The sequence below is a fragment of the Ambystoma mexicanum genome, chromosome 10, assembly GCF_040938575.1.
Source record: "Ambystoma mexicanum isolate Mex_15411 chromosome 10, UKY_AmexF1_1, whole genome shotgun sequence".
Lineage (NCBI taxonomy): Eukaryota > Metazoa > Chordata > Amphibia > Caudata > Ambystomatidae > Ambystoma > Ambystoma mexicanum.
In genome coordinates this window covers 402,155,075-402,227,163 of record NC_090932.1, presented here as the reverse complement: position 1 = coordinate 402,227,163, position 72,089 = coordinate 402,155,075, and the positions used below count along the sequence as shown (strand labels likewise).

The 72,089-nt window shown below is 44.4% G+C and overlaps 1 long non-coding RNA gene across 1 annotated transcript; it reads left to right on the top strand.

The window, feature by feature from the left end:
* The first annotated feature begins 25,148 nt into the window (after positions 1-25,148).
* Positions 25,149-37,231, top strand: LOC138491454 (uncharacterized). The gene is made up of 2 exons (XR_011276008.1): positions 25,149-25,965; positions 35,575-37,231. It is a non-coding gene; the product is annotated as an uncharacterized lncRNA (long non-coding RNA).
* Positions 37,232-72,089: the final 34,858 nt, after the last annotated feature.

Here is a 72,089-nt window from a genome sequence, read left to right as displayed (position 1 = left end):
AAGTACACTGGCATGGAGTACGTGGAATGAAGTGGTTGGACTTGCTACCTCTCTGTGCTACTTTGGAGACAGAGCAACATCCAGACATAATTGTAATTCATTGTGGAGGGAACAGTTTAGGACATGTGACTGGATTTTTTTTGCAATTTGCTATGAAAGAAGGACTTAGGAAGGTTATGGACATGTTTCCTAATTCTCAAGTGATATTTTCACGGATTGCGCAGAGACAAATGTGGCTTCGTTCTTCTTCATTTGGTCCACAAATGGAAAAAGCAAGGCGCAATGTTAATAAGGCTGTTTGTGCCTTTCTAAGAGATTTTGGCATGTCTTCTTTTCACAATGAAAATATTATGTTTTGTAGTACATACATTTTTCGCAGAGATGGAGTCCATCTTACTTATGCTGGCAATCAGATTTTTCTGAGAAATGTACAAAATGCATTGCGACCTTTTTTGGAATTACAACAACGATTTTGAAGTAGATGTTAAGCATTTACAATTTTTGACTTACAAACACCACCCAAAGGCTCTTTTCAGAGCCACCACTTCTTTCCAGAGAAAATTACAATGTTTGTGATGGAGTAGCAACCCAATTTTTTTAATGTTCGCGAACTGTCCGCTGACTTCTAAAAAATACAAAGAGCCCTGCTTCATTTATTTTCACTTCTATTTTTTAACTGGGAAAGGCGGCTCTGAAAAGAGCCTTATTTTTTTTTTTGATTTTTGTAATTTTGTAATTTTTTTGGTTTTTCAGCCACGACACACTAGGAGAGGAGGGTAAAGGGGGGGACACCAACCACAGGGATAAGAAAGGGCGAGCTGAGAGAGGAAGATGTAGAGTGGGTTTTATTTGGGTAGTGAGCAGGTCTTCTCGTGCTCTGAGACGATAGTCTCAAAAGCACTCCGAAGTCGCTCCCCCCTGCAGAGTACTGTGTCACAGTACATACATACAACTGTGACCCTCGAAAGGTAAGGGTCATCAGCATTCTGTATGGCCTGTGAGGCAGCTTGAGGAAAACGCTGTCCCACAGAGGTGGTCCTTGTGGTGACAGGATCAGAAACAGAGGATGAAGTAGAGGAAATCAACCTGCTACGTTCTTCGCAAGGTACAACCCTGCGAATAGCCCCAGAGTGAAATGACCTCAGGTGTCGCTTCATAGTAGTGGTCCCAAAGCTGTACTTACCGTGCTTCCCGCGACTGAGTATCATTTTGCACTCATTGCAGGTAACACGGTTTGCACGAGCCTTAGGAACATTACCATGAATGGCAAATAACCGCCACACCCAAGACTCACACCCAGTGCGGGCAGTAGGGTTTTCCTCTACCTCATTCTCATCATCCTCTTCTTCCTCCTCCGCATCCTCACTCCTGTTCCCCTCTTCAGGCCCTTGGGGAGGTGGTGGTGGTGGAGGGGGTGGGGTGGTGCTGAAGCAGGTGCAGCACCAAGTGGCAGTTCAGTAGCCAAGGATGCCAACTCGATGATGGTGTAGTCTGCAGGTGGCAGCAAAAATCACTGTGTTCTGAAGAATAGCCAGAAACACAATGGGAATAAGCTCTTGGGCGTGGTCTTTTATAGGGATGCTTGTGTGCGGTTCGCGGACATGTGCACTGTCCGCGGACAAATCAAACACAAAAAAAGGATCGGAAAGTTTCAAAAGGTATATAGAAACTCAAGATTGCTATGTGGGACTTGTGCCATGGTGAGATTTTATTGAAAAATATTAGGGATTAACTGAAAATGTACTTTTAAATTGTTCGGGGACACGAACAGTGTCCGCATTTCAGGACACACGATGAGCGTGGGCGTGGTCATATGATCCGTTCATAAACTAGTCCGCGAAGGAAGCTCCTGTCCGCAGGACACTAAGTGCACGGAGATTGGTTAGCGCATGCGCATTGATGTCCTACGGACACTGTTCGGGATCTGAAGTAATTAAAAGTGCGTCACACGTGAAACAAACATTTCAGGACACCGCGTGTGTTCTTAGAACAGTTTAAACTTGGTAGCGAACAGTAAGGACAGATATAGTGTTCTTCAGGACATGTGTAATTTCGTTTATGTACGAACATTTCAGGACACCAATTGTGTTCTTAGAACAGTTTCAACTTGCTAGCGAACACTACGAACAGGTATAGTGTTCTTCAGGACACCTCCATTTTCGTTTACGTACGAACATTTCAGGACACCAATAGCGTTCTTAGAACAGTTTGAACTTGCTAGCAAACAGTACCGGACAGGTATAGTGTTCTTTAGGACACTTTAATTTTTGTTTGTTTACGAACAATTCAGGACACCGTGTGTGTTCTTAGTACAGTTTCATGTTGCTAGCGAACACTACGAACAGTTGTACTGTTGTTCAGGACACATCATTTTCGTTTATTTACGAACATTTCAGGACACCAATTGTGTTCTTAGGACAGTTTTAAGTTGATAGCGAACATTACGGACAGATATAGTGTTCTTTAGAACACTTTAATTTTTGTTTCTTTACGAACATTTCAGGACACCACGTGTGTTCTTAGAACAGTTTCAACTTGCTAGCGAACAGTACGAACAGGTGTGGTGTTCTTCAGGACACCTCCATTTTCGTTTATGTACGAACATTTCAGAACACTCGCACTGTCCGCGGACACTTTTATTGTTTTTTGAAAAAAAAAACGGAAACTATTCACAATTCAATATAAAAATTAAACGTTATTTAACATATATTAATAATTTATGACAGAGAAGGTGAGGCAGAAACAGAAACAAAAACAGGAGAATTTGGGGTTTCAACATGATTGGTATTAGGTGAAGAAGGGATGGAAGTCTCATCAAAACGTTTTGGATTATGGAGAGGGTTTGGGGATAATTGACTGGGATATGGTGAGGAGGGACAAGTACATGTGGGGCAATGGTACAAGGTTTTTGTTTTGAAATGATTTTCTACAAAAGTTTTTAAATTATTAAAATTAGCCAACAATACATCCATTTTTTCTTCTATATTGTGAAGACTGTTATCCATAACAGGGTTTTCTGAAGTTTTTTCTATTTTGGTATGCCCTGTACAAAAAAATAATATATATGTTAAATGTATATAAAAAAATATTAAATAAATGGTTTATATTATAAAGTGTTTACCATTAGTTTCACTATCTTGTGACATTTCTTCATGTGGGAAATTGTCCTCTAGCCATTCCAGAGTACTAGACATTTCTGTGAGAAAAAAAAAAAAGATAATATATTTTTTAATCTAATACAGAAAGTTTATAAATATATGAGTAAAATGAAGTACAATTACTATTTCTAGTAAGATAAGTCCTATGTATTCAGTGGGTCTGGTCTTGTTCTCAGTTCTGTTGTGTCTGTGAGGTAATTATGTTGGAAGCCAATTTATCTTCTTGTGGTATATTCCATTTCAGAACATATTGTATTTAAATGAATGGTTAGTGTGTTACATATATGGGTTACATTTCTTATGTATTACTATATATAATGTGTTTGTGTGCTGCTTTTTGAATGTGTTAAATGTTCCTATATTATGATATAACAATCAAACATACCCCCCCACCCCCCCCACAGTTTTTAGGTAGTGGTACTGTCCTCCGAACATGTCCGCGAACATTAAATAAGTTTGCGGACATCAAGTTCATAAGAAGAGATCTAGTCAGTTCCATATGACATGTATATAAAGTTAAAGTCATTATTGTTAAGTTGTGCTACTAAAAAACTATGAAATTCAGTGAAAAAACTTTGTTAAAGAGACGTTATGGTTAAGTTGCGCTACTAAAAACCTATGAAATTCAGTGAAAAAAATGTTTTGTTAAAGGGACGTTATGGTTAAGTTGCGCTACTAAAAACCTATGAAATTCAGTGAAAAAACTTTGTTAAAGGGACGTTATGGTTCCAAGTAAAACTGAAAAACCCTTGAAATTCGCCAGTTATGGTAAGCTAAGCAACCATAACTCGCGCCACCACCGTGCACTGCTAAGACTAACACCCAGGACATCAAAGATGACATCACAAATGTCATTGATGACATCACTGATGACATCACATGTCTGGCTCACTATTTTTTCTTTTGCTGACATATCTAGGCCACATGGTTTTCTTCAGTAACAGTCAGAAACTAAGAATTGTATTTTATTTGTAGACGTATCCTTCTAGTAGGTTCTTACAGTAATTTCCTTAGAGTACAGTCACATCATATGAAACATATACATATGGGAAAACACAAGCTTGAAAGACAGCAATCCTTTTTGTGCATAAAGATAATCACTAGACTTATGAGCACTTTCTGATAGTTCTGTTGTTTTTTTTTATGGCTGTACTTTCCCTGTATATGGTCATATTTGTATACATTGTGCTCACACTACTTTCCTTAGGGTCCAATCACATCAAGTGATACATATACATAGGATAAATAGCAGCTTTGAAACAGAGCAATCATTTATTTGCATGAAACTAATCAGTTAAGTTATGATTTTTTTCTGCTACTACTTGTGCTTTTTTGCTAACTTCACTTTCCCTGTATATTCCCATATTGGTATGTGTTCTTGTGTCTTTGTGTTTTGTCTATAGTAATGCAATTATGTAATACATGGGTTTTATTAGCTACTTATTACATATTTCACAGTACAAAAAAATCTGTTATGAAAAAAATTATCATTTCATTATTCAACATATTAACATTACGAATATCATACCTTCATCTTGTACGCTGCACACAATGTTATGTTTCCGTATGAGTAGCTTAGTATACTAGATAGAACCCCATAATAGGATGCTATTTATATCAATGCATCGTTCAATGCACTTATTAGGGTATATTTCTTGCAATGATTCTTGACACTTTTTTCGCAACATAATAAGAATCCCTTCTACACATGTGATGTCATCAGTGATGTAATCAATGACATTTGTGATGTCATCTTTGATGTCCTGGGTGTTAGTCTTAGCAGTGCACGGTGGTGGCGCGAGTTATGGTTGCTTAGCTTACCATAACTGGTGAATTTCAAGGGTTTTTCGGTTTTACTTGGAACCATAACGTCCCTTTAACAACGTTTTTTCACTGAATTTCATGGGTTTTTAGTAGCGCAACTTAACCATAACGTCCCTTTAACAAAGTTTTTTTCACTGAATTTCATAGGTTTTTAGTAGCGCAACTTAACCAGAACGTCCCTTTAACAAAGTTTTTTCACTGAATATATATATATATATATATATAGCATCTGGGGTTTGGCAGTAGGGCTAATAGCCCCGGCGGTCATACCACCAGGGTTACTGCCCAACTCGTGATGAGGCCCATAGTCCGACTTCATGGTATCCCGAGTACCATTATGTCAGATCGCGGATCTGAATTCACATCCAAATTCTGGACCACACTGTGTGATCAATTGGTTATTCAGAGAGCACTCTCGCCAGGTTTCCATCCTCAGAGCAATGGACAGACAGAACAATTGAATGCCAAATTAGAACAGTACCTAAGGTTCTTTTGTAATCAAGAGCAGGCCAATTGGTCTTCTTTACTCCCTGTAGCAGAGTTTTCTTACAACAACACGTACCGCAGCGCCTTATACATGAGTCCCTTCTATTGTACCTATGGTTATCATCCCTAGCATTTACCATGGATGAGCTGTTCTTCCACAAACTCTCCCACCGTGGACAGTCTCTTAATTTGCCCCAAAATACATTGGTCCTTATCCCATACTGAAAAAGATCAACTGGGTTGCCTATAGGTTACAATTGCCAAAGAGGCTACAGAGGGTACATCCGGTCTTTCATACTTCCCTTTTGAAGCAGTATGTGTCTGACCCTTTTTCAAGAAGGAGAAAGAACAAAAGGATCGCACCAGCCCCAGAACCAGAAGAATATGAGGTATCTTACATTGTGGATTCCAGATACAGAACGGGCACGTTACAATATATGTTTCATTGGAAAGGATATTCAGAAGCGGAACGCTCCTGGGAACCCAGAAGCCATTTGCATGCGCCCTTTCTTTTAAGACAGTTTCACAGAAGGTACACGAGCAAGCCGGGGGGAGTTCAGATGAAAGGAGGGCATACTGTCATGCGGCAGCCTTGAAGATTGTGGCAACAATGGAAAATGCATCGGAAACCCTGCTGGAAGTGATATGAGGCTTGCACAACAGTAAAAAGCTAACACGGTCTAGTCTCCTACAGTCATGGCAGTGGCCTCACACTGCGTTGCCATAACTACCAGCCGCGCGTCCTGTTCAGTGTATCATATCTCGTTTTACCTGGTACACCACTGCTGCACCCCTCGCGGTTTTGATCTACTTTTCAGCCTTCTGCAGTTACTTCAGTCCTCTTTCTTGCCCCCTCTTGGGCACCGTTAGATATTTAAGCGTACCCTGGTTCTGTTTCCTCTCTTTGGATTCGTCCAAGTTTTCGGCTCGGCTGGTACCTCCCCTTTACTGGTACTCCTTACCTGTACTTTCATCGGCTTTCCGCTGTTCTGTGTTCCACCTTTGTTTGCTTTTTCCTTACCTGACTGTTCTGCTCTACGGTTCTTTCCTTTCTTGGTCTGTTCTGTGCCTCTGCACCCGCTGTAGCCGCTCTGGCATTCTGATTTTCCTTTTATACCCGTACAGTGATTGGGCTTCCTCTCTTACTTTCTTTCGGATATTCTCCTCGTTCTATCTTCTGTATTGTCACTGCCGCACTGTGGGTGAACTACTGGAATACCGCCAGATTTCTATGGTTCAGAGACTTCCATCTTCCTTTGGAAAATCCTACTTTGGCCAACGCAAGCACTATCCTCAAGTTTCACCCGATATAAGAATACCACAGGTTTCTTTGGTGCCTTGAAGCTTTTTCCCTGCTCCTTGAAGCGGGCTCCCCGGGGTTCTCTTTGGTCAGGAGTTCATATCCTGTCAAGGTGGCCTCTGTTGGAGCTTGTCCTTACCGGCACAATAAGAAGAAGAAGTTCACAAAGGAAAGCTACCTCTGTTACATCTACCTATTGTATTCATACATACCCCCTGGGGCGTCCCTATTCCTCGCCTTCCAGGGCCTACTGTCCCTTGTCCTATAACGGCCACTCGGTATTGGGGCAACACTGGTATTTTACCTGATTGCACCTTTATCATGCAAAGACTAGCTAAGGACTTGTCTCTGTCCTTCAACAACAATCAGGGATAGTGCCAATAATTGTATTTTAGTTGATAGCACATTTCTTGTGCACAGTATTTGTAATTATTTTATTTGTAAAGCGCATCCATGCCCTGAGGCATCTGGGCACATAATTACAGGAAGGCGGTTACAGTCAGGCATAACGTGTTCCCCTCGAGGAGCAGTCTTACAGAGAAAAAAGCAATGTAACTTACAGTGATACAGGTAGTGACAAAGCAAAGCAATTTACACCAAGTTACTCCAGCGTATAGCGGATGCTAGAGGCTAAGTAAAGGCTGTAAAAAGAGAGTGAGAGGAAGAGGGGACATATAGGAGTTAGGTGCTTCGAGTGCTGCGGTGGCACCTATGATGAGGGTGTAGTTGGCTCATCAAGCTTGTGAAGCCAGCGTTTGGTGTTAGTTTTGAAGGAGTGGAACGTAGGTTCTGACCTGAGTATGGAGGGTGTGGTGTTCCATAGTTTGGCTGCGAGGAATGGGAAGCTAGATCCCCCCGCGGATTGTAGCTTAAATCTGGGAATAGAGAGTTTGTTGACATAGGCTGATCTCAGAGGTCTGTGCGCAACATGCTGTGAAAAACTGCTGGTCAGATAGGCTGGTGCCAGGTTATTTTGGGCCTTGTAGGTTAAGGCTAAGATTTTGAGCGCATTTCGCTGCATGACACGCCAGTGGGGGTTACGTCTGATGTCTGAAATGTGGGATCTTCTAGGGATGTTGAGGGCGGCCCTGATGGCATTGTTTTGTGTAACCTGTAACTTGTCAATGTTTTTGTTGGCTAGTCCCTAACTAGAGGGCGTTGCAATAGTCAATTTGTGCCATGATTAGTGTTCTGGCTAAAATGATGCAATTTTCAGTGTTCAGGAAGGGTCTGCAGGCAGTGATGCATTTACAAGTATAGGCTGAGGCAAATGCTACATTATTGGTTTGTCTGGTTAGTGATAGTGTGGCGTCAAGATAAATGCCTATAATTTTAGCTACATTCGACACTTTAATGACATTGCCGTCTATCGTTAATGATGTATATGCTGGGTCGAGTTTAGCTAGTTTGAAGTGCGAACCCAGGATGAGTAGCTCCGTTTTCTCATCGTTGAGGCAGAGCCCGTGATGAGCCATCCAAGCCTAGATGATAAGGTAGATATCATTAAGTGCCTTTGTATCCATAGCAAAGTCACCTGAGATAGGGATGAGTATCTGGGTGTCATCAGCATAGTTGGTGTATGAGACACCCAGATAGTCAAGTATGGCAAAGAGAGGCTTGGTAAACACATTGTATAATGTGGGAGAGATGCAGGATCCTTGGGGTACTCCATAAAGGATCAGTGCAGGTTCAGCTGAGGCTAGAGGGGAAAAACCCTCATGGTTCTGTTAGCTAAGAAGGAACTGATCCAGGACGATGCTGAGTCTGAAAAGTGGCCAGCAATTTTGAGATGGTGGCAGAGAATTTTATGATCAACTAAATCGAAAGCTGCTGACAGATCGAGCAAGAGGAGGAGTGTCAACTTGCCCTTGTCTTTTAGATCGTCAATTTAGGCATGGCCAATGAAATGGCTCTGGCCTGCATCGACTGTTAGGAATTATCCCAAACTCTTGGTTTTAGCTGACAGCACTTTTCTCGTGCACAGCATGGCCAAGGTCATGGCCGTAGGAATTGTTCCATCCAAACGCTAGCGAACTACAGAATGCTGCTTAAAACTACAGAATAAAACTACAGAAGGCCTGCCTTTGTAGTTTGCAGTGGTTGCTCTTATCTATGTTTTGTGTACATTGGCCTCCTTTTGAGAGAGGACCTACATAGCAATTGACTGTAATGTTTACATAAGCAGAGTATGATAAACCCAGCTCAAGGTCACAGGCGCACATCCAGACTATTAAAAAATACTACTGTGCTTCATTGCAACATGAAAAAGGTAATCTTTCAGCTTGCATTTTACTAAATACAAATGTTGTTTTCATTGCACTGTACATTTAGCATGAAGGCCTGGTCTACGGTTCAGACTGCAGGTCATATTTAGCTTGGCAAACATGGGCGTACATAGACAATACATGACACTGCAAGCACCCAGGTGCCTCGTTCACTGGCCTCGAAAGTATCAGTTGGTCGCATTCCCCGGTGGCTATGTTCTCCTTGGAATGGCCAACTTGCAACATTTCACCAGCACATTGCTGTTGCTACATGCTCAGGAAATGTGTGTTTGCCAAGGACCCAAGACCTGTGCTAGAACAGACAAATGCTTTACTTACCTACTCCACAATTACTGCTATGTTCAGTCACATTAAACTACACTACATAATCTACACCCTACACCTGTCCCTTATCCCTATCTGCACCATGCCCATCTGACCCCTCTCACACTTGGTGCTCCCACTCCCCACTCTTCCCCATTTACTATTCTGGTTGCACCTGTACACACAGTGCATAAACTACCCTGTGCAGCTGTCTATGATGCCCCCCCTTCCAGGAGCACCTCATCCCTTGTTCTGCTGTGTCCCCCTTTTCATTAGTCACATAATTGGTAGGTGCACCCCCATTGACATTGTGAAACTTGCACTTTTATAGCGTTCCCCCCTTCAATCGATCTATCAATCAACTTCACTTTGCCCACCATTGTCTCACTTACCATCTTGGGGATCCATAGCCTCATTACCCTGTATATGCCCCTCCTCCTTCCACATATCCCCCCAGGGAAGACTCTATTAACACACACTCTTGCCCATCCCTTGAGCAGGCGACCCAATGGGAGTCATAATCCTCCACATTTGCAGGTGGCATGGTAAGCACACCAAGTTAATTTCGCCCATTTTCTCCACCTTGTATTGACCCTGAACATAGATGTTTTGGTTATCCCATCCCGTCAACATTCAGGGATATCATGTATATCCTCCTCCCGCCTTTGCTCCTCATTAATATTAGCTGACCCACACAGAAGGTGACGAGCACCCTCAAGGGCACCAACACAGTCACTTTAAATGTGTGTGCCAACCACGTGGGACCCATGAAAACAGTCAAACCAACTGTTCTACAATACCGCATGTGTTTCTCTGGTCATATTCTCATGGAGTGTGAGAATTTCCAATATTGCTTCAGTCAGTGTTCCACTAGCAGCATTGCTTGCTGGTTTACGGTGCAGCAACTACTGCCTATTTTGTGGCAAACACACCTTCCATCGCTGTTATCATAACCAGTACGTAACACTTTTTAAGTGCTACCAGGCATACTGCACAAAGCTCCTCCCTCACTGCATTGCGTCCCTTTTCAGTTGAGTTCCTCAGTTGAAGCACCTCATAACGAGTCATCTGGAGCCACTTGGCATTCATGGCTGCGCGGACCCCAGGGAGCTTAAGGGATGCAAAAAAGACAGAAGCCTTTGAAAACAATCAGAATTGTGGTGGTTTGGCCGCCAATCTTTCTGAAGATGCACTAGACCAGTAGATGCTGCTGTGCCTATTTCTGTTCAATGTGTGTGCCTGCCCTTCTTGTGCCTTTTCTTCCCCATCATCTTCCTTTTATATATTGGAAGGTGGTCACTGAATGGCATCAGATCTGCTCGGGGCACTGCGCAGTGTGACAAGAAAGCATAGTCGCCCTCAATAAGGAGACAGCTGGGCATACACATGGGTCCCACACGCCCACCAATTATCCATCACTGCCCCACTCTTTAGTGCTGAAATGTTCATCACATTGGTGCAGCTGTTGTTAGACCCCAGATGTGTATGTCCCCTGGATCTGAAACATAAGGACAATTGTGTAAGAGGCTTGATGTATACTGGTTGATGTCTTTCGTCTATCCGTGTTAAAGCATGCACATATTTATTCCAGATTGCCCTTGCAACTGTCATTTATTTTCACTACTACATTCCCTTTGAAGCCCACTAATCCCTCTGCTTGACAATGTACTATTCCCCCCTCCCATTTGATTTTTTATTTATTTTTTGTTTTATTGATTGAGCATTTGTATGGTGCCTATAGAGCAGAAAGTGTTTCCTGGTGCCACAAGACTAAGAGCCTGATCACTAGTTGGCCGGTATCTAGGCATAAATAACACCAAGCCTTATTAGTGTTAACTTTGGGATTAGTCACCCAGAAACTGGCGAATCAGGAGTTGCGTTAACACACACATGTTCCCGGCGTTAACACTAATACCGCTCTCCACAAATAATGCAAATCCCAGCCCAAAGAGCACTAGCGCTGCAGGCACTATGCATTAACACTGTGTGGTAATAGTGTGCAGGAAATGCATCGCCACTGGAATGGGAAACACTGCGGGGGCCATTTTGAAAATCACAACCCATTAAGTATCAGAGCCCCTGGTAGCCATCCAAAGCAACTGAATCAAAAATATGTCACAGGAGTGTGCAAGGAGCAAGTCAGCCCAGGATCGAATCCGTAAACCTAAATTTTGCGAGTCTGAGCTCAATGTCCTTGTGGAGGAGGTGATAGCCCATTATGATGAGCTGTACGGGGCCCAAAAAAAAACAAGAAACAAAAAAAACAAGCTCAAAGCGCTGCAACCACATATGGGGTGCCATCACCTTGAAGGTGTCTGCAGTCAACCGTGTCTCTAGGGATGGGGAAGACTGCAGAAAGTGCTACAACAACCTTCAGGTCCGGGTCAGGGGCATCCTAGACCAGCACCGGACACACTGCATGGCAACCGGAGGAGGATCACCACCACCACCACCGGAGCTCATACCATGGGAGGAGTGGTTCAGCAACATCATCGACTTGGCAGGTATATAGGGAGTCGGAGGAGCGGAGGCAGGCGCTGCCAGCCATCAGGCAGAAGGTGAGTAAACCCCCCAAAACCAAATGTAATGTGAACAGCCCACCACACCATCCCCCAATCTGGATATCCATGAGCCAGGCATTGTGACTGGGTGCAGTGTGTGGGAGTCACTACAGGCACCCACAGCAGCACCCATGTGCCAGTGCACCTAGGCCAACCTTGTGAGCCAGGGCTGTTGGGAGGGCAGCCAAGGGACACATCCAAGTGCCATGCAACACACAGCCATGGCGTGGGCACAGCAATGCACCATTGCCAGCTCAGTGTGTAAACCCAATGCTTACCACACAAATGCCCATGCCAATAATCAACCCCTGCCATGCCATGACTGGGAAGCCACATTCCCAAGCATGCCCCCCTCCCGCACCATGCCCCATATATACCAATCCACTACAAAATGTAAGCTGGCCAAGCCTGAGTCCAACCACCCCATGCAGCCCCCCGTAAGTATGGCAATTCATGCCAAAACACATGAGAAAATGTTATCTGATGCCATCCCCTCTGTCCCCTACAGGCAAACAGCATCACCTGAGGCACAAAGGGAGGATGAGATAGTGGGGCCATCCCATTGAGCGCCCACACACACCCCCACCAGCACCCCATGACGGGGCCGATGGCACACAAAGGCGGAAGACCCACCACTCCTCACCGCAGAAGTGCCATGCCACCACCAAGGGCCAAACCCTCCAGTGTCACACCAACAGCAACAGCCCAACCCTCCCGGGCCATGCCAACATCAATGTCCAACCCTCCACAGCCATGTTGACAACAATGGCCGATCCCTCCAGGGCCACACCAACACCGGGGGCACAACCCACCAGGGTGACATGGAGGAGGCTGTTGAAGAGGCCCCAATATCAACAACAGAGGGGGAGGGAGGGGCAAGTAGCGACAACCAGCAGGGAGCTGCAGCCCCAACACCTGAACACATGCAAGTCCCTGAAATCAGCACTCCAATACCGTGAGGAAGTGCACAGCCCAAGGCCACAGTGCCAGGCACGTCGCCGTTGCGCCTATACCCCGGTGGCTGAAGAGGACACACCCACACATGCCTCATCATCAGGCAGCCCCACCAGGGATTACAAATCCACCAGGCGGTACAGCCACTCCAGGCAGTACTGCCCCCTGACCCCCAGGCAGTACAACCCCCTGAGGCAGGACAGCCCCACCCCAACAACCCCAACTGGTTCCGTGGCTGCTGTGATAGCAAAATTCAATGTCATAGAGGCATGTCAACTGAGGATGGAGGGCCTTGACAGAGGAAATAATAGGCATGTGAAGGTCATTAGCTGTGCCATAAGGGGTGCTACAAAGACCATGGCCAGGGCAATGCCCACACGAGGATGGTGGTGGAAGCATGTACAGCATCCCTCATGGGGAAAGGGAGCTATGCAAGGGGTTCTTTGTATTTGTAGAACATAGGAGGGAAACCAACAACCTCCTCCGGCAGCAAATACAAATCCCTGCCTCCATCCCATCTACCTCCAGCACCCCCACTAAGGAGTCCCAAAAGCTAACCCCATGATGGAGGTCACAGCGCAGGCTGCTACAGCGCCCTCCAGAGTAAGGTGCACATGGGAAACAGCCACATACCCAGTGATTGGATGATGCACTGTCAGCCTGAGGGGCCATTACATGGACAAATTGGTTGTGTGAGGGGTGGGGGGACTGTGTGCAGGGGAGTTGGGTGGGGGTGGGGGGAATGTGTGCAGGGGAGTTAGTGTTGGGTGAGGGGAGGTGGCACTGTGCGTAGTGGAGTTGGTGGTGAGTTGGGGAGAGGGAATGGGTTTATTTTAATATACATTTAAGCCTGTTGAAAACTGACAAAATGCAAGGACAATCATGATCGTGTACTAGTGCTCTTTATTCAAAATTTGCAGGTTGTGTTATGTGTCCAGTCACCATGCTAAAAATAATTGTCAATCAGTGTATGTCGGTCCAGCCTCCCATCCCTATGTGCATCAGGCATGGCTATGGCCACATGGTCCTTGTCCTCATCAGCCCCTGCGGTTGCCTATCTGCATCAGGGGGTAGGGGCACATTCTGCCCGAGGCAGATGTTGTGCAGCATTGCACATGCCAAGACGATTTTGCCAACTTTGTCCTTGCATACATGAGGCACCCTCCAGTGCGATCCAGGCACCTGAATTGTGCCTTCAAAAGTCCAAAAGCACGTTCAATGCTGATGCGTGTCCGGCTGTGGGCATGGTTGTAGGCGTGGTCATGTGGTGTTTTAGGGTCACCACAGCGGTCATCAGCCAGGTGAGCTGCAGGTATCCTGAGTAACCTGCATGGGATGACAACATCAGGCATATGTACCATGCGTGGGTCTGCAGATTCAGAATATTCAGCCATAACATTCTGTGGGAATTCCTGTGAGCAGCAGGGCCATGCAATGTGTGATGGGTGGCCGTTGTTCCGATTTCATGCCATGCATTATTTGTCCTGTACATGCACCCTGTGTTGTTGAGGTGGCTGTCCTGTGGTGGCTGATGGTTGAATGCATATGGGATGGCATGGGTGGACACAGCATTACAGGTAAGGGAGTCCATGGGCAACTTGTACTCATCATGAATAGGCATGAACTCAGAGTGTGGATCTTTAATAGGGTGTAGGAGTATTCCTTTCCATTGTCATGCAAGGGGCACTGGGAGTCTTGGATATGGTTGGGCCAGTGGTGCATGGAGTACACAGTTATGACCACCTGATAAGGGGCAGGAGGCATGTATCTGTTGACTGTATCACTGGATGATGGTAAATGTTCATTGCACCAACAATTTTGTTTAATACTTGATACATGTTTTAATGCACTAATGGGATACTCTGTCTGTGATGTTCATTGACATGTTTACTCCTCTGTATTTATTTATTGCAGTATTTTAGGGGATATGGAGTGATATTGTCTCACTTTGGATTACTATCTGTGGCCCTGGGTGGACTCACTGTTGTGTGATGGGGTGTGGATCTGCACTGCAGCACAATCCAGCTGCCTTCTGGTCACTGTGGTCTGATTTGTTGTGTTTGCAGCAATGTGTGTCCATCAACATGGGTGTGTCCAGGTTTGGTGGCTGTGTGCATGTGGCCTTGAATGCACCCCCCCCCCGTTAATGGTACAGGTAATGCTGACGGTGCATCCTATTGCCATGCAATGCTTCCTGTGGTGATACCCCGTGTTTTTTACTTCTGCTAAAACATGCATTTTTATCAGGGTTTGTACTCATCCACTACCCAGGACTGTTGTCCCCTGTACTTCTCCATGTAGGCTGGCAGTGTGCTGTTGTGGAGCACCATGGAGTCATGCTTGGATCCAGGGTAGCGGGCACAGCAGTTGCTGATGTTTAGGTCAGACTCAGGCCCACAGATCAATTGCACATTCAATGAATAGTAGTGCTTTTGGGTCTGAAAGGCTGCCTCATAGGCCGGGAGTGCAACCAGTGCAACATGGGTGCAATTTATGGCTGCAATGACATTGGGCATTTGTGCAATGGCATAGAACCGTGCCCTGAGCTCATACGCCTGGGCCTGGGTGGTGGGCAGTGCCATGTGTAGGTTCACATGGCGCAGCAGGGCAACCAGCGCCTGGCCCAGGACTGCACTAAATGTCGACTGGACCATGCCATGCACCATGGCCACATAGTGCAGAAAAGGTACCTGTCCCCAGGAACTGCAAGACTACCACCGGCTTGACCAGTGGGGGCACCGCTCTGCGGATGGCAATCCTGCTCCCAATGTAATTTTCTATCCTGGCAAGCAGCTCAGTGGGGATTGCCCAATCCAGCCAGTACTCAGTTACTATCTGGGTGTTACTGAGGGCCCAGGGTAAATGCCTGACCATGTGGATGGGTGCACACCTTGCTGGGGCTGGTCTCCTTCTCCCCCTCCTCACCCTCATTCCACCACCCAAACCCCTATGCTCCCTGTGCCCTGCCCTGGTTGTCTAGCATCTGTAGCTCTAGGCACAGCATGTGGAAATGCATGTCAAAGCTCCCAGCAGAGAATGGCAGCATGGTGGTGTTGAAATGTGTGCTTGGGCTCTGTGTGTGGCTGTTGTAGCACTCTGGTGTGCATAATATGCACCTATGCCTTTATCCTGGCAACTGGGTTCATTTAGCTCCAGCTGGATGCTGGGGGTAATTCCAGCTGTATTAGCACCAGTTTTTGGGCAGTAATACCGCTGGAAATGGAGTTGTGATAGGTCTGTGATAACATGCTGAATTGTCGGTGGTGTTACCACCGACAATGCCAGTCCCTCATGGGTCCAGTGCTAATTTTAAAGGGTTGCGATTAGGCTGAGTGGTATTCCAGACAGTAATACCATTACCGCTGCATTTTAGGGCTGCTGCCCAACTCGTGATGAGTCCCTAAGGGGGGATGGGATCAGAGGAGGGTAAACAATAATAAACGGTCCTTCTAGCCCTTGTGACATTCAGGACGTCAACAGGAAATGCAGGGGTGGGGGGGTTCAAGGTGTGGCAGGGGAGATGGAGGAGGGGGTGGTAGATGCTGGTTAAGTGCTAGGGAGGGCTTGGGGGCAAGGGCCCGGTGAGGCCTGTAGGGCAAGTGCTCTGGGATGGAGAGAGGGTAAGGCAGTGCAAGGAGGGGGGTGGACCAGACTCAGTAGTCTGATCAGGGAGGGGTGCTCAAAGGCAAGTGTGGGGTGCTGAGGCAGACTGGTTGGGGTTGGGTCTGGTCCCATTATGACTCAGAAGGACCAGTCAAAACAGCAGGGGGACATTAGCAAGGAAGGGAGAGAGAGAAGGATGAGGAGAAGAGCAAGGTCTTGAGGAGCTTACAGAACTTAAGGAGATCTGGTTCAAGTCTAAGAGGGTCGGGGAGCTGTTCCAGAGTGAGGCTCCTACCGAAGAAAGAGTTGTACCCCCGCTCTCTGCTTGGAGAAACGACTGAACTGCAGAGAGTTAGAACTAGAGGACCGAAGGACTCAATAAGGGCATACTTTATTGAGAGAAAGTTGAAGGTAGTGTGGTCCCATGCCCCAGAAAGCTTTGTGGGTGATGCAGAGGGTCTTGAATTTGATCCTTGCATTCACCGGGAGCCAGTGGAGAGCTTCTAGGGCTGGAGAGATGCAGTCCCTGAGCATGAGGCCAAGGAAAAGTCTTGCAGTCCTATTCTGGATTAGCTGAAGAGGGCGAAGGGAGGAAAGTGGCAGATTAAGGAAGAGTCGGTTACAGTAGTCCAGCCTGGAGAGGGCCAGAGCTCCAGAGACATTAAGTTTCTGGGGGAAAGGTGTTACGTTATGTTAACTAAATTTATTTAGCGCACGTACGCTCAAAGGCATCATGGCGCTGGCTAAGTGAAAGATTTTAATGATATGTCAGATTCTAGAATAATATAGTTTTCAGTAGTTGACGGAAGGTGAAATGGTCAGCAGTGCCCCATAGAACAAAGGGGAGGTTGTTGCAAGCTTTAGCGGCTGCCACCAAGAATGCACCCCCACCGAACATGATAGTCTGAACCAAGGGAACGCTACCGGCAAAGCCGACTGGGATTGCAGTGAGCGAGTAGGCACATAGTGCAATAATTTAGCTTGCAGATATTCTGCCCCCAGGCCATAGAAGGCCCGGTGTACAATGCACATGGATTTAAAAAAGATACGATCTGCAAAGGGAAGCCAATGGAGTTGCCTTAGCAGCAGTGACATATGAGCTCAGAAAGGGGGGTGAAGAATAGATCTGGTGGCCGCATTCTGGAGTAGGTGTAGCTGCTTGATCAAATAGCGAGGCTGTGCAAAGTAGAAAGGGTGAATGTCTAAGAGGAGGCGAAGCTGAAATTGTGAGCAATATGAGGTGAGGTGCGAGAGGAGTCGAAGATGACCCCCAAGATTTTTGCCTCGCAGGTGGGTGTAGTCCAGGGAGGGTGGGCAGAGAGAAGGTGGGAAGGAAGGGGGGAGTACCAATGAGAACAATCTCACTCTTACTAGCATTAAGACAGAGATCATTAGCAGAACACCATGCCTGAATAGCAGTCAGACAATAAGAATGGAGAGAGGAAGAAGACGAGGTAGAGGAAGGAAGCTTAAAGGAGAACCGAGGAAGGAAGCTTAATGGAGAACTGAGTGTCATCTGCATAACCCTGGAAGTGCGAAGAGAAGGTGGAAATCAGGTGGGCAAGGGGAGCAAGGTAAATGTTTAAAAGTCACAGCAATAGGATAGAACCCTGAGGGACGCTGCAGGTAGAGAGTGTGGTAGAAGAGAGAAAAGGGCACATTTGATCTTGGGAGGGCCGATCTGAAAGAAAAGACGTCAGCCAAGCCAGCACCCAGTCAGTGTTACCCAGCGTATCGTGGAGTCGATTAAGGAGGGTGGCATGACTGACCATGTCTAAAGGCAGAGGACAGATCAAGAAGGATGAGAACAGAGGCAGAGTTGGAGTCGAGGTTAGACAGAATGTCTTCACAGGTGTTCAGGAAAGCAGTTTCCGTGCCTCTGGATGCTCTGTTGCCAGACTGGTGGTCGTTAAGACAGCCAACAGATTCAGCGTGACAGATTATTTGAGAGATGGCCAACTTCTCTGAGAGTTTTCCCAAGAAAGGGGTAGTGGAGATGGGGTGATAGTTCTCCAGGTAGGAAGTGCCTACAGATGGCATTTTTAGGAGAGGTAGACTGAGTGCTTAAGAGGTGATGGGAAGGACCAGTGTCAAAAGAGTGATTGAAGAACTCAGCCACAGAGGCAGCAAGGGTAATAATAATGTACATATTAATTCTAGAGGAGTAGGGAGGCACCTGTTTGGAAGAGACTTTTATAGAGCAGACATTCTTAGCAACCTCATTAGTTGCTATTGCAGAGAAGGAGGAGAGCAGGAGGGAAGGAGAGAGAGAGGAGCCGAGGGGGGCATAGGTGCCGATGGAGAGGATGAGTGGAGGAGAATGACGATAAGATGTCCTGAGTTTTTGTTGAGAAGTGGGAGGCTAAGGCCATGCAGAAGACCTGGGAGGGAAGTGGAGAGGTAGAGACTGCCGTGGGATTGGCAAGTTGCTTACAGATTTTGAAAAGTTCAGTCACATTATTGGTGGGCTCAGTGATGCGTTCTTGGATGTGGGAACGGTTCTTGGACTGGATGGAATGTCTTTAGTGCCTTTGGAGAAGGCAACAGGCCAGTTTGTGAGAGGATGTGTGGGATGCCAGCCACTTCCGTTCTCCAACTATGAACTTCCTTTTCACGAGGCAAGGTCAGAATCATACCAACTATTGCCCTTGGAGGCAGGCTTCATTTGGATCCTCATTACAGGGGCAAGGATGTCAAGGGTGTTGGCAATGGAGAGGTGAAGCCCTAGTTAAAGTTCAAACCCTCGCCTAAATGTCAATGCTGAAATGCAGAGTGTAGATGTGTAAATGCAGAGTCTAGATGTTGAAATGCAGAGTCTAGATTATTCCTATAGCACCGTCTCCCTTGCAGGTAGTATTCCATTGATTGGTATGTCCCCCCTTGCGGGTAGAAACTGGGCTATTAGGCCCCACACTGGTGGGTGTACTGTGGCTATGTGTACCCACTACCCACTTTAAACCCCCCTGGTTGGACAGGAGCTACGTCTATAGGCCTGGGGTGAGAGGCACCCCTTCCATTGAGAGATTTGCTAGCTTCGTTTGAACTAACTTGTTCTCTGCTTCCTGACTCCCTCTCTCTCTCTCTCTCTCTCTCTCTCTCTCTTGCTTCCGTTTGCAAAAATGTATGTTAGTCGATTGTATCTCCTATCACCCCTTTGTTTCTATCCCCATTATTTCATCTAGGGAGGTCTGCATGTCCGGGGGAAGCCCTGGGGCCAGTATATGCTCAAAGATTGACATGATTTCTTTGTCTCTAGCATCCAAAGTTTGTGTACTTTTTGTATATATTCTGTGGGGTCCTCATCTGGTTTAATTTTATGGAGCAATACTGCCCCCAGGTCCAAAGTATCGGTATACATACTTCTGAGCACTTTCCACATGTGGGCGCAACAATTATTAAAAGGTACTCCATTGTGTACATTGCTAATCCATTTTACCCTGACGTATCCAACTTGCTCCTATATTCTGTCTCCTTGCTCCCTTATTACTGTCGCAAACAAACTCTTCATATCCCCAATTGTAAGGGTGCCACTGCTGTCTCCTACTCGAGAGCTTATGTTCACTTGCTCACGCCTGCCATAAGGGTCGGCAAGCTGTAAATCAAGTTGTCCCTGTCCTTTGCCCGGAACGGCATGTAATATGCATTTCCCCTTCCTTTCTGCAACAGGGGTATTTAGGTGGTCCGAGGTCTGAGCCTGCCTTGCCCATTGGGGTTTCACCACTGCTATCTTGATCTTTCTACTGCAGAGGCTCTTAGATCTGTACTTGTTCATCGCCCCTCTGTCCCACCTTTATCTTTTCTTTCCATCCCATCTCATTTTCGGTGTCCAGACATTTGGTTGACCTAAAACTGGTCGAATGACATTTGGTCGACGCAATTTGGTCGAAAACCAAATGGTCGAATTTTTTTTTTTAATTATATATTTATTTTTCGGGTTTTCGTTTTTTACAAAAATGGGTTTTTAGAAAAAAAAGGGGGTTGGCGGGGACCCCCCCCAAAAAAAAAAAAAAAAGGGGTGAAAATAAAAAAATAAAAAAATATTCGACCATTTGGTTTTCAACCAAATTGGTTCGGCCATTTGTCTGGTCGACCAATTTTTTTCGACCAAATGTCTGGTAACCTCATTTTCCCTATCTGCAGACCCGGGTTTACCATCCCCGGTGCTCATGCATGCCCCCCTCTCATCCAAAACAATAAAACAATGCAGTCCTCATCAGACATGTCTGGACCGTCCTTCTCATCCAATGTCTCATTGTACAATTTAAACTTTATCTTTCTGGATGTCCACCCATATGTGCCTGCTGTTGTCCATTGCTCCTTTTCCTGTCTCTGCACCTCCTTTTATTTTACCCTCTATGCATCAGTGAATATAGTGTCCATCTGTTGCAGAGTGCTCTTTCTATGTCAGCCAGGTACTTTCGGTCACCTTTTTCCTTGTGTCACCTAGCGCTGTCCTCCTCATGCTTTCCTTTCAACTTTCAGCCCCCCTTTGCTTGAGGAGATGCACCACGAGTTTGTGTATCCTGCTGCAGGTTTCAGCTTAGGGTACAACTGTAGGGAGGGGGCGGATCACTAGGTGATCCTGTTGCATCATTGTTCTCCCTGCCCCACTTCATGGGCTCCTCCCTTTATTCCTCATGGAGCTTCCAAAGCCCAAGAATATGTTGCTTGTTCTTGAGTTTGATACCTTTTATTTTGCTAACAGGTACAACAACATATCTTCTATTGTTCTGCTATCAAACATTCCCCCTCCTGGCCATTTATGAAAATACTGTCCTGCAGTGTCTCGAACCCATGGAAAGTGGCATTTTAATATTTTATCATCTTCCCCATAGTCCAAACAACCCTTATGCTCTTGACACCTCCCAAAAATCCCCACTCCTCACTCTCACCTTTCACGCACACCGAACTCCTCTTCACGCAGTCATACTTACCATTCCTTCTGCTTGCACCATAGCCACATTCACAGGCACTCTCCACAGGCCTGCCCACTCACACATGTCATGCTCACTGCCCTTCTCCACTGGCCGATCCACTTACTCAGTTTTAGTACAGTAATCACTCTCCCTACAGACCTTCTTGTTTCATACACACTCTGTGTTAGTATGAAAACATCTGTTCATACCCCTTCTCTGGCCTTGGGTGTGCCACTATTATGTCAAGCGCAAATATGTACACATTATCTCTGGTGCCGACCCTTCCACCTCAGCCAACTTCACTTAAACCAACAAATATTCCAACCACTACTAAACCAACGAAACACCAACAGCAAAATAACAGATGTACCCAACATATACTAGCCTAATGCACACTTTATTTCAGCACATCAACAAGTCTTAAACACCCTGTCCCAAAAAGGATGCAAGTTTACAATCCCCTGCACTATGTGCAACTCCCATCTAATGGAGTCCGCCACCTTCTATGCACTCTTCTGCACTAACACAGATGTGCGCACCGCACACCCTCTCCCCATCGGAGGAGTGGAATCAAACTCTAAAACTACTACGACTGATCATCCTCCCTCTTGTAGGATGCATTCTAAACACCATAAAAGATCCCTCCCTGGTACATTCATGTGTCCTAAATATCCTCAAGTCCTCCCAGAATAGAGCCTTCCCTATGACTTGCCCTGCCACCTGAGTGCTGGGACACTCAGAACCAGGTGAACTTGGTGTCTGCAGGGCCTCCTTGGTTGTGAAAGTGAGTCAGGTCTGCGCTCACCTGGTTTGCACCCCCCGGGCGGGGTGGCTGGAATACCCTCAGCTGGCCAAGGGAACTGAAGATCTCGCTGGTGCCTCCAAATGTGTCAGGCGTCCTCCAAAGGCTGGTAATGACTGGAAACCAAAGTAATCCAAACTAGAGCATACATCAATCAGGAAGTAACACAGTTTATTACATGCCCAGGCGCAGCTGGGATAGCACAGTTCGACCAGCACAGTGAACCACAACTGAGTGAAGAGCACTGTCAGCGCTGCCCAATGTGGGCACAACATTTATACATGAATAACATAATTTGCATGAACCAAATTAATACATTTGTTGCTACACTGTACGAGGGCTGATTGGTGGGTCTCCGTCAGTCACTTATATCAAAACATATGTTTAACAATGATAAATGATTGATGCTATTCTAACCCCCATTATCTCACACCACCCATTGTGATGTCGCACACCTTCCCACACCGCCCTACACTTCTGTGCCAAAGCATTACATGATTGTGCAGACCACTGGAACATTCTTCTCTGTCAGTGGCCAGTTCTCATGGCACAAAACAACCTGAATTTGGCTGGGGGGAGAAATTCATATGGCATCCAACCAATGAGGTGCCCCCAAGGAAATCAGCAAACACACAAAACACTGTTGCACCCTAGGAACACCAAAATCTTCTCTGTGATTGTTCCCCTCCTGGCTCACCCCCTCAACCCACTGCTTCTTCCCAGGCCCGTCTGCCAAGGGGCAATTTGAAATGGATTACTTCATTGCAGTGTTATATATATTTGGTTACAATTATTTGTAAATTCTGTCCATTTCCATGAGAGCACTCAGGTGCCTGGCTCACTGGCCTCGACAGTATCTGTTGGTCGAATTCCCTGGCAGCTACATACACCTGAGAATGGCCAACTTGACACATTTCTCCAGCACACTGTTTCAGCTGAGCGCTCGAGAAATTCTTGTTTGCCCCGGACCCAAAGCATGTGGCTATGAGGGGACAAACCCTCTACTTACCTGCGGCCTATACTCCACAATGACTGCGATGTTATTCTCATTATACCACACTACCTAATCTACACACTACCCCCGCCCCTTATCCCTATCCCAAGTGTGCCCCTCTGACCATGCCCCAACTTTGTTCTCCCACTATTGACCATGTACTATTAGGGTTGCACCTGTGCACACGGTGCATAAGTTACCCTGCATAGTTGTCTTAGAAGTCCCCGCTTCCAGGAGCACCCCCTCACCTGTTCCGCTGTGTCCGCCTTCTCATTAGTCACATAATTATTAGGTGCACTCCCATTGACAGCATTGAATATGAACCTTTTCCGCAGCCCGCTCCCTTGTTTCTGTGGATACAGAGAGATGCAGTTTGGATCTCACAGGCAGGTTGGAACCTTTCTCCTGCCCTTACCAACCATAAATGTTTGTAGAAGACACTTGCAGGGGTTAGGCCACCTCCATTGGTAGGGTCCTGGGCACCAGTGCCTCAGTGCCTCAGTTGAAGTACGCCTTGTCCATACATCAGTTTCACTACAAATGTGCACTTGGGATGGGTAGGAATAACAGCTATCCTCTCCCTTATCGCCTCCTGTCATCACCGCCTTGGCAGAGAACTGTGGAATAGGCTATGGGCCTCATTACGAATGTGGCAGAAAGGCAACAATGGTGTTACCTGTTCGCCACATTATGAGTTCTGCTTGCCGGTGCCGGACTGCACGTGTGGTCTGACCAGGTGTGCAGACCAGCACCCACGAGCAGAACTCATGATTGTACTGGCACCGTTATGAACGGTGCCGGTGCAACCATGCTCCCGACCCCCATTCTGCCCTATGGTGCAGAGTGGGGATCGGGAGACCGGCCATACCGGCACCTGCGAATGGGCAATTACTGGCCCATTCATCCCGTAATGGGCCGGTAATGGCCCATTCGCGAGTTCCGGGGCCAGTAGCGAGTTTGCCGGTAGCCGTGCCCTTAATAAGGGCACGGCTACCGCCAAACTCGTAATGAGGCCCTAGCTCCCCAACAGAGATCATGGCCAATAATTTTGGTCTTGATGCACATGTGACCTTTTAACCTACTAGGTTGCCACTATAGGACAGTTGCTACGAAAGTCATGAGGCAGTTACAGCAAGGTACATATTAGCAGATCTCTGAGTAACAGGATACCCAATAAAAATCAAAAAAGCTCAGGCCCCTTCACCCTCACAAATGGCATTGCAAAACATGAAAACCCTCAAAAGATGGTTGCATGGATCAGGAGAGGAAAACCCTAAACATTAACTGTCATGGGCACCTACAACTTCTATGCACCCTGTATTCCTCCTTTGGACGCTCCTTCCAACCCACCTCCTTGTGCAGTTCTTACAAAGTTCAGCACATTTACGGATGCATCCTCATTGTTTTCTTTAGTAGGCCACCAAGTGGGCTTTCTAGGCACAGTTAGAGGCACGTTTCTGAGTAACAATGTTGGCAACTTTGTACCGAACCCTCTATGCATTTCATCTGAAACTAGTGCAGAGGCGAGGGAATGGTGGTGCCATTTGTATGCAGTGGCAATTGCCTTTTATCACTGAAACACCAATGATCATCTGTCCAGCCCAGCATTGCAAGGAAAATCATTTTACAAACCTGGAACAAATCAGGATAAACACAGTAGTCAGTTAAATCCTCACATGGCTTTTTTTTCAAATGTGAAATGGATTTTGCATCCCTTTAAAAGGAAATCTTTAATGTGCCGTTCTGGAACCTGAGCATTTAATTGAAAGTGCCATCCTTTTGTCTGACTTCTGAACTCAGGGATTCAATGATGTTGCAGGTAGTTAGTGAGCTGAATGGAGGCTTAATCCAAGCAAAGCAAAAGCAATCTAGCCAGTAATTGTGTTTTCTAAGCAGGTGAAGCCAGATCCTTAGGTCTGATGGGCATGTAAGGATATTTGGCATGTTACAGCACAAGTAGCATTACAGCACTACTGCACAAGTAGCATTACAGCACTACTGCACAAGTAGCATTTTTTTTTTGCAGCACCACCACAAGGGTGCGGTGCATTGCTATATGGGTTAGCAGATTAACAAGGAAAGACAGGCTATTCAGTCAAAAAACGATTTTAATATATAAGATGCAAAGCTATTTTACAGTTAAAAGCACACGTGTTCATTTAAAAATGCACACTATTTTTCACCTGAAATGCCTATATTGCTAGAGACACATTTGAAAATTAACAGCTAACATATTAACAATTAACCTGACTAATAAAACCTTATTTTAATATAACCCACTAATAAGATGTGTTCTCTACTGCAGAATTAGGCATACTTTGAAAACCATTTAAATGAGTGTGCAGATTTTTCTCTTCTCTGCCTGATTATCCGTGTTGTTGTGCACAGTAACGGCAGGAAGGAGGAAGTCAGATTTGCAACAATTGCAAATGTATAAGCGAAGCTATTGTTGAAAAGTAGGAGGATGAGAGATGATGGATTTCATTGGAACACGTCATAAAGAGGGCTGAGAGGAAAGTTTTAGTGGGCAGTAGCAGGGAAAAAGACAGGCAGACATCTTTCTGCACTACTGGGGAGAAGACCTGGCTGTGGGGGTGTCCTGCTGCAGTCGAGACTGGGGAAAGCTGAAAGAATTACCTTTCCACTGGCAGAGGCAGTCCTATCTGAAAAAGCTGAGAATTCCAGGCAATGACCCCGGCTTGAGAAGGCAAGCGTTCCTTTTTATTGGAGTTACGCCAAGAGAGCCACATTCACAGAGAGAAGAATCTGAACAGATAAGGTAATTACCTAACTGGGGGAGCTGTGTGTGTGCACGAAAGTATGCAGTCAGTTTAGAAAAATGAAAGTCCCGTGCGTGTCTTTATCAAGTGCTAATGTTGCAATTTAAGTTCTGTTCTTCGCCACTATAATTGCAGTGTGTCATTGAAAATGCTTTGATTGTTCCCTTTTATTGCTGTAAAAATGAGATCATGCCTAAATGCAAATTTTATAATACAGAAAATATTTGAAAACAGACGGGTGGTTTATTTTCTATTTACCATTACAATGCCAATGATGTGGGGAGATTTTTAAAAAGTGCAATGGTCATTTTAAGACAGATGTGTGTATGTCAGAATCAGTATGAATAATTGTGAGTGACTGTAGTATAACTTGTTGGAGGTACATGAGCCAACGGGAAGAGAGACTCTCTGAACATAGCTCCCTACCGTATATAAGGTAGTGGAAATTACCACAAGACTACCACATATAGCTCTCTGTCGTAAATAAGTCAGTGAGTTTGCCCATGGTGGCGCACCAACACTATCCCTGGAAATTGTGGTTTCCCTAGAATGCAGGTCTGAGGTCTCTCTAGTGATCACACGAAAAATCTAAGCGAAGATAAGGGATTCTGGACATTGGGGCCACAAATAAAACAAGGGAATTATGCTCACAAAAATACCACCAACCACGTATACCAAATATGCAGGTCTGGGTGCTGAAATAATGCATGTCCATTGTATTATTGTTGCACATGGCCAAATCTGAATACAAAGAGTGATTATTGCTAAGTTATTTCTCGGCGGTAATAAAATACCGTCAGGCCCCAAATCTCCACAAAATACCCTACATATTTATGGTGCGTTGCAGGCCGGGAAAGTGATCATAGAGTACCTACTGGGCGTGGCAAGCGTGTCTCACACTGCCATTTGCACATTAAAGGGAACCCATTTTATAATAGCAGTGTGCCACTAAAAACGAATTTCAGAATGTCACAAAGGGAAACCACATTCTCAGATCTAGTGCAATATTTAGAGGCAAAGTTATTTGCACATGGGAATTGGTCTTCGAACAGTACCTTAGAATGGAGTAACCGCATTCAGGGTGAGGTGCAGAAAGAAAAACTAGACAATATTTTTGCAGAAGGCAGCATAATTCAGGTCTGCCTTACAAGATTATTGAATGCAGCCGATAAAAGTGCAGAGAAAGACTGTTTAATACGGCTATGCGGCAAAATATGGTTTATTTTAAACAAGTCACTGCGAATGCAAGAGAATGATACTCAGCTAATTAACAGGTTAAAGACTGAATTAGATGGGGCAAGTAAAAATCAGGAAATGTTGAGAGCAGAATTGGATGTATGCCAAAAAGACATGCAATTAAAATGCAGAGACTTTGATACTCAGTTATCCAAAAGCAAGAAACAATTTGAAGATAGTGAGCAAGAATTGACACACTTAAAAGCCTTAGTGGATCACATTAGGCAGGATAAAGATGAGGTTGTTTCAGAAATGCAGATTTTACAAAAAGAACATTGCGAAAAAGAAGGTGATCTCCAGAGTGTAGAACAAGAAATGATTAAAATGATTCAAGAAAGAGACAAGAGAAATAAAGAGTTCAATGAATGCCAAATGCAAATGTGCGATATGCAGGAGGCAATTAATAAAATGAGTGATGAAAATAATTATTTGCATGATGAAGCCAACAGACTCCTTAAAAAGTGTAAGGACTTAGAACAGCAAATGTGCATTCCCAGGTCACAGGAGAGGCGGCAGGGTACCACATTCAATGGAGTGGAGGTGAATTCTAGCTCTGCCCAAAGAGCTAGTGCCCCAGTGACTGGGCCGGTGACTGAACTTGGTTGCAGCGCCCTTGGGGGATTTGATACTCCCATTGGGGGCAGCCACCAATCTCATACACCTGAAAACAGGATTGAATCACAAAATAGTGCAATTCCATGCATTGCAACAAGTAGCCCCATAAAAATAATGAAATCCATTAAAGCCCTGATCAAACCATTTAAAAAGGGAGGTGAATGCTGCATTGAGGATCACTTAGAAGCGGTGCATGACATTTTTAAAGCGCTCCAGATACCTAAGGAACAGTACAGACAATATTTTCATTTAACTTTAGATGCCCCGACGGCCAGCATCATAAGGGGATTAAATGAACAGCAGAATATGACATGGCTGGAGTTTGAAAAAGAAATTAGGCGCCATTTTTCTCCTTTTCAGTCATTGCAGGAGGCAAAGAAAGTTGCGTACACTATTACTGCTGGACCTAATACATCACCTCGCCAATTTTTACAAGACTTAAAAAGAGCATTCTCTCGCTTTGATGTATCTTTTGACTCAAATTCCAATGAGTTTAAAACCGCATACTTCTATGGGCTACAGAAAGACATCATATCCCAATTGGTCCGTGAATTTGACCGTGACAAGTCCCTTGAATGGATTGTACATCAAAGCACCAAGCTATATGAGGTACTCTATTGTCAGGGTAGAGAAAGTGATAAAATGAAAGATACCAGGCCTAAATCTAAAGAACCCTCAGCCACAGTAATGGAAATCAGGTCAGCCAAAATGTCCCTTGAGTCTGCTCAAAGCCAAGGTAAAAATAATGTGACACCTGAACAAAGGGGTAATCAACAAAGATCGCCATTTACTGTACCAATGTTCCAATCACATGATCCTAGTAATAGAGAGAGCTACATCAGCCCTAGATATTTAGGAGATAGACCCCGGGTAAGATACCGGTCTGATATGGCAGGTATGAACAATAATCAGAGACAAAATCAAGATCAAAGAAATGATGGTCCCTACCAGTCATTGGGGACACAGAGCAGATTTGATCCCAGCACCATGATATATGGTAATCAGGATAGGCCCCGATATGTGGATCGATTTACTGATAATGGAAATCAATATAGGGGCCAGTACCCACAATCTGAGAAACAGGACATGAAGCAAAACGTGAACTACAGTCCACGCCAGTACAATGATTCCCCACCAGGGGACTATAATCAAAGGATGGGTGCAACCCGCTCCCCTCCACAAATGAATCAAGAGTTCAGAAACCATCCCAACCGGTATCAATCACCTGAGAGGTATCAGAATAGATCCAATCAGGGGGAAAACAACCAATATCGACCTAGGCCACAGAAAGAGGATCCTAGAGAGGTGGAAAGGTTCCAATGCCTTGAGGCCCAAGTGAAAATGTTAGCTGAGCAAATAGGAAAGCTCTATACAGCGCAAAAACAACCTTCCAAAGAGGGGGCTGATGGCCATAGCAATGACCGGGGGGCTTCCGAAAAGTGACTAAGTACTCATGATAACTGCAGTGCCAAAATGACAGATTGCTCTGATATAATTTTGCATAACGACTCTGAGATGTCTAATGGATTAAAAATGAAAGTACCAGTAAATGAAATTGTGACGGAAAGTGCAAATACTTCTAAAAAAGAGGTACGGTTTAACCTAGAGCTAAATAAAACAGTAAAGGTTTGCACAAATGAAAAAGAAACATTAGGAATTCCAAAAGAACAAAGGGACAGATTTAAGAAAAATGACTCATGCATGGGGAATACCAGTGAACAGGGAGTAAGTGGGGATGCCATAGCTCCTTCCCTGGGCAAGCAAAACAATGACCAAACACAGACAGAAAAAGGAAATACTCACAAGGAGGGTACAAGTCAATCACCTGAAAAATTCTTTGAGCCACATATTTTTGAAGAGGCTGAAAGGGCTGGTATTACACTAAATGATCACAAATGCACAGAATTAAAAAATGACAAATTGCTGAATGATGTTGTGACACATGTTCAGTTGGAAGGTTGTAATGTGGTCTCTGATGTTACCCAGATGGATGGGCGAACGGTGGCCACACTCCAAAAAACCTCTGAACATGGAGAAATGAATAAAATACCTCGCACAGAAATGGGTAAAAAGGAGGGAAAAATGTCTTTTCATTTACCAATGTGCTTAGCCAAAAGTGAAAAAGACCTGAGAAAGGTGAGCCCTGAAATCAGTAAGAATTCACATTTCTTATGTGTATTAGAGGAAGTTGAGGACAGATATTATGCACCCATCACTGTAGAAGAAAAATGCCACACCTTTGCTATGATTGACACTGGCGCACAGGCCACAATTATGTCCAAGGAGCTGGTAAAGAGTATCAATGAAGGGAGGCCTCCACAGAGTCAGATCACAGTGAAGGCAAATCAAGGCCCAGTGCATAACTTTAATGGGGAGGAGGTGCCCATCATAGGTGTAACTGAGGTTGACATAAAAATAGGAAAGCACAGAATGAAACAAGAGGTATTGATCACATCTATTTGTGAAATTCCATTTCTGATGGGGACAGATTGCCTGAAAAGATTGTCTCCTCTCATAGATGGGGTGAATGGAGTGCTGTGGTCCTTAACCAAAAAACCATTGAGGCCTAAGAAACTAAAATCACAAAACAGCAATATAAAAGAATGTCACACCGTTGCCAAAACAAATGATGCTGTGGAGGTATATCTCCAGAATAGCTGCATACCTAGTGTCACTGTTATATTAAGGTGTCAAGACAAAGATCAGAGCGACAATGAAAAACTACCTGTACAAATATACTTGGACCCAAGGAAAGATTGGCAGACTGCCATAGACGAACACACATTACGTTTCTATTTAAAAGAGAATACATGCAAACAGAATAGTGTTCCTAAAACAGATTCAGAAAAACACATTACCACTCTGGCAGAGATACACATGGAAGATGAGCAACCATGGGTTCACGCTGGTATAAATGATTATCTTAAAACAATAAAAGCCACTTTAGCGCTTGAACATGAAAGGAGTTTCATTAATGAGAAATTGTTGCAAAAAATTATGGAGAGGGAAGAAATCCCGAAATTTAGGATTAAAAACCAATATGTTTCTGGGTTGGACAGTCCAGACTTTGAAAACCGAATTACAGGCAGATGCATGCTTAAAATTAGCATTGGGCAGAAAGCAATTTACCATAATGTATGGATAGTGAGTGGAGCACAAAATGAATTTTACATGGGCAATGACATCATGCACAGAATGTGTATGGTGTTAGATTTCCTTAATCAAAAAATATGGTCACGCCTAGGTGGGCCGGCGCCTGAATTTGAAGACAAAAGAAGGGCTTATCATTGTGCACAACTAGTTCCTTATGCAGTCGAATTACAGATGAGGAAAAATACTATTGTTCCTGCATTTACAAAACAGTTTGCAATAACACTGAAATGCAAAAATGGACAGCAGATGAAAGGCTCTGATGCATTTGTATGCCTGAATGAATCCATAAAACAGCAAGGCCTGGATTATGAATACATTCCATTGGTAGACATTGGTGAGGGATCTGTAAAAATCATGGTGAATAATAAAGGTTGTCAGGATATTCATTTAGAGGAAAACTCCCCATTAGGAATGGCCATACAAAAATCACATTATACGGCAGATTTAAATAACATGGTGATTGGGAATATTCCTGAAAAATATGTAGATGCCAAGGGCGAGTTGCCAGAACACCTGGACTCTCAGCCCAAAGGAATATTTAAAATTCATTCTGTGTATCCTTATGATTCAAATGAGACAGTGTGCTGCCATCAAGAGGATTGCATAATATTTAATTTAAAGGAAAATGAAACAGGAAATCAGCCCATTGAAGTGGAAGCTGATATGCCAAAATATTTGAAAGTGGCAGCTCTACAAAAAGACACAGCCACACAGTTAGAGGAAAGCGCTGAGATTCCTTTACCAGAAGAGTTTCCAGAATTTTCCAGAATGGTAGAAGAGCAGATCTCCTTAGCGGATGCATGTAACAGCGATGAGGATCGACGCAATCTGAGGGAAATATTTATGGAGTTTAAGGATGTATTTGCAAAAGATGCTTATGATTGTGGTTTAACTGATTTACATGTGGCCACACTACCAGAAGGTTGTAGCAGAAATCCAGTGTTTGTACGCCAGTATAGACTACCGCTGGCATGTTTAGAATCATTGGCAGAGATTATTAAAAATTTGGAATCACGGGGAATAATTAGGCCCATTCATAGCACATCCAATACGCCTATTTTAGGTGTGTTAAAGCCAAATGGTCAATGGCGGCTGTGTGCAGACTTAAGAGAGTTAAATAAAAGAGTACCAGTATCTAGATGGCCACTACCATTCATTGATCAGGGCCTAGCTCAGATACATGGTTCAAATGTATTTACCACGTTAGATCTCACATCTGGATATTGGTGTGTGCCATTGGCAGAGGAGATACAACACCTATTTTCCTTTACATTTGACAGGACTCAATATGCCTGGCTTAGAGCTCCGTTCGGGTACATCAATAGTGGGAGTGAATTTGGCATATTTTTGAGAAAGGCCATGCCGGATGCAGCGGAAAGAGGGACAATAGTTTATGTGGATGATGTCTTGATAAAAAATGAAAACCTTAAAAGCCATTTTGATGAAATAAGACATGTGCTTGGCCAATTGCAGAAAGCAGGCGCCAAAGTATCTTTGCAAAAAGCACAATGGTGCAAGAAAAAAGTGAACTTTCTAGGGCATGAAGTGACTGAACATGGGCTAAATCCACAAAGGAAGAAAATAGAGGCCATACAAAGATTAAAAGATCCTAAAAATGTGAAAGGAGTAAAAAGTTTATTAGGGATGACAGGCTATAACAGAAAGTTCATTGAGAATTATGCAGAAATCACTCAACCATTGACTAAACTGCTTAAACTAAATACTCCCTGGAAATGGGGAAGAGAGCAGTCTGATGCAGTGGCTAGATTGAAGGAATGTCTTGTAAAGGCACCATGTTTAGCATACCCCATAAAGGACAGGGATTTCTTTATAGAAATAGGCTTTTCTGAACATTGTATGTCAGCAGTGTTATCACAAAAACACGATTTGAATCACAAAACCATTGCATATGCAAGTAAGGCATTTTCCCAAGTTGAAATGAAATTTAATGAATGCGAAAAGGCCCTATTAACCACTGTGTGGGCGCTACAACATTTCCGCCCCATTGTTCAGGGAGAAAAGGTGATTATTGAAACAAATCATCAACCTTTGCAATTTTTAGAGAGTAAAAGAATTAGATCAGGCAATCTAGCGCAATCCAGAATCACTTCATGGACGCTGGCATTACAAGGTTTTCCCGTAGAAGTAAGATATGGACAAAATAAAAAGAGCCCAATTGCTCAAGGGTTAGCTGACTTACATGACTGTGCAGCTGAACAAATAACAAATGAAATGGATGTGGAAGCTAGTTTGCAGGAGTTTGAACAATCACCACACAAAGCTTTTGATGAAAAAACATGCAAGGATTTGCCAACTGTATATGTGGATGGTTGTGCTTTTCACATTGAAAATGACAGTAATAAACAATTAGTGGCAGGAATAGGAAATGTCTGGTTGAAATGTGAAGGCGTTCCTAGTATAGGGATGAGGATTGGAGATAGGAGCAGTCAGGTAGCGGAATTGGCAGCCATCTATAAAGCAATTGCTACTGCAGTTGATAAAAAGTTCAGTGAAATTGTCCTGGTGACTGATTCTGACTATGCACGGAATAGCTTTGTGGAGTATTTGCCTGGTTGGAAAACAAGAGGCATGATTACATACAACAAAAAGCCACTTAAACATGGAAAAATGATACAAGCCATAGACAAATTGGTGTCAGAAAATAATTTAACAATATACTGGAGAAAAATTCGTGGGCATTTAAAAACACCAGGAGAGGATAAGGAGGGAAATGATAAGGCAGACCATCTGGCTAAGATTGGGGCTGTGATGGGAGAATTGCTACCTATTGATTATTTAATGGGTGAAATACAAATTGATGCAGTCACACGTTCTAAAGCACCAAAGGAGGTAGATCAACCGGTGGTGCAGTGGAGTCATAACACGCCAGACCAAGATTTGATTGAGGCACAAAAGAATGATCAAATTTTGGGAATCTATTATAATCATTTGATAGATCCTGAAAAAAATCCTTTAACAGAAAATGATTGTATGGGAAAAGAAGAGTTGAGGGTGTTATTAAAGAACAAAACACGAATTAGATTACAGGATGGACTCATGATTAGAGAGTCCATAACAGGGCAAATACAGTGGGTAGTACCCCTTTCATTCAGAGGACTAATGCTACACCATGCACACGATGCCATAACTGCAGGCCATAGAGGTTCACAAAAGACATTAGAAATACTAAAAGATTATGCTTACTGGCCACATATGTCCCAAGATGTGGAATTATATACTAGAGGATGTCTAGTATGCGCCCAATTTAAACCTGCTTCACCAATGCATAGAGCACCATTGATGAAAAGAGGCCTAACTCTCCCATGGTCAGATTTGCAAATAGACTATGTAGGTCCTTTAAAAAGGTCGAGCAGGGGACACCGCTATATTTTGAGTGTGGTATGTTTGATGTCAAAATGGATTGAGTGCATTCCCGCACCAGATTGTAGTGCGCAAACAGCAGCCACATTGCTGGTGAACCATGTGTTCTCAAGGTTTGGGTTGCCACAAAGAATTGAGTCAGACAGAGGAAGTCATTTCACAAGTAATCTAATGAGTAAGGTATGGCAAATACTAGGTGTGAAAAGGAAACTACATATCGCATATCGGGCGGCGTCTTCAGGTACAGTTGAAAGAAGCAATAGGTCTGTTGTGGACATTTTAAAGAAATTTGTGGCAGAAGCAGGTTCCAGCTGGGATTTGCGTTTACCATTGGTTTTGATGGCAATCAGGTCGACTCCTGCCAAAGCAACAGGTGTTAGCCCCCATGAGGTCTTAACAGGTAGGAAAATGGTGTTACCACAACACCTACTATACAGAACACATGAGCAAACTCTAGTGAGTGCATCCACAGTTCATGAATATATTGATGAACTGAGGAGGCATTTGCAACATGCATTTGCTTTTGTGCAGAGAAATCTGGAAAGAGCTGCTGACAGTGCTAAGTCATATTATGACAAAAAGACATCAGTAAAGGAATACAATGTAGGGGATCAGGTGTACAAGTTTCATTTTGGAAAAAGTAAACAGAAAAATTCTAAATTTCTGGCAGCCTGGCAGGGGCCATTTCAAATTATAGATAAAGTCTCTCCTGTAGTGTATAAAATTTTGAAAAATGAAGGTGAAACAGCAATAGAGCAGTTTGTCCATGTAAATCAAATCAAACCATGCCATCCCAGACATGAGATCAGGCAGCTTGAGCATGTGGAAACGGATAGAGTCCATTGAGAAAATAAATGGGTGTAATCAGGAGGCAGTGACAAAGAAGTTAAAAAAAAAGTTGATTGTTATGATGGCACATAAACACTGTAATATATGTGAAAATATATAATATAAATAAATAAATAAATAAATATATAATATAAATAAATAAATAAATAAATGCACATATAACGGAAGCTCGTGGTTGGTGTACAGAGAGAAAGTGTATTAAATATTGAATGCTGTTTTATATGTGTTTGTTTTCTTTTAACTTGTGTTTAATTTCAGAAAAAAGAAAAAAAAAAAAAGAAGTATTTTTACCAAGCATGTTTTATTTTTGGCAAAAAGGTGGAAATTAGTATTGTGCTATGTACTTAATCTGTTTATTTTCTATTTTGATTTAGACAATTAACATTATTTGATCGGAGGTTCCGGGATCAGAGGCCACGGGAGACGATGGAGTCCTGGAGTCCCCTGGATGAAGACCAAAAGATGCCTGCCTCCAGGTGGAGGTGAAGACAAAATAACCGGAATACCAAAAGAGATGAATACTGTGGATTCAAGATTGCCAAGATGAAAGAGTACTCGAATGAACCGAATAACATCGCTGGTCGGGACATACCAAAAGAGACAAAGCAAAAGTTCCGGCATATGAAGTTCCACGTATTTATTATTTTAATTATTTATTTTAACTTGTTATATTACTTATTTGTTTTAGTTAGTTGTTTTATTTCATTGTTTTTAATTGACTTGGAAAATTTAAACTTAAAGTAATGCCACTTCCACTGAGAAGGCAAATGTGGAACATTTTATGAACTGATGGACTCAGATGAAATGTTAATTGCAAATTTTCATTGATGCACATGAATATTCATTTTGTTGGATTGCTATATTGTAAAAATAAAAATAGAACAAGTTGTTTTTAGGAATTGGCTTGGATTATAGCCAAGTTCTAAAAACAAAAGGAGGGTATATGTAAGGATATTTGGCATGTTACAGCACAAGTAGCATTACAGCACTACTGCACAAGTAGCATTACAGCACTACTGCACAAGTAGCATTTTTTTTTTGCAGCACCACCACAAGGGTGCGGTGCATTGCTATATGGGTTAGCAGATTAACAAGGAAAGACAGGCTATTCAGTCAAAAAACGATTTTAATATATAAGATGCAAAGCTATTTTACAGTTAAAAGCACACGTGTTCATTTAAAAATGCACACTATTTTTCACCTGAAATGCCTATATTGCTAGAGACACATTTGAAAATTAACAGCTAACATATTAACAATTAACCTGACTAATAAAACCTTATTTTAATATAACCCACTAATAAGATGTGTTCTCTACTGCAGAATTAGGCATACTTTGAAAACCATTTAAATGAGTGTGCAGATTTTTCTCTTCTCTGCCTGATTATCCGTGTTGTTGTGCACAGTAACGGCAGGAAGGAGGAAGTCAGATTTGCAACAATTGCAAATGTATAAGCGAAGCTATTGTTGAAAAGTAGGAGGATGAGAGATGATGGATTTCATTGGAACACGTCATAAAGAGGGCTGAGAGGAAAGTTTTAGTGGGCAGTAGCAGGGAAAAAGACAGGCAGACATCTTTCTGCACTACTGGGGAGAAGACCTGGCTGTGGGGGTGTCCTGCTGCAGTCGAGACTGGGGAAAGCTGAAAGAATTACCTTTCCACTGGCAGAGGCAGTCCTATCTGAAAAAGCTGAGAATTCCAGGCAATGACCCCGGCTTGAGAAGGCAAGCGTTCCTTTTTATTGGAGTTACGCCAAGAGAGCCACATTCACAGAGAGAAGAATCTGAACAGATAAGGTAATTACCTAACTGGGGGAGCTGTGTGTGTGCACGAAAGTATGCAGTCAGTTTAGAAAAATGAAAGTCCCGTGCGTGTCTTTATCAAGTGCTAATGTTGCAATTTAAGTTCTGTTCTTCGCCACTATAATTGCAGTGTGTCATTGAAAATGCTTTGATTGTTCCCTTTTATTGCTGTAAAAATGAGATCATGCCTAAATGCAAATTTTATAATACAGAAAATATTTGAAAACAGACGGGTGGTTTATTTTCTATTTACCATTACAATGCCAATGATGTGGGGAGATTTTTAAAAAGTGCAATGGTCATTTTAAGACAGATGTGTGTATGTCAGAATCAGTATGAATAATTGTGAGTGACTGTAGTATAACTTGTTGGAGGTACATGAGCCAACGGGAAGAGAGACTCTCTGAACATAGCTCCCTACCGTATATAAGGTAGTGGAAATTACCACAAGACTACCACATATAGCTCTCTGTCGTAAATAAGTCAGTGAGTTTGCCCATGGTGGCGCACCAACACTATCCCTGGAAATTGTGGTTTCCCTAGAATGCAGGTCTGAGGTCTCTCTAGTGATCACACGAAAAATCTAAGCGAAGATAAGGGATTCTGGACATTGGGGCCACAAATAAAACAAGGGAATTATGCTCACAAAAATACCACCAACCACGTATACCAAATATGCAGGTCTGGGTGCTGAAATAATGCATGTCCATTGTATTATTGTTGCACATGGCCAAATCTGAATACAAAGAGTGATTATTGCTAAGTTATTTCTCGGCGGTAATAAAATACCGTCAGGCCCCAAATCTCCACAAAATACCCCAAATCTCCACAAAATACCCTACAGGCAATACATTGGTGATTACATTTTATTTGAAAATGTAGATCAACTGCTAAGCCTTGAAGAATATAAGCAAGGAAGTCTCGAATACATGTACTGTTTTAATGTAACATTGGGAGCTAAATGGTTGCGATGCAGCTTATCTTATTTTATTTTAATACATTTAATTGACATAGGATGTCAGATCGGACTGTGTCGCCTGAGTTGAATATATCATAATACAAATGTCTTTACCAATGCTGGTGGGTGTAGCATAAACATCCTGCCCTTCGGATTATAAAGCAGAGCACACTGTGCACCTGATCCAAAAAGATCAAGAGATGAAAGTGTGTCTTTCTGATTTCCATCTGCTCCTTTACACTTGACACCAAAAGTCTAAACAGGGAGCAGAGCGGAAGATGGAGAAATTCTGTGGTTCTCCTGTGAACATGGTTGGGCATCACATTAGCACGGTAGCATCATAAAAATGCTCCAGGCAGTTCCCGATGTTCTCAATTTGGAGGCTTTGACAATCGTAAATTAGGGATCGGGTGGATTGCACTACTCAGAATCAAGTTCAATATTTGAGAATCAGACCCATGTACTCCAGCAGCTTACTCTGAGACAACTTGCACTGCCTTTACTGTGAGGCAAGTGATTAGAGCAGCCAGTATGAAAAAGCCCTCAACCAATCCCCATTGGTTTTCTCTTGTGTGGGCAGATGGGAGGGGTGTGGCTGTACTTTGATCTACAGAGATTTGTTCAGGTGTACCTGCTGCTCTCAGCCTGCTGTGTTAGTTTTTTTTTTTTTTTTTTAGAGAGGAGGTTTTAGGAGTGAATGGAATTTGGAGACACAATTGGATTCTCTAGCTTGGACTTCAATGATTATGGACATTGCTCTACTCACTCTATTTTCTATTTTTATTTTATTGGGTATTTATAATGCGCTGATACAGCAAACGTAGTTTCAAGGCGTAAGTGAGTTATTAGATGTTCAGATACTTAACCTGGCATATGACAGATTGGCCATGTATGTGAATTGAATCAACATTGTTTGACCGAAATTAGAAATGTACATAAAACGAGACCAAATTAATATGTCGATCTTTGGATTTTTGAATCAATAATCAAAAGGCAGAAAATGATGTATTTGTACTCCATATACCCTGAAATAAAATACCTCCGTCAGGCACACAGTCATAAATGCTAATAGGCACAGTGACAAGCAAACAAAGAAGGATTTAGTGGCAAACACAAATAGTTAAACACACACACATGGACACACATAAGCACATTGATAGACCTACACAGTGACAAATCTGTAGTAATATATGTAGGTCGTCGCAAGTGGCATACCTTTTACCCTGATGTTCAGCTTGAAATATTTCCTACCATGTCCCAAAGCAATGTTAATGCACTCCAAACTCATAGGAATCTATGTCATCAAAGTGCATGGTTCGAAATGACCCTCCTCTGGACAATGTATTGCAACTTCCCAATATATATTGCCGAGGATTACACAAAGCCCTCGGAAATAAACAGCAGCACAAGTTGTCCTTCTCCCTCTTGTAGACTCTCTAACTGCCATTTTTCGAACACCCAACCAACAATGTACCTGATGGCATCACATTGGGGCAGGAACCTGTGGTGCATGTGGTGGAAAGATTCTTATAATGCAATGGAATAATAGAACTGTAACAGTAACTGGTACAGTAATGGCCCAAAATGTTGCCCTCAGAATTCCAACTCCCAAAATTCTTACTTTTTTGTACCCCCCCTTACAACAAATATATATGTGGGGGGATATAATGGTAGTATGGGGTGGCTGTGGGTGGTGTAAGAGGGGTTTAAAAAAAACAAAAGAAAAAGTCTGCATTTTCGGCCATCAGAATTCTGGGGGTCTTAGTGATAACATAGATCCAATGATACTAACAGAGTTGCAGATGTGAATAACGGAGTCAGCATCCAAAAGGAATGTTAACCTATGGTTGTAGTCTCTTCTTTTTTTGGACTCTCGGTCCAAATTGCCATTAACCAGCAGTTTTCTGTTTTGTCCGCAACAGCTGGGAACATCAATTAATCTATGTGACTATCTCATTGGAATCCAATGTCTTCTTAACACTGTTTACATGGATGCTACTATTCCAAACCCCTAAGACTTCCAGTTTGATTGAAAAATGTATAAGGACAGAGGAAAGAGATGAACGAGGCATTACATGAAATATATTCTTTTATAAGAAACAACTCTGGGAACAACAGCAGTTATTTCAAACACATATTGTATCCTTTCCAACCTTCTCCAACATTTTATATGACTTATTCTTTCCAATCTCTAACTCCCTCCCTCTAATATTTCACAACCTCCTCAAACTGTTCTTTGAGTTCTTCCTTCCATTCTCCAAACTCCTCCTGATCTTAACCAGCGTTCTTCAATGATTTCCCCCAAACAAGTTAATCACCCTTCGTCTTCAATCACACTCTGCTCCTCCATCCTCCTTCACCAGTCTCCAGACTCCTTCATCCTCCTGCTGTCGCACAACCTCCTTCTCTTTAATACTGCCTCCCTCCTTGACTGTACATTAATCCTTCTGTAGATGTTGTTTAGCCACCATCCCACTAAGATTTCTTCTTTCATTCTGACCTTTCTCAACATCCTCCAATGGTTATTGAACATCCCCCTTAACTCTCCCTCCTTCCTTGTGATCTTTCACGTCCTCTAATAAATCTCCATGTTCCACACCTAATCTCCAAACTCCTCCATATGATCTTTCTTAACCTTTTCCAACAGTTCTTCAAATTCCTCCTTCCAAACTCCCCCTTCTGATCTTTTCCAACCTCCTCAAACAATGGGCCTCATTACGAGATGGGTGGCATCCATGGAGCAATTAGCTCCATGGCTACCTTCCATACCGTGCCCGTGTCCGGTGTAGTTCAATGGGGACTTACCGGTGTAGTCCGACCCTTGCGGGACCAGTAAATCCCCATTGAACAAACCATTCCCCATTCCCATTTGAGCCCCCATAGGGCTCAATGGGAATGGAGAGGGCGCTAATAACGGGCTCGCGACTTGCAAGCCTGTTATTAGCGCCCTGGTCCCTTAGGGGGACCCGTAAGGGATGTGTGGTCAGACCACACGTTCCTTACGGTCCCCGCCAAGGGACCTTGGAATAGGGCAGTAAGGGATTACCGGCACCGGTCTCCTTACCGGTGCCCGGTGTCCCTTACCGCCCAGGTCGTAATGACCCCTAATGTTTTATTTTCCTCACTCCAATCTCCAACCTCCACCTGATATTTCCCAATCTCCTCCAACAGTTTGTCAAGCTCAACTTTCCATTTTCCAACCTCTTCCTTCTGATCTTTACCAACCTTGTACCACAGTATTCTGCACTAGTTCTGCACCCTTTCTCCTCCATCAGACCTTGCTTCTTCAAGCTTCTCCACCAGTCTCCAGACTCCGTCCTCCACCGTTCTGCAACTTCTCTGAGTGCCATCCAGCCTATGTGCCAACAGCCCACAAAATGACTGGTGTTTTAGGTCTTTTTTATAGAGAACCATGTCCCCTTCCCTGGGCTAACTCTCACTGATGGCTTGAAACTGTAATCTGTAGGCAGCAGAAAAATGCAATCATTGGACCGTCAGTGGACAGAGGGCAGGCTATACACTTCAGGAGGGATATGAGCTAGTAAAGGGGCATACAACAAACACCAGTAGCCATTATAAAATAGCAGACTTGCATTAAACTAGAAATACAAACACACTAATAGAAAATATGAATAACTCAGACCTGTAAAAGAAGACAGAGATTATCTATCTTGTGAATGAAAGGGTACACGTTGGCTTCCAATACAGGGGTAGAGACGCAATAGTTGCAGCAGAACTGTTTTAGTTCAAGGCTAGTCCTTAAAGAGATATAGCATGGAGTCCTATGCATGCCTTTCCCAGCCAGGAAGGTTGCCAGCAGGCGCTTGCATGGTTTGTCACTTCCAGTGGGCAGAGTTATAGTTACCTTTATTTCCGGCAGCAGGCATGTCTTGTCCAAGAACACCCAAAATGGACTTCCACAATGGATGTGCGGAAGGTCTTCCTCCCTCCATGAAGTCTTTAGCTTATGACAGAAGACTTTTGTCAGATAATACATTTCCAGATGAAACCGACTTTGTCTGCTGTCCAAGATAATTAAATTTAAGGGCACATGGGTCCTCACTCCCTTGTGTACTCTAGTTGCCCTGGCAGTAGAATCTCATTTGGCTGTGCTGCACATTTCAATCTTGCAAGCCCTGCTCTATGGATGAATGTTGCTATGCCCACTATGTTTACATCATGGTTTTTTTTAGAGAATTTTACTGCCTCCTCCACTGAACGTTTGTTGCAGACCCACAGACATGGCAGAATATATAACTTCCTATATCTTGTATGAACTGACTATCACATCAGAGAGTGGGAAAGTGTTTTGTGAACATTCCCACAATGAGGGCATTGGTATGACGTAGAGGTTTCCCACATATTGAAGAAACAAGCAAGGGACAAAGTACCAAATATAAATTTGATGAACAGTGATCTTGAAAACGCTGGTTTTGCCTAGACAAGGTATTGCTCATAATAAAAAGCAAACGTGGCCTCCCAGTAACCCGTTAGTCTAGTTGAACCAATAATCGTGCTAGGAACTTGATCTTCCTCCCTTGCAGTATAAACTGCCTTTACCATTGCTTTAGGGGCCAGTGTTAGAGAATGTGGCTGCAACCATCATTTTCTAGGAGCAATGTAACCTGTCAATTTCTTTTTGTGCTTATTGTTAGGAAAGATTTTATTTATGAGCAATTTCCCCTCCATTTGTGAACCCCCCCAAACTTTTTGCTTTTGTTTGGTTTCTCTATTCTGACTTTTACCAGTGGCGCCCAGCCTTCAGCTGAACTCCGCTGCGATTTTGCTCACTTGTTATGGGCAAACTGACATGTCCTTTGGACTGTCAGTACTGGGAAACTATGTTTCCCCTATTCTTTGACTATGTTGCCATTTCTTGGTATCTTTTGAACAGTGCACAATGCACCTACTAGTACCGTGCACTGGGGTCCCTTTTTGTTTTATGGTGCTAGAAACCCTCAAAGGATGTTAGCTGATGGCCCCCTCTCAAGTTCCCAGTAATGCCTGTAAATCTGATTATCAATTGATCAATTGTACAGTAGTAAGGATTCCTGTGAGTGTACAGAGGCAAGTTCCTGGGAAAGTCCTGCTGGGAAATTACCTCAGAGATCGAGGTCTTGTGGAGGATACGGCAGAGAGACCATGCACAAAGTCTCAAACAAGAGCTGCCCTGGCCAATACTAAGGCTGAGCCAAAGGGGAAACCAAAGGCTAAGGGTGTCAGAAAATCAAAAAGCAGGAAAGAGAATATTCCTTCAAACTCACCTACCACTGAGGTGGAGGTAGTTTGCCAAGCACCTGACCCTGACGAGGAAGAGGTACTGCCTGAAATACTCAACTCAGATGACCATCCTGAACTCAAAGTTTATTTGTTGTAGGTCGTCCTGATAGAGAAGAGATCAGTAAGGGCCAATGTGAGGGCCCATCTTTGGAAGGTCTAAGGAGACAGGTCTGCTCCCAGCTTGAGAGTGAACCTCCTGGGAAGCTTAGTCCTTATTGGGAAGGTGGGCTCCTGTACAGTGAGCCCACAAAGTGTACTGAAGGAGACCATAGGAGGTTGTGGGCCACCCTTCAAGTAAGACCCTTCCTCCTGCAATTGGTGCATGAAGTCCCCCTTGCCGGTCACCTTGGGATCAAGAGAACCAGGCAAAGGTTATCCATGTACTTTTACTGTCCCAAAATGGGAGTGAAAGTAGAAAGTAATTGCTGCAGTTGTGCCACCTGCCAGATCTCTGGATAAAGTGGTGCAACAATCCAGGATCCATTGGTGCCACTCCCTGTTGTGGGAGTACCATTTGAGAGGGTAGGGATTGACATTGTTGGTCCCCTTGACCTTCAGACATCCTTGAATAATAGGTTTATCTTGATGCTGGTAGACCATGCTACCAGATATTCTGAAGCATAACATTGAAGACAGTGACTGCCAAGTCTGTTGCTAAAGCTTTACTTGGCATATTTACTATTGTTGGCTTCCCTAAAGAGGATGTATCTGATAGAGGCTGCAACTTTATGTCCAAGTATATGCAAACCTTGTGGAAGGAGTATGGGCTCACTTATACGTTTTCATTAGCTTATCATCCACAAATAAATGGCTTAGTTGAGAGGTTTAACAGAACCCTCAAAAGCATGATTGGGGCACTGGAACAACCCCAAAGGAGAACAGGACATCTCCAGTTACCATGCTTCCTATTTGCCTACAGAGAGATCCCTAAAGAGGGGGTTGGCTTCAGACCTTTCGAGCTTCTTTTTGGTCACCCTGTTAGGGGACCACAGGACATAGTCTAGGAAGGGTAGGAGCTCCCCACTACTCCTGTCACTACCAATGTAGTAGCCTCTGTGCTGAGACTAAGGAAGAGGATGGTCCTTCTGATGGCTCAGGCTGGTCACAAGTTGAAGGCTGGTCAACATTGGTCAATTATTGGTGTGAGCAGAAAGCTTAACTTGTTCACTTTACCCCAGGTCAGGAAATCCTATCATGAACCCTACATGGCCTTGAGCCCTACAGGATAAATGGTCAGGCCCGTGCACAGTTGTGGAGCAGGTGGGTGAGGTTAACTATTTGGTGGTCCTTGGAAGGTCTGGACAGGGCCCAAAAGTGTTTCACATAAATAGTGTGAAGGCTTTCATCCCTAGGGATAAAATAGCTGCACTGCTGCTGGAATCAGATATGGAAGAGGAGGAATAAGAACCTCTCCCTGACGCATTCCAGAATGATCCTTCAGATGGCTCCATTGAGGGTGTTCATGTGTCCCCTCACCTGACATCTGACCAACAAGGGGAAGGAAGAACTTTGCTGAGGCAGATCTCCTCCTTTTTCTCACTGCCCAGGTTTGACACTGTGGTGCAAGCATGAGTTTGACACTGGAGATAGTTTACCTACCAAAAGTAGGAGTTACAGTTATGTCAGACACGGTAAGGTCCTACTTCAAGGCTGAGGTTAAAGGGATGTTGGATTTGGAAATAATTGGGCCTTCCAGTAGTCATTGGTCCAGCCCTGTGGTTTTAGTGCCAAATTCTGGTACCACAGAACTTAGGTTTTGTGTGGATTATACGGCTCTGAATGCTGTCACCAGGACAGATTCTCACTGCTACCTAGAACAGATGAGCAGGTGGATACCTTGGTTGCATCCAAGTACCTCAGCAAATTTGACCTCACTGCCTTAGGAGAGCAAGCCAAGGAGAAGAAAGATTCTCAACTCCAGCAGGCCGTAACCAGTTCAGGGTAATGCCCTTTGTGTTGAAAAATGTGCCTGCCACTTTCCAGAGTCTTCTTAAGCATGTTTTTGTTATCAACTTTATTTATTTCAAGCATAAATTACAAACATGCAGGTATTACGGAGCAGCAAACTGTATAATCATATGTATCCTCCACATTATTTGCTCCAGTCTTTGAGTTCCATTTGCTCCTGAGTTTTAACTAATGCAACTCCCTGACCCCCCCCCATACCGCACCCACCCGCCAACATAACTTTCCAACATTTCGGTGGGATACAGCATCTCTTTTTGACACCCTCTGGAGTTCCACGAGCCAGGTCATCAACTTGACTCAGGCCTCACCCAATCAAAAAATAGCAACCTTGCAGAGTAACTTAGGATTGAAAAACATCTGCTCCCTGTCGTCCATGAACTCATGCAATGGCATCCAGATATTATGATATTTTGAATAGGAGCCATAAGCCATTGCCGTCACCTTTTCCATGGCCATCACTCCCCATAGCCTCACCCATCACATGGCTACCACTGGCCCCTGTTTATTTTTCCATGCCTGTGCCAAGGTGATTCTAGCCATGCTCAGCATATGAGTGATAAGTCTCTATTTACAGCAATTGCGTAGCTCCCTACGACTGCTTCACCCAGTAATACTACCACTGGTTCAAAAGGCAGTTGTGCCCCCGTTATCTCCTGAAAATGGCTCAAGATCTCCTTCCAGTAAGTCTCCACCACGGGGCAGGTCCACCACATGTGGATTATGTCCCCGGGTTGTCCACAGTCCCTCCAGCATGACATGGGATAGTTTAGGTTAATGGAGTGCATACATAGTGGCATCATATACCACCGCAGGCAAAGCTTGTAAGCCACCTCTTTGATTGAAGCACATTTGGAGCTTTTGGCGTCTCAATGCTATATGCGACCCCATGTCTCCCCGGAGATTGGCTTCCACACATCCACTTCCCATCTTTGCATGTATGGAAGAGTTTCCTCCGGGTCTGCCACCCCCATCAGCCGATACAGTCTCGACACCCCTTTTTCAAGCCGTCCCTCTTGTACCGTGATTTCCAGCCCTATTGGATCCCGAGTTGCTCCCTCCTGGACCCGTGTGTTAGTGATCCAATGAATACGTTGGATATAATGAAAGTGTTCCCCCTCTGTTATGTCAAATTTGGCTTTGCAGCCTTCAAAGGTTAGGGATCACCCTTCTGCATAGAGTTCTCCTAATACCAAGGCCTGTTCCCTTCGTCCCCAATGTGCCCAAAAGTCAGGTTTTATCCCTGGTGTGAAGTCTGGTTTATGGGAAACCAGTGCGAGAGGACCTGCCGCCACCTTTACCCCTCTCTCCCTTAATGCTTTGTCCCAGTACCATAGAGTACCCTTGGTTGTCTCCAGTAAGATGCCTCCTTTGCCTCTATGCCGCGCTGCGAGACAACCAAGGCTGTCCAGGGGTGTTTTAGTTGCCTCCCTTTCAAAGGCTGCCCATCGATTCTGGTTTTCTCTAGGAGACCATTGTAAGATGGGTGCTACCTGCGCTGCCCATAAATACCTGTGAAGGTCTGCTACTCCCCAGCCCCCCGAGAGCTTGTTGTCTAAAAAACTTTCTTGGGGACCCTTGGTTTCTTCCCCCTCCAGATGATGGACATAACTTCACTCTGTATTTTTTTAATTGCTGGGCCTGGGATGCGAATTGGGAGAGTGCCTGTCACGTCCAAGAATCTGGGGAGCAGGGTCATTTTAATTGCTGTTATACGTGCTAGCCATGATAGCTACTGCATGTCACATCGTTTAAGATATCCCGCCAAAGATTTCAAAAGGTCTGGAATATTAGCCCCATATAGTCTCCCATAGGTGGGGGAATAAGTGTACACCCAGATATTTCACTTATTTCTGCTCTCATTTCAAAGGATACGGGCTCTCCCATTCTGACACTTGCTCTGTCGCCTCAGTGATGTTAAGCGCTTTGGATTTAGGGTAATTAATGTGAAACCCTGATAGCCTTGCAAACCTGTCTAGCAGTTCTATGGCCTTTGGGAGTGAGTTTATCGTGCCCTTCAGGAACATGAGGATGTCGTCCACATGGAGAGCTACCTTCTGGGACCCACTAGCGCCCACTTCCACCCCTTGGATCCCCGGTCCATCACGGGCCCCCTGAGCCAACAGCTGACATGGTGAAAATCAGTGGTGACAGCGGACACCCCTGCCTTGTGCACTTCTGAAAGGGGATACAATCTGGGATCTGCCCATTGATCATAAGCCTTGAAGATGGATTCACGAAGTTGGCCATCACCATGCGGGTAAAAATTGTCCCTCACCCAAATTTTTCAAGGGTCAGTTGTAGGAATCCCCAATGTAGGCTATCAAAGGCTCTAGAGGCGTCCAACAGCAGCACCGAGAACCGCTGCCCTGTCCTTCCTCCCCATTCTATTGTGTCTGTGGCTCTACGAATATTGTCATAGGTGTGCTGCCCTTTCACAAAACCCACTTGGTCTGGGTGAATTATCTTCGGGAGGACATTTGTCAGCCTGTGGGCCAGGACCGTGGAGTAGATTTTTGCGTCCCCATTTAATAACGAGATAGGGCGATTTAGTAGTTATTCTGTAGTCGCAAGACCCATGTCGCCCGAGGCTCGCCCTGTGTGCCGAATGTGGTTGAATAACTTTGTGAAGGGGCCCACTAGGATAGCCCTAAATGTTTTGTAATACACATTACTTAGCCCATCTGGACCTGGAGATTTATGTCCCTTCAGTGCCCCTATGACCTCTGCCACTTCTTCCTCAGTTATGAGCGCTTCCAGCATTTGTCTATCCAATTCGCTAATTTGCGGCAGGGTAACCCGGCTCAGGAATGCTACCTGCGCTTTTCTCTCCAGGTCTTCCCCTTTAAGGTTTTTTGTATGGTATGAGTACATGACTTCCTCTATTTCCTTCTCCCCACTCACCAGGTCCCCTCCCTTACTTTTAAGTTGAACAATGCAATTCTGAATTTTCTGCTGTCTCAATTTGGCTGCAAGAAATAGATTGGCCTTATCCCCATTTATGTAATAAGACTGTTTAGTTCGTAAAAGGCGTTGTGCAGCTTCATCAGCCAGATGCATCTTTAAGGCCGCCCTAACTTTTCTAAATTCCCACCATGCTTTTTGTGAGCCCTTGTCTATATACTCTGCCTCAGCTTTTGTTACTTTGGCTTCCAGGTCCAGCTTCACCCTCTCTCTGCTCTTACCATAATTCGCTGTGCGCGCAATAAGCTCTCCCCGTACCACTGCTTTGCTAGCGTCCCAGATAGTAGCCCAGTCTACCCCCTGTGTGACATTTTCTTGAAAGTAATTCTTCAAGGCCTGCACTATATCTGCTCTAAGGTCTAGGTCTTTCAGAATCACCTCATTTAGACGCCATGGTTTACGTGTCTGCTGCCATGGGATAAGCGTGTCCAGCTTTAAGGAGACCGGAGCATGATCTGATAAGCATCGCACCCCAATTTTCAAACCCGTGATTTGTGGGACCAGAGTGTCTGAAATGAGCACCATATCAATCCGGGAATGTCCCCTGTGCAATGCTGAATAATGAGTGTATGCTTTTTCCTGCGGAGGAAAGAATCACCATGTTTCTATTAAGTGTAATTCCCTGATGAATCTTGCCAGGGCTTGTCTGAACATATAGTCACCAGGGGTGGCAGGAAGGATTTTGTCCATCACAGCGTCCATTACGCCATGATGATATCTGCCCACTCCCCACTTTGCAATTTTGGGCAACATTCCCAGTAAGAAACAATTCTGCTTTTCGTTGGTGGCGTAGATCGCCACCAAAGTAACCTGCTGACCCATCAGTTTCCCTCCCAGCACCAGATAGCTGCCCTGCGGATCCTTTTTTATAAAATGCTTCACAAAATTGATCCCCTTAGCCAGTAAGATGCCCAGACTCTGTTTTTTTGTCCCACTGGAGGTGAAATATTGCATGGGGAAGGCCCTATGCCTTAGCCTATGCTCATCCTCCGGGAGCAGGTGTGTTTCCTGCATCCATACCGCTGAGGCCCGCCTATCCCAAAGCCTGTACATTATAGACTTACTTTTAATTGGTTGAATTGATCCCCTGGACATTTAATGTAACAAATGTTAAATCAGCCATTATTGTACTGTGACACCATGTTCATCCTCAAGCTTTCCAGCCTATTTGCCCCTCTAGGTGTCTCATATGTTCCGTGTATAGCCACCACCCAAATAACATGTCTTCTCCCCCCCCAACTTCCCAATTTATAATTCCCCATTGAACTTCAACGTAAAGAGACCCCATGTCAAAGCCACAGGGAATCACCTGGTTTACTATCCCCGGGAAATTTAGGGTCTGGTCTCCCCAAACCCCCTCCCAACCCTTCAACCCCCCTTTTTTGCCTTTAAAGCTGCTCTTCACATATCCCATACACCAGCGGGCTACACACCAGGGGTGATAAGCCCCTTCAGTACCTTGTCCTCTGATCTCGCCAGCTGAACCCAAATTTTACCGTCACAACTATCGTTCACACAGGGTCCACATTCTTTCGTTCCTTGTTGCGACCTCTCAGACGGGGGCACGCTGGTTTCCATTGTTCCTTTTCAGTTCTGTCTACCCTTTCCTTGCTTCCTCGTGGGGACCTCTCCTTATCTTTGCCTTTGCCGCCTTCCTCCTCCCTCCTAAGCTCCTCCATGTCCTCCTCTCTTGTGATCGTGTACCTCTGACCCTTCAATTCAAAGTGTAGGCCAATCGGAAACACCCACTGATAGCGCACCTTCCTAGTTCTCAGCCAGTCTGTAACAATCCTCAGCTGTTTCCTCTAGTACAGAGTAGCTTTAGCAAGATCTTGGTATAGCTGAATGGGTGCAGATTGAAAATGTATGGGTTCTTTTTCCCGGGCGGCTCGCATAATAGCCTCTTTGAGTTGGAATAGGTGTATCCGGGTCAATACATCTGGAATCAGATTTGTATTGAGTTGAAACGTGGAGTAGACCCCGTGTGTTCGGTCCAGAACGATGTCCCTGTCATCCTCCAGCCCAGGATTTGCCAGAACAGATCTATCACATATTGTTGCAGGTCGGCATCTGACACTGATTTCGGAATCCCTCGGATTCGTATATTGTTCCATCTGGTTCTGTTTTCGGCATCCTGCTGTCTATCTTGAACCCGCTCCATTTGTTGTTCGAGTTCCTGCACCCTTTTTGCTAGCTCCTCTTGCTCTTGATCCTGTTCAGCAACCATGGTATCCCTCTCATCGACCCTTCTCTCTACTGCCACCACTCCTTTGTTGAGATCTGCAAAGGACTTGGCTAAATCCACTGTGCTATCTTTGATGTCCTTTTTTAGCTCCTGCAGCATTGCTAACAAGTTTGATTTTTGGATTGGTGGGTCATCAGGCTCTCCTGAGGAAGGGAGTGGATTTGGGCCAGTGCTTGTAGTTGGCTGTGTTTCTGCATCTTAGCGGATTGCATCTGATATCTTCCGACCCAAGCTTTTAGATTTCGTCGTTTGCCTGGACATTTGGCCATTGCCTGTGGGGGAAGAGCTGCTCTCGCCCTCTGCACTGTTACTGAGTGCCATACTTTCTTGCTTATTCCAGGCAGGTCGCGTTCAGGTCACCTTGTGGTCCCCACCGTTATGTCCTGATAGATGCACCTTATTGATCCATATTAAATAGTCCCCCTTAAGCTGTGCAACCTCCTGAGAGCCAACATAAGCGATCTTGAGATTAATGGGCTCCACGCAAACTCCTCTTATCTCTCCAAGCAAGTCCAGTGATAGAGTTGTTCCACATGGTTGCCTGCTGTCCCGACAATGGCAACACATATTTTGCCTGTTCCTTCGTGACCTGAGGCTGACCTTTGGTTGTTTCGCTCCAAGGGGCACTCCTCACTATCTCTTCACACCCCTGCATGACTAGGTGCTACCTGCCAGTGTCAGGCCCATCGACCACTTGTCCCACTGTGCCCCGTGGATCTTTCCCTTTTCATGGGCTTTGTCAGGCCATTGAATAGTTGCTGGTTATGGACGAGTCCCTCTTGTTGCTCCAGTGAGGGGTTAGTGTGTGCCTCCTGATCACCAGTGGTTGTTTGCTGCTGGGGGGGCACCCACTTTGGGGTCCTCCCTCGTGTCAACCAACTGCTTTTATTCCTTCAGCAGCAGAGGATCAATTGTATGTGGTCCTTCCTCCTCCAAGATCACCTAACATATGTGTTGCTTGCTTGGGGGTGCTCCTGGAGCACTCTAAGAGCCTGCCACGACTTCCTTCAATGCTGGTTCCCAGGGATCACTCATGGTTCCCCCGTCTGCTGTGTAATTCACTTCTGTGCAGTGGCACTCGCTGGGAGATTTCAGTTCGTGTGGGCCTTTTCCTTCGTATCCCAAGCCAGACGCAAAGGCCCTCTCCTCGCAGCGTGAGGGCAAATCACGCCACACGTTCCAGGGTTCTGCAGGGTGCACGGACCGCTTCTGGGGCGCAATCTAGAGAGCGGAGCTTCTGTGGCTTGTGTGTCCCTCTCTGCCAACCCCAGCACCACCTTACCCGCTTCTTAATGGGCACACATTCTCGGAGCCCCTCCCCAGGTCCCTAGTCCGTGGGGACGGGGAAAGTGGCATCCAGCGGGGCACACCAGCTCCTGCACTCAAGTCGGACAGCTCTCGCTCCAACCCCTGCCACGCCCGGCAGTCCGCTTCTCTTGGTAACGGGGCTACAGCTGGCCGCCCACTGTTCAGCCCAACGCAGCGGCAAAGGCGGATCGGCAGTCCTTCAAATGTCCACACACGTTGCGTCCGCCATTTTGTCTAGGACCGTTGGGATCATGCCTTATCATTCATTTCTCCTTCAAGGCGGCCTTGCTGCATTTCATCCAGACTCACTGTGTCCCCCAACAGTTCAGACACATGCAGAGCCTTGCTCCTGGGTCATTTAAGCTATTTAGTGGGTTTTGGGGTGCCCAAACAGGGAAGGAGTCCCAGAACTCACCGTAGAGACATCCACCGGTGTCCTCGGGTGGCCACGCCTCCTTAACCATGTTTTACATGGGATGGATGAATTCTGCTTGGCATATATGGATGATACAGCAGTCTTCAATGCCACCTGGGAGGCACATGTGGAGCACCTTAGGTTTGTTTTACAGGCTATTCAGAAGGCCCACTTGACCATACAGGCCAGCAAATGCCAGATTGTTCAGGCATCTGTGGTCTACCTTGGGCATGAAGTAGGTGGAGATAGGATTCAGCCTCTACCCAGTAAAGTATAAGCAGTACAAGACTGGTTTACCCCCACTACACAAACCCAAGTGAGGTCCTTCTTAGTACTCACTGGGTACTATCAAATTGTTATGGCAGACTATGGCACCACACCTTCCCCTCTGACTGCTCGCACTACTCCAAAGTAGCTTAAGATATTCTCTTGGACAGAGGAGTGTGAGAAGGCCTTCAATGGCTTAAATGGCTCCCTGTGCCAGGCCCCTGCCCTTAGGACCCCCGACTACACACATGCTCTTATTGTGCAGACAGATGCCTCTGGCACTGGGATAGGTGCTGTACTATCACAGATAGATGAGAAAGGCAAGGGACACCTAATTGGATTCATTAGTTGCCAACTTAAGGACAGATAGCTCAGGTGGTCCACAGCAGAGAAACAATGTTTCTCTTTCATTTGGGCCCTAAGGAAGCTGAGGCACTACCTCTATCGGGCCCACTCCACTGTGCAAACTGACCATAAACCCTTGAAGTGGCTGATGTACATGAAGGGAGAAAATACAAAGTTACTAAGGTGGTCCATAAGCCTGCAAGACTTCACCAGTGAGCACAGGCCAAGTGTCCAACATAGCAATGCTGATGGGTTGTCCTGAATGTTTAACCTACCTGAACATGAGGCCTATCCAGGGGTGGATTAGTTCCCCCTGTCCTTAGTCTAAGAGAGGTGAGTGTTAGGAAAGATTTCATGTATGTGCAATGTTCCCTCCATTTGTGGACCCCCCAACCTTTCTGCTTTTGTTTGGCTTTCCTATCCTGACTTTTACCAGTGGATCCCAGCCTTCAAATGAAATCCCCTGGGCTTTTGCTCACTTGTTATGGGAAAACTGACATGTACTTCAGACTGTCAGTACTGGGAAACACTTTTTCCCTTAGTCTTTGACTGTGTTGCCATTTCTTGGTAACTTTTTAACAGTGCACAAAGTACCTTCCAGTACCGCTGGCGTCCCTTTTTGTTTTATGGCCCTAGATGCCCTCAAAGGATTTTTTGGCGATTGTATGAGTGTGTCTGGGACGAACTGTTGGCAAAATTTACTTTTAATAATGTTTTACTTCTTTTTACTTAATCATATTGCGTTCACTGCATTTTGGTTCAAGACTGTGCCCAGGTCTGAAAATGGCTGAGCCACAAAGTCTTTTTTCTGTCAGATGGCCATTTTGTCCCTTGCCTTCACTGATGTCGAGTAACCCAGGTTTTCCTTATTTGGGCATGCAGCCTCCCTTGAAAACCAATCTCTTTTGCAGGTTTCTGCTTGTCACCTGTGTGTGCACAGGAAGTGGGTTGGGACTGTCTGGTCCCAATCCATACTGCTGGTGCCAGGATTTCAGGAGTGCCTGAATGACTGATACCACTGTGTACCGTGATTGGTCCATGACTGGGATGCCTGCAAGAGACCAGATATTCGATAGGAAGTCCTTGATTTTGGTGCAAAGCTAATCTTGGATAAGAGAAGGGGCTCTGCATCAATTCCAGGTTGATCACTAAACTACAGAAGGAGCAAATCCTGCTCCATGAAGAAACAAACTTGTGAAACCACCGGAGATGCTTTGCAAGGTTTTGGCACCCATTGCCCTCTGCTGTCCTGTTGGACCCCTGATTTCTACTTCGATCAAGAAAGCCTGCCAAGGGGCTTTGCCCCTTTGAAGTGGTGGGAACAACTACTCTTGGCACCTCCTGCATAGCCACTGAACAAGCCCCTTCAGAAGTGTTCCTCAGCCATCCAGTGAACTGTCCAGGTCTAACACAGGGTATCCTGCAGAATTGCTGCCGTCTTGAAAGCAAACCTGAGATTTGGGAAATCACTTGGTTCTGATCCTTAGCATTCTCCCCCCATATTTTGCATGCCTAGCTCCTCTGTGTCCTGAATTAGTAGAGTGCATCCCACAGCCCACATCTGTGATTCCTGCATCACTGCCTGGTGGTGACAGTCACTATAGATCCCTTGCTGTTATGCTCTCCTGTGCCCTGAAGCCAGCTGCACTTGAAGTGTCATCATACCTCCTTCAGAAGCTGAGAAAAGGCTGGTGTCCTGTCACGGACGATCGTCCTCCACCGCTGCCACTGAGGGACAGAGCGCCACCAAACTGGAGGACTCGAACCTACTAGCGACCTCGTCTAAACTGGCAAAGTTTGGTCTGGACTGTGCTGAGGGTCGGTGAGTACTTTCATCACTTACCGGTGGCCCCCTGCCCCCTGGCACAAACAATTACTTTTATGCACAAGTACCCCTTAAAAGGTATTCAAACTTGGCTAGGTTAGCCTGGGCTCCCTAGCTATCCTCACCACTTGAACACTGCTTTGCCACCAAGGGCTGGGCCTACTTTAATAGTGGAAACCAATTCTTCATCGCCTCAAGCCCCTTCGTGACTTGCTACAGCCTTTCCAATAACACCCGCTTTTTGCTTTACCTGCACGATCGTGCATTTTTACACACAACTGTACTGTTGAGCACAAGGCTCCACTCATGTTAGGGTTGAACTCGAAAGTTAGGGAACAAACTCTGAAGAATTGCCTATTGCTATTACTGCGTTAACTCAACCATATCCTTTACAGGTTGCGGCTAGATGTTATCACTGTAGTGCCCTAGAAAATGTAATGTATATATATATATATATATATATATATATATATATATATATATATATATATATATATATATATATATATATATATATATATATATACTGTATAGTATGAGGATTGTGTGTTATATCTGTGTCTTGCTAAAGTTACTTGTGTCTATTGGTCTGGCCAATAATGTATATATAGGAGGAGAACACCAGTGGCTGAGAAGGTTTACTATGCAGAGAACTGGAGTGTGCCCCTCTCCTCTTTCTTTTTTGCCATATTTCCAGGATTTCTGAAGGGTGGAATCTTCAGAATCCGATAGGGTGCTGCACCGGGGTGGCACATGCGCCGCTTTGGAGTGCCTCATTGTAGCTACCCCCCCACCCCTTTTCCCCACTGTGGGATTGGGTGTCAGCTTGTTCCTTGAAAACCTGATGACTACAGCTACCAGAAGTCCTTGCAGCAGAATCATCATTGATTGTCAACAACTGCACTTGCTTTGAGCTGCAAGTTAAGACTGCCTCCCTGATGATGTGAAGAGCACAGACACCGGTAGGAGGAGAACACCAGTAGCTGAGAAGGTTTACTGTGCAGGGAACTGGAGTGCACCCCTCTCCTCTTTCGTTTTTCCCAGATAGTTTTCTTATACACTTGTCTAAGTGCAATTTGTGGCTTGTGACTGTGTGTGTTCATTGTGTTCATCTGATTACTCTCACCCCTCCTAAAACATAGTCTTGACTGCCTGCAAAGCTACCTAGATGTGTCTGGCTTGTCCAGAAGGTTCCCCTGTTTCACTATACCAAGGGTGGCCTCGTAAACTTCTGCCCACCAGGTCAGAATTTAGAAATCCATTTTAAGACTTAATCTATGGGTGAGAGGTACCTCGTTCCTGCTTGGAGATTTATTTCCTAGTGATGGCAGTCTGACAGTGATTATCTTGCTGGAAGTGTGGAGTGGGGCATATAAACTTTAAGTGACCTAAGAAATCCCAAGAAAGTGGAATACTTCTCTAGGCTTCTACTAGTCTCCTGACATACTCTAACTCCTCCTTCCTCTGTCTGCCACCAGTATTGTTCATCCTACTTTGATCTCTTCATTGTCCTGGCAAGGCTTGCTTTTGAAGCACTGGTTCCCAGCTAGCTTGCTGTGGATATGGCCTTTCCTACCAGGAATGTAAAAAAGACTTCTCATAGAGAAGAAAGAGGAGTTTTCTAGGGATGGACAGTAATGGTTTGTTTTGGGAGAAGCTCAGCCCCAGGTAGCCGATTCACATAAGGCTCTGTCAGTAGAATGAGTCACTAGAAAAGAAGCTGACAATAAAATTACATAGGAGGGGGTTTCAGCGTTCATGATTTTATGTTCACATTGACTGCCATATCCCAACAGATATGGTTCATATCTATTCATTAATCTGCTGCCAGCAGGCCTAGGGGATGAACATTTCTTTTTGAAAACTGCTTATTTACTATAAAAGGGCACCTTTATGGAGTAGACATGAATTGTATCTTTGATTTGTACACTGTTAACACATTTCCATCATTTGGGAACCAAAAATGTTCAGTGAACCAATCAGCAGAGCCCTTTCTGAAAGTGAAGCCCCATTTCTGACAATATGATGCTGGAATCCCAATTATTGAATCCCATCAGCCATTAAACAAGGAGTGCCTTATATATGGATGTAAGTAAACTCATTTAATACTCAATGGTAAAATGACCCATCTGGGTGAAAACCCACCAACACTATCTTTTAAAATACAGAGCATTGACTGAAAATGACACTATTTAGCAGATCAAACTTTCATGGCAGAATCCATTTAATAGAGCCCCTAATATTTGAAAAAGAAATCTGGATGATTTCCGTAGCAGACATAAATCTGTCATAGATTCCTCCTGGTGTGTGTCTAATAACACAGAGGCTATGAGAGGTGTGCAGCTGCCTTTCAAATCACAAGACTGTCCTTCATCGCCCTGCTTGCCTGCTGTCTGGGTCTTCCTTCTTGATTCTGAGGGAGTAACTTTAGTTTAAAAGATGTAGGTTTTGAAATGCTGTTATTATTAAAAAAAAACTGCTTGTGGGACCATGGCTAGGCTTAACTTACACATCCATTCTTTTGGTATTTGCTTGGTCCGCCTACCCAGCCGCGGGTGAATGCACCTTTGGATCTGCGACATTCAAAATGCTGTTTTTTTTTGCAGTGGACTCTGAAAGAGTCTGCAGATCTGCCAGACATTATCATTATCCGTAGGAGCTTCTGAGATGGGTTTTCGCTTTGTGTAAGACTTGTAGCATCAACATGTAGGGGATTAGACTTAAAAGCAACCTTTTCAAACATGGAAGACTGAATTCTGAATACAGCATTATTCCCTGGGCTAATTTCCTATGGGATTGTTTCCCCGAGTAAAAGTTTATGTGTGCTACTATGGTCCTGCTGTTCTGGTCCGCGCATAAAGGAATTCTGGGTGTTGTAGTTCTCTCTATCTATGCAGGTGCACATCAATGTGGTCCAGGGATTCCCACATACACTTCCTCCAGTAACACCCTTGAGTGTAGGGGGTGTCCTCTACTTCTAGGGTCACCATGTCAGTCTAGAAAAATGGATACCTCTACTTTGTGACCGCAAACGTATTTTGGTGGCCGTGGGCTAACCGTCTCATGCACGATATGACAGAATATAGGTTTTCGAGTTTGCCAATGAACGGCCATTTTGATGATAACAAGAATCGCCATTTTGTTTTCTAACCATTGCTCATTACTTTCTGTTCCTATTGCTTCGCAGTATATTTTTTGCTTACACTGCTCGACTGTAAAACATTGTTGCCTGCACGTAAAAAGGACAAGGCTGCAGGGCCGTGAGGATAACAAGAGTTTGTTGAAACACAACGTAGGCAGCGCCAGGAAGAATGCCCGGCTCCCTCACGAATGTAGCCTTGAAGCAGAGCTGCAGGGCATTTAATCATTTCGCAGCTGCCAGCCAGTCTCGTTATATGGTAGAATATGTTAGAATAATACAGCTAAAGGCTTGAATTATGCTTTTCTTACGGCCCCCCCTTTACAGAGCCCCGTTATAGCGTGTCGGCTCCCAGGACACGAATAGCACCTCATAGATAGCAAGGTCTGGAATGCAACTCTCCCCCCGTATGTAGCTCGCTTCCAAGAACAGAAGCGCTGTGTTCTGTTCAACAACTGAAAGATGCCTCCACACTCGCAAATTGCAAATTGTTACTAGAATAGATGTTTGAAGGTGTCATAGTTGTCGGAGATGTCCATCATCACACCAAGTTCAAAGAAACCCAATAAGGGGGGTGTTAAACATGTCACTGCTGATTGTTTGATATGCATTTTGTATATATGTAACTGATGTACGTAATTCACTCTCTTGCGTCCCTCGAGGTCTAGAGATACACATCGCGGGGCGTGAGACCGAGTTGGCCAACTGAGACTTTTGCTTTGCAATAAACCCTAGCTTTGGGAATACAACCTTGTGTCTGGCGTATCTATCATGTGTGGTGACTCGCCTTGTTTCCATAGACGTTAGGGACCCCTAGGGACCCCTTTCAAGATGGCGCCCGAATAGGGACCCTCCCCCACTTGTTCCATCGCATAACGTTGTAATTGAGTAAGGCGGAGAACGGCGAGGACGGGAAGATCGAGCCGGGATCAAGAGGTGTTCGGGGTGCCCTGTAGAAGTGATGAGAGACTTCTTTGCAGATCTGCACACATCTGATCCCTGATCGACGTGCCTGGCTAGAGAACAAGGAGGTGAGGGTCCCGAAATGAGGCAGAAGCTAAAGAAACGCAGACACGACGTAATTTGGTGCGTCAATATACAGACGACTTGATCTATCAGGTGAGTCATTCCCCGATTCAAAGTAATCCTGATATTGGAGAGCTGACTTTGCAAAATCAAACGCCCTAGGTAAGGTTGATTAACCAGAGCGGAAGGTTGAAACATGCCTGGGGTATTGTCCACCCTAGCAGGTTTTTTACGCAGTGGTAGACCATCTTTGGAAGATGACCAAATTGTACCACCTGGGGGAACGCCGGCGTATGAGATGTATGTGAAGTATGGAGTGGGTGCGATAATATTTAGTGAGACTTGGCATAGGCAAACCAGAAAGCAACAAGACCATCAGTGGCTGATTAATGGTAGTTTTGAGATAGCGAGAATAGATAACTTGGAAAGGGTGTTGATAAGAAAGAAAGCGCGTCCTGCAGCATTTGAGACTATTAAAGACAGGAGAAGGGAAGCAATGCCCCGATTTAAAAGCAGAGCGAAGCATGCGCGCAGGCATAAATCGAAAGGTGAAGTAGCGGAAGAGAAAGAAGAGGAGGAGTGGACTGAGAGTCTAAGAAGGGCAGGTAGGCGTGACCAGTTGAATATAGAAAAAATATATCCACAACGAGAATTACACATAGCAGATGAATTGATAGAAAACATATTGACCCATACAAAAAAAGGCCCAAGATCAGAAGTGAGGCCAGACACGTCAGTAGCTATTGCCCAAACCCCACCCGTAGCCCAAGCTCTCCCTCCGGTAGCTCAAGCCCTCCCACAGCCACAGACTGCGCACGTAGCACTTCCTGTTAGCCAACCAGACCCACAACAGACACTCCCTGTTCCCATTGTCCCATCCGCACCTCCCGCCTCAGACACAGACTCGGTACCGTCCGTTCCTCCCGGGGTTGAAGTTGAAACCGCGGGGGCAAGAGGCGGGACTGACCAACGGGGATTCACGAGCGTAACTCGCAGCACGATCAGCAAAGAAAGGAAGGTGGAATCGCTGCAACAGGCAGAGATGTATATAGACGAGAATGATGGGACGACAACATTGGCTTCGATATGTGACTTCCGAAGAAGCAATGAAAGACAGGTAGTGTTGGAATGCATGGGTGAATATTTGGTGGATAAATTGAAACAGTTAATTGGGAAATTACCACCGCACTGATTGTTAGATTTGAATGCATTAGCACGCTGTAGGGAGAGGGATGAAGAAGTGAGAGAACATGTCTATGGACTTTTTGAACTTAAAGATGAATTAGATAATGATTATGCCGAAATGTTTACAACACCTGTGTACAGGAGTAGGGATATCGGGAGACATCGGAAGGGAAAAAAGGGGTCACATAATAAACGACAGCAGTTACCACCACTAGGGCAGAAGGAGATGGTGGACGAATTATCGTTGCTAAAACAGATGGGGGCAGACTTGAAAGAACGCCTATTGCAAACAGGAGTACTACTGCAGCAAGTAGTGCGACACAATAGAGGGAGAGGGAATGCACAAGGAAGGAGTAATTCGAATATGCATGGGGGTACAGTCGGACCAAATCAGTGTGCGTATTGTAAGGAGGAAGGACATTGGCGATCGCAATGTCCGCATCTACAGAATAGAAATGGGTCTGGTCAGAGGAGACAGCATAGAGGACACCAAGGAGCGAATGGACCAAATAGCAATAGTATGCAGCAGCATCACAATAACGGAGGTAATCAAAACCAAGGCCAAAACCAAAATGCCCCAAACCAGAGTCAGGGACAGCAAAACCAACCGTATGGAAACCAGAGTGGGGGAAATAGAGGAAAGAGTGGGAACGTTTTCAATACACAGCCAAACACGTATTACAGTAACAGCAATGATTACACATCGGACGATGTGTTATTTCCCCAATAGGACAGTCCAGGACAGGGGTCGGAACCAGTGTCTATTCCCGTGAATCAGAGAGGACCTTACGTAGAAATGAGAGTCGGGAATGAGGAACACCGCTTTCTTGTAGATACAGGAGTGCAGAGGTGTTCAATAGACCACCACTTTGTTCCGGATATACCACTGTCAGGGCAAAAGAATGTCATAAACCCAGTGTCCAAACCAGTCCCAGTTACAATAGGACCATTTACTGAACATTGTCTTTTCCTTTTAACAGAGAATTGTGGGGAGAACTTGTTGGGATTAAATTTGTTGAATAAATTAGGTTCTGTTATACATTGCACGGCAGACTGGGTGTTCCTAACGATTTGGCCACATGATGCCCCTGTGTCAGAATTCATGTCCGAAACTTTACCAGGAGAACTAAGTAAAGTGCCAACCTGTATATGGGCAATGCATGACAATGATGTAGGATGCTTAAAGATAGAGCCAGTAAAAATAATTTTGAAAGAAAGTGTTACCCTACCGCAAATTCCCCAATACAGAATTACAGCTGAAGGTGAGAAAGGATTGAAGAGGATTGTTACAGATTTGGTGAAATTAGGGGTAATCGAGGAAATTACAGGCAGTACATGCAACAGCCCGATTCTTCCAGTTTATAAAAAAGGAGGCAATGACGTACCATACCGTTTTATAATTGATTTGCACGCATTAAACAAGGTAGTAGATCCACAATTTCCTTTAGTACCAGATGTCAAAACTATATTGACAATGATACCTGTTTCAGCGGAATATTTTAGTGTAGTGGATTTGAAAAACACGTTCTTCAGCATTCCAGTGGACAAGGACAGCAGATATTTGTTCGCGTTCACATTATGAGGATGATCATTTACATTATCGCGGATTCCGCAAGGTTACACGGAAAGTCCAAGTATTTACAGTAGAGCATTAAAAGAGCAGCTAGACATGCTAGAATTACCAGTGTTTTGTGTACTCTTGCAATACATAGACGATCTATTGTTAGCTGCAGACACAGAGGAGATTTGTATAGAAAGCACTGTATTACTACTGTCACACCTAGCGGCACATGGCCATAAAGCTAGTTTGAAGAAATTTCAATATAATCGAAAGGAGGTGGCCTATTTAGGCTACCTACTTTCGAAAGAAGGGAGAAGGCTAACGCCAGAACGCATAGAAAGTATTTCTTGTATGCCTATTCCAAAGACACAAAAAGGAGTCAGAGCCATAATAGGCATGGCTTCATATTGCCAACAATGGATTGGTAATTTTGCGTTAATTGTGAAACCGATGGTGAATTTGACTAGAAAAGATGCGGTTATGCCGTTACAGTGGGATGAGGAATGTCAGAAAGCATTTGATGAATTGAAAACTGCATTATGCTCGGCTCCAGTTTTGGGTACGCCGAATTATGAGAAGGTTTTTAGACTGTTTGTGTGTGAAAGTGAAGGATGCGCATTGGAGGTTTTGACACAGGATTAAGGTGGAAGTAATAGGACATGTGGCTATTTTTCTTCTGCGCTGGACCCTGTAGCGTGCGCACTACCACGATGTTTGCGATCTGTCGCGGCGGGTGCTGCGTCAGTGAAACAAACAGAAGGGATGGTATTGGGCACACTTTAATTCTGATGGTGCCACATGCCATAGACGTTCTATTAAATAGGACACAGACGCAACACCTCACCTCTGCTAGATTGACAAGATATGAGATTATCTTGTTTGCGCCCCATATCCAAATTATGAGGTGTAGCACTTTGAATCCTGCAGAATTAATGCCACTACCCATAAAAGAAATTGGAGAGGATGAATCTCCCCCCTACAATTGCTTAATGGTTACTGAGGAAGAAACCAAGGGAGAGTTGATTTAAGTGATACCCCACAGAAAGAGCCAGATGGAGAGTTATTTTGTGACGGCTCATGTTTTAAATTACCAGATGGCACGACAACTGCCGCATATGCTGTCACTACCCTAGCGAGCGTTGTAGAAAGCAAAAGAATTCCCTACAATTCGGCACAAGCCGCAGAGATAATAGCATTAACCAGAGCCTGCGATATTTCTGAAAATTTGAATGTGAATATATATACTGATAATCAGTATGCTTTTGGGGTGGTTCATAACTTTGGTCGACTCTGGGCTGAGAGAGGGTTTTTGACATCACATGGCTCCAGAATTCAACATGGCCCTTTGATTGTACGATTGCTGTCTGCACTCACGCTTCCAAAGCGCTTAGCAATAGTGAAATGCGAGGCACACAAAAAGATAACATGCAAAGTAGGAGAGGGAAACGCATTTGCAGGCAGAATTGCGAAACAAACTGCCACTGATGTAAATACCAAAATGATGACGGTTCAGACTGAGGAAGTACCCTGTATGATAGAAAATGGAGTTGCCACTGTCAAAGAAATGCAGGCCGAAGCTACGGCCGATGAAATACAAGGGTGGGCAGAGGGCTCTGCTGAGTTAGATCTGGAAGGTTGTTGGGTGGACAAGGGAACTAGAAACTGGATGTTGCCAAATTTGTATGTGACTGCAATGGTGACAATGGCCCACAGCCCTACTCACATCTGTGCGAAAAAGATAATACAGCACCTTTCTACAGTATGGCAGAATGTAAACATAAAAAAGAATGCAGAGAGGTTGGTGCAGAACTGTATCACGTGTTTGCAACACAATGCAGGAAAGGGAACAGTGACTCCAATAGGCAGTTTTGGCCCGCCCTCTATGCCATTTGAAGTGATCCATTTTGATTTCATAGAGATGGAGGGATGCCAAAACTTAAAATACATCTTAGTGGTGATCTGTGCATTCAGTAAGTGGGTGGAGGCATATCCCTTGAAGGACTGCACAGCAATGAGCACGGCAAAACTAATGCTTAAGGAATACTTTTCCAGATTTGGCTTGCCCAGTGTCCTATGGTCCGATAATGGACCACATTTTGTGGGCGCAGTGGTGTTACAGATATGTGCGGATCTTCAGATTCATAAGAGATTCCATAGTTCAAGGCATCCGAGTTCAGTCGATCTTGTGGAGAGGCACAACGGGATTCTCAAATAAAAGATTAGTAAGATTTGTGCGGGAAGCAGGTTGAGTTGGGTGTATGCATTAACAATAGCATTATTATGCATGCGTACGTTTGTACAGGCTAAAACTGGGCTCTCCCCGTACGAGATCGTAATGAGAAGGCCGGCAAATGTATGGTGCGCACCACAGCCAAAACGTCTTAGTGAGGTAGAACATCCTGTGCTTAGTACTTATTGTGGCCTTTTAATGCAGACATTGCGTTTGACTCATCAGCAGGTGCAGGAGGCATTACCAGTGAGATACACCGGTCCGGGGCACGCGCTGGAGCCAGGAGACTGGGTGCTGCTTAAGAATTTTGAAAGAAAAACATTGTTAGCACCCAGGTGGCGCGGGCCCTATCAAGTACTCTTGGCACGCAGACGGCAATACGGGTGGATGGAAGGAAGTCGTGGATCCATGCCACCCATGCCAAAAAAATTGCAACTTCACTGAAACACTTGCCTGACCCAGATGACTGGAAAGAGACAGCGGTCCCAGAAACGGAAGAAACTATTGCCAGTAAGCAGCCACCAAATCTGCCAAAACGAGAAGTGAAACTCGAAACAAAGCCTGAGACGATTGCCAAAGAGGGGGAAGGGCAAAGAGTGCCCCAACGTTGCCCAGCAGAATCGACATCACTGCTGGCTGACACGAAAACTGCCTTGCAAATACCAGCAGAAACAAATCGTGTACCCCTTTGGCGCCCACCAGCACTTGCCAGCACGCCAAAGAACAGATCTGCATCATTGGGGCGGTGCACACCACCACCTGCAGTAGCGCCACAGGCTGACTTTGAGCCTGAATCTGGAAGTGCACCCGCACTGTTCACGGATCACACAATACCAGGAGTGAGGTGATACAACTTGCGGCCTCGAAAGACAAAGTGATCCGCAGTTCTTTTTTGGTGTTTATGTCAACCTCTGGTTCAGCTCATGGACGGAGAAGGAACTAGAGGAGAGAAGCGTGAGAATTGTGCAAGTCGGACAATTCAAGACTCGCGGCTCCTTGGTGCGATCATAAAAAGTACATGTGTCAGGAACCAGAGCGGACAAGCTGGGCGCACATGGTACTAAGGCAATAAGATAACTGATCAAAGGTCCTCTGACCAGTATGAGAAAGGACAAGTGATCATGCCTAAAAACGAAAAAACAAATCCAGGCTATTAAGGACTGGCAGAACTGAACTGTGACAATTCCGTTGAACTTATTGACATCAGAGCAAGCGCGACGAAAAGAGATATACATGACCAACTGTAATAAGGAAGAAGAAGGACGACGAGAAACATGCCGGGACCGGCTCCAGCCTCCTCCTGCACCACCACTGCTGAGAATGAGTCAATTATAAAGACTGTAAGCTTAAGAAAAACGCATGGTAAAACGAATTGTATGCTGGCACTGACAATAATAATGTGCTTTATGAGCGTGGTAGCACCAATATTGACAGCCCTAATATTATGGTATGTGGAAGCGATACACCCATTAGAAATGTTTTTACCAATAGTTAATATATACTACTGAAAGCCCGGTTCAGGTGATTACTTATACCCTGCCCCCAATGGAAGAAAGACACAGGGAAGGGTTTGGGAATAATACGTTGTTATTAATCATGAACATGACACATGCAATTCTGAAGAAAACAAATTGCTGGGTATGCGCCCATTTACCACAGCATGCTGGAAAAGGAATAGGGTGGTATGTACAGCCATTACCATTAAGTTCTGCATGTAGTGCATCTTTAGGTGCAATGTTTTATGGGAAATGGAATGAGAGTAGTACGGGTCAATTAGACAGAACCAACATTTTTGAGTTTGAGGAGATAATAATGAAGCCTGTGGGTGTTCCATTTTCCATAAAGCACAAGTAATGGCCCCAGAGCCCATGAGGAAAAGTACACGAAAGATAACACGACAAAATAGACGAGATAGATTATCCCCACCAGAAAAGACATCTGTAATGATGTTTCGTGTAAGAACAGAAGGGGACAAAGATGCAATCCCCCCATCCTACCCGGTAAATTATAGCCCAAAAACTGTCCCTTTTTGTCTAAAAAAGAAAGGCTCTTTTTCAGTCGGAACATATACTGGACGCATGAATACAGTGTTATTAAAATGGGAAATAGAACCAGTATATGTAGGTGATCCAGTTTATTTTATATGTGTAGAGAAAGCATATCCTTAGTTGCCCAGAAACTGGGGAGGTACATGTTACCTAGGTATACTGTTCCCAGGAGTATTCCTCTTAGAAACAGCAGACATGGCCAGACTATCCAGAACTAGAGTCAAAAGGACTGACAAGGGTGTTTTGATAGCAACTGATGTAGCAAAATCATTCATTCCATTCTTAGGGCAGATAGTGAACTCCTATAATATAAGGCAGCTCTCCAGAATACTAAAAAATACCATAAACACAACAACAGATATACTATTTAACATGACGTTGGAAGAAAGAGGAATCAGGTTAATGACGCTGCAAAATAGAATGGCTCTCGATGTAATCCTGGTTGATCGTGAGGGAATTTGCAAAATAGTGGGATCAGCATGTTGCGTTCATGTCGATGACTATTCCCCTACGATCTTTGAAGCGATAAAGGAAATGCATGTCCTAAGCTCTGAACTGCCTACTGAAGAAGGAGGCTGGGGAATAGGATCTTTGTTTTGGGGAATTCTACGTTCTTGGGGATGGAAGTTGATTTCAATATTAGTAGTGGTGTTTGGAATATTCCTAACGTGCTGTTGTTGCATACATTGCCTACCAATAGTTTGCGCTGAGGTAACTGAGGGATGTACGGAAGTATGTATGCATATGATGACAAAGAAAAAACAACCACATGGTCGAGCTGACCAAGACCCAAATGAGATGAAAACAGTAAAAGAGTTGATGGCAATAGATATTGATGAAGACGATGATGTTTACGATAGCATGCAAAATTCAGACTTAAGTACTTCAGACTCATCATCACTAGAGGAGGTTTCAATAAATAGATGAGACGTTTGGCATACGGCCAAAGGAGGGTTTGTCAGTCTAGAAAAATGGATACCTCTACTTTGTGACCGCAAATGTATTTTGGTGGCCGTGGGCCAACCGTCTCATGTACGATATGACAGAATATAGGTTTTCGAGTTTGCCAATGAACGGCCATTTTGATGTAACAAGAATCACCATTTTGTTTTCTAACCATCGCTCATTGCTTTCTGTTCCTATTGCTTTGCGGTATATTTTCTGCTTACACTGCTCGACTGTAAAACATTGTTGTCTGCATGTAAAAAAGACAAGGCCGCAGGGCCGTGAGCATAACAAGAGTTTGTTGAAACACAACGTAGGCAGCGCCAGGAAAAATGCCCGGCTACCTCCCGAATGTAGCCTTGAAGCAGAGCTGCAGGGCATTTAATCATTTCGCAGCTGCCAGCCAGTCTTGTTATATGGTAGAATATGTTAGAATAATACAGCTAAAGGCTTGAATTATGCTTTTCTTACGCCCCCCCTTTATTGAGCCCCGTTAGAGCGTGTTGGCTCCCAGTACACAAATAGCACCTCATAGATAGCAAGGTCTGGAATGCAACTCTCCGCCCGTATGTAGCTCGCTTCCAAGAACAGAAGCGCTGTGTTCTGTTCAACAACTGAAAGATGCCTCCGCACTCACAAATTGTAAATTGTTACTAGAATAGATGTTTGAAGGTGTCATAGTTGTCGGAGATGTCCATCATCACACCAAGTTCAAAGAAACCCAATAAAGGGGGGGGTGTTAAACATGTCACTGCTGATTGTTTGATATGCATTTTGTATATATGTAACTGATGTACGTAATTCACTCTCTTGCGTCCCTCGAGGTCTAGAGATACGCGTCGCGGGGCGTGAGACCGAGTTTGCCAACTGAGACTTTTGCTTTGCAATAAAGCCTATCTTTGGGAATACAACCTTGTGTCTGGCGTATCTATCGTGTGTGGTGACTCGCCTTGTTTCCATAGACGTTAGGGACCACTAGGGGCCCCTTTCAACCACACTTTTCAATTTCATCACTAGTCCCCTGGGGAAAGGGACTTTGCATTCAGTGTGACAACCTGCAACCCTTGCACTAGTTGGTTCCTGCCATGTGTGTCTTGGGAGATATAAAATAATCTGCGTAAGAGTATACCTGGTGAGGGGACCTACTCTGGCCCCTTGGAAAATACTGTGGTGAGATTTTGATGGTGCTTTATCACACATAAAGTGTGACAGTATGTTTATCTTCTTATACAGTTTTTTTTAATGTTCTCGAATCCTATCATTGTGCCATTATTCCTTATATGATGTGTTTTGGTAATATCTGTGGCCCTTCGGCATTGTACTAATTGCTCCTATCAAATCTCTAAGTAGATGTTATGTAGATCTTTAGATTGTTTGTGTTTTGTAGGTGTGGCTTATGTGATGTGCATTGCCAGTGAGTTGAGGGTGATGTTGCTGCTTGCAGTGATGTGCTGAGGACTGTGCCTTTTGTCTTTTATACAACATGCACAGACTGTCTAAGTTCAAACCTACATAAGGTATTATAATGCATGGTTAACATAGTGAGTGCCAATGCTTTCTGGCTTCATGGGATGATTCACCAGGTGCACCGCTCCAGTCAAGAAACATTCAGTTCAGGCATGGCTTAGATATGCCTTTTCAAAGAATTCTAGAGTTCTAGAGCTCATTCATGTTCATTCATTATTAAAGAAATTCTATTTGCCCTCTTTGGTAACAGCCTGTCTTTGCTGCCAAACCCTCATTAAGTGGCCCCATTGCCACACAAGGTGGCCTGGCAGTGAGAATGAGGACCTAAGAGCTCAACATCACACAGGTTAAGGTTTGACAGACTAGCAATAATAAAGCATTTGAAGTTATAGTACATTAAAAAAGACCTAAAAGAAAAAAAAACAACAACAACAAGGCAAAGGAAACTAACTGTATCCCTACACTTGTACCACAGAAGTCTGCATGCAACCCCCATTTCACTTTCTTACTTTGCAACTGCCAACCTCTCTCTCTCTCTCTGTCTCTCTCTCTCTGTCTCTCTCTCTGTCTCTCTCTCTCTCTCTCTCTCCCTCTAACACACGCGCATTCTCTTTCCCTCACTCTCTCTCGCACTCACACCTAGATACATGTCGCACTGTGAGAGCCAAGGATTGGGGAATTTGCAGATAACGCAGGGGGCAGAATGGTAAAACCGTTCATTACCCAAATCAACGTGATAGTCATGTTGGGAAGCATGAACATCCGCTTTAGTGAAAGAGCCTCCCGAGTTGTTTAATTACTTGGAGGGTCACTTCACATTCATTAGCTTGTTAGTTGGCAGGTTGAGGACCGTTTGCATTCTCCCTCTACCTTGCTCAGGTTCTGTGATATGTGTGTCTCTGTGTGACCTTTGCCTGTCAGGGCAACACCTGGCAGGTAATAAGGCAATAAAAGCAAATGTATTGCGTGATTGTTGGAGACCCACAGGACAAGGATGTCTAGTTTAGTCTACTTTTTCTTTTTCCCCTTCTCGCTTTTTCTTTCCCTTTTTTGTTTTATGTCAACATGGAGTCTGATGCTTGACTTTTTTTCCTTGTCTGCTTATTTGTGTGGTTGTAACAACAGTTTGAAATTTTAATTGCTTTGCTTTTAAGATTGTTGAACTTAAGTTTCAATTAAAAAAAAGAAAAAAAAGGCAATACGGGGTCTTTATCGGGTGACTTTGGCAAGAGTTATTATTTCCACATTCTAATGTCTACCCTGTAGTCTCCAAAAAGACGTAGACAGCTCTCCTGCAGTGCATACAGCCATATGAGAAAAATAAAGCCACAACCGCTCTACTCAGCTGGTTTTGACGCAGCACCATGACTGATTTCAACAAGGTTGACACCCTTGATCTGGGTTCTTCGTGGGGGAGTTGATGAGATGAGGAGCAGGCAAGTTAAAAGCTCTAGTGCAGATCCTCAATATAAATGGGGGGAGGGAATATTGTTGTCTACAGTGGGTGCAAGGGTTAAAGATGAACTATGACACAAGGCACTTGTGTGAAAGGTTCAGTCACACATGAGATTTCTTTCACAGAGACCAGGAATGTGAAGGCTGCTAGCATAATTTGTGCTATTGTGCCAGAAGGTACATCAACATGTTTGACAGAGCAGAGTGCATTCTTACTCAGCCTAGGGTTCCAAAGTTCTCAAAAGAATCATACATGATCAATCAGGTGTGCAGAATGTATCAGATATTAGGGCAGTGTGCTTCCAGAGTTAGAGAGGGTCAGTGAAGATACTAGCATCTGCACACGGTGTTAACTGTCCCCACAGAAGGTGTCCCGGATTCAGAAGGGCAGATGACTGTACTACAAAAAGTTGAGGAAGGAACTCTCTTTCAGTAATACCTTGGTGTCCTTTCTGAAATCTTTAACTATGTACAATTTTAAACAATTGGTTTTTGATTTCTAGAATGATTTCCGACAACGTGCTTGAAGCTAGTTTCAAAACACAATGGCATATATTTAGGCCACGTGTACTCATTTGATTTCCTGGACATTTTCAAATAATCCTAACTTGGCTTGAAGCATGAGTATTTTTCAGATGAATTGGCACCTGCAAAAAATGGTTCACGCATTGAGATTCGGGCATCTTGGTTGGCCTTTTGGACACCTCATGTCACGTGAATTTCCGGTGTGCAATTAATATGAAGTAAACATGGTGTTCCTGTTCAAACTCAGCATCAAATGTTTTACTAGAATATAGTTTGTTGGAACAAGCACAGGAAATTGATATTTTTTGTAATTCCTCCTCCTCATTAATTATGCAATTTTTGGATTTATAGTGAGGGCCTACTTTGTGAACATCTAAAATGTCATATGCAGTTTTATGCCCAATGCATGTTAAGTTACGTTCCTATTACTTTATGCTGTAGCAATCACCCTTTATGAGGATTACAATAGTCCTGTTTTGTACTTTACCTATTGTGGCTACACCATGCATTTAAGGGACTAAGGCCCTGATTCATGGAATTATTTGCCATTCTGCGAGCAAACCCCTTTTTAATGAATGGCAGAATGGCACGCAAATCCATGTTTTACACGCAGCTGTTTCCACACAAGGGCTAACTCCATCTCTGCAGTAAGGACATAAATGAATACACACAGATGTGCTCCAACTAGGAATTATTTGGCAACTTATTATAGTGTTATTTACTTTAAATGAGCTGGGCTGTGGCCTCACCTCTCACCATGCTGCCATGTCTTCTGTAAGCAATCATTAATACATCTTACATACACATAAACCAATCAAACAAATTGATACAGCAGGAAGTTATATAAAAAGATGCAACATTCTTTTAATCATTCTTTAGTGCATTGAAGAAAGGTGTGAACCTCGCTTGTCTCAAAGAATTGAGACCAGTTTCTTCAGGTACCCCCTCACCCTGCGTCTCTCTGCCAGATGGTTGGCAAGTGTTGGGAATCGGATGTTAGTGTGACATTTCTTCGTAGTCTCAGAAATTGGATTCATGGCAAGTTTTCTTCCTGGCTTCCTGGATGAAAGCTAGAGAAATGCAATAGAGTAATCCTATCTGTTTCGTTTTGATATAATGAATAGACCAGAGTCTCCCGATGGTTTTTTATTATGAGGTTTAAGAAACAGATCTCTTCATTGCTGGTGTGCAAAGTGAACTGAATGTTTACATGACATTGTTTCACTTACACCAGGAAATGATTCAGGGCATCTACCGGCCCTGTCCAAATGAAAATAATGTTGTTGATGTATCAAAGCCACCCAGACATTCTGTCTATGTCCTGACAAACGCAGAGCACCGCCATCCTCAAAAGAACTATCACCCAACCCAAAAGGGTCATGACTGAATTTAACCTGCTTGAGTTTAAACAAACTGCAATGATAAGGACTACTAGCTTGAATCACACAAGAACCACTTTGAAACTAATTTGTTAGAAATACATTGACACAGAGGCGTGCTGAACTTAGAGCCCACTAACCGGGAAATCATGGATAACAATGTATCCCAGGCATATACCAAAATGTGACATTACTTTATGAGTGCACGATTTGATTGTATCCACATGTACCAAATCAATAATCTGTAACAGACCATGACAATGCTGATGAAATGCCTGAACGAACACACTATCTGGCAACAGGCAGAAAACCTACTTTCACATGTAAGACAAATGGCTAAGCAACAGTTCACTATGAGACGGTTGTAAAAGTAACAGTTTACTTAGTATACATTGATGGTAAAACAACTGTAACTAATACACCAGGCTTCTCCTGTGCACATCAATTTGACTGTATTTTGCAATGCCTTGATAAAGCTTGACAAATGGAGAAACATTATTACGTGCCACCACCAGATTAATGTTGGCTAAAAAAAGGGTGGCTTCTAATAAGGC